The 72,089-nt window shown below is 34.9% G+C and overlaps 1 long non-coding RNA gene across 3 annotated transcripts; it reads right to left on the minus strand.

The window, feature by feature from the left end:
* Positions 1–20,212: 20,212 nt before the first annotated feature.
* Positions 20,213–58,629, minus strand: LOC115831831. Of its 3 annotated transcripts, XR_004027322.1 has the most exons (5): positions 58,232–58,629; positions 58,021–58,135; positions 43,045–43,248; positions 23,819–24,107; positions 20,213–23,441 (listed from the first exon to the last, which is right to left on the minus strand). It is a non-coding gene; the product is annotated as an uncharacterized LOC115831831 (long non-coding RNA). The 3 variants fall into 3 exon arrangements; XR_004027323.1 differs by having other exon boundaries at positions 43,045–43,243; positions 58,021–58,629; XR_004027321.1 differs by having other exon boundaries at positions 58,021–58,629.
* Between the last annotated feature and the right edge of the window lie 13,460 nt (positions 58,630–72,089).

Below are 72,089 nucleotides of genomic sequence, written 5' to 3' on the forward strand. Positions count from 1 at the left end.
TAAAACACACTTTGACAAATTTAAAAGAATTGAAATAATGCGAAATCTGCTGTCAGGCTGCAATGGAATTTGAGCTAGGGGTTAATAATTCCAATATAGCTGGATAACTCTAAAATAGTTGAAGATTAAACAACACATTTTTAAATAATACACGGGTCAGGGAAGGACTGTCCAAAGAATTTTAAAAATATTTTGCAATAAATGAAAATGAAAACATGGCTTATCCAAATTTGTAAAATGCAACAAAAACGGTGCCTAGAGGGAAATTTCTAGCATTAAGGGCATATATTAGAAAAGAAGAAAGACCCAGAATCCATAATATAAATTTCACCTTATAAAACTAGAAAAAGAGAAATTTAAATTCAAAATAAAAAGAAGAAAATAAATCATAAGCATTAAAGAAGAAATCAATGAATTGCAACACAAAATTAATAGATGAGTGACTAAACAAAAGCTGGTTCTTTGAGTAAAATTAGTAACATTGACAAGTCTCTAGACTGGCTGACTATGAAACAAAGAAAGAGGACACAAATTATTGGCATCAGAAGTGAAAGAAGGGGCTCATTATTGATAACATGGATATTAATTAGATAATAAGGAAATACTATGAACAATTCTATGCCAGGTAATTTGACAATCTAGATGAAATCAATGCCTTGAAAGACACAATCTGCGAAAATTTACACAAGACCAAATAGACAATGAGAATAAGCCAATATTTATTAAAGAAGCAGTAACTAATAATCTTCCAAAAGGAAAGAACCAGGTCTAGATGTTTTCACTGGTGAATTCTACTAAACATTTAAGAAACAAAGTATACCAGTTCTCTATGCTCTCTTTCAGAAAATAGAAGCAGAGGAACTACTTTCTACTTAATTGTGTGAACCCAAAATTACCTTAACACCACCACCAGACAAAGACATTAATTACATAGATGCTGCAATAAACATAGGGGTGCAGGTATCTTTTTCATATAATAAGTGAGTTTCCTTTGGATACTCAGTAGTGGAATTGCTGGAACCTATGGTAGTTCTATTATTGGTTCTTTGATAAATCTCCATGTTGTTTTCCATAATGGCTGTACTAAATTAGATTCTCACCAACAGTATATATGGTGTCTTTTCTTCACATTCTCCCCAGAATCTATTATGTTTTGTCTATTTTTTTTGGACAGGATCTCTCTCTGTCACCCAGACTGGAGTGCAGTGGTGTGATCTCGGCTCACCGCAGCCTCTGCCTCCCAGGCTTAAGTGATTCTCCTACCTCAGCCTCCCAAGTAGCTGGGATTACAGGCGCCCACCACCACGCCCTGCTAATTTTTGTATTTTTAGTAGAGATAGGGTTTCACCACCATGGCCAGGGTGGTCTCGAACTTCTGATCTCAAACGATCCACCCACCTTGGCATGTTTTGTCTTTTTAGCCATTCTAACTTGTGTAAGATGATATCTTGCAGTTTTGATTTGCATTTCCCTGGTGATTGCTGATATTGAGCATTTTTTTTCATATGCCTGGGGGCCGTTTGTAGATCTTGTTTTGAAAAATGTGCATTCACATCCTTTGCCCACTTTTTAATTGGATTGTTTTTGCTGTTGAGTTGTTACAGTTCCTTGTATATTGTAGATATCAGTCCCTTTTCAGATGAATAGTTTACAAGTATTTTCTCCCATACAACAGGCTATCTCTTTACTCTGTTGATTATTTCTTCTTCTGTGCAGAAGCTTTTTAGTTTAATATAGTCTTATTTGTCTATTTTTGTTTTTGTTCCTTGTGTATAAGCTGTATTATTAGTTGCCCAAACTTTTGAAAGCAACTAAGATGTTCTTTAGCAGATGAATGGCTATATAAACTATAGAATGTCTAAACAATGAAATACTATTCAGTGTTAAGAAGAAATGAGCTATCAACCCATGAAAAGACATGGAAGAAACGTATATGCGTATCACTGAGTGTGGGAAGCCAATCTGAAAAGAGCTAACATTATATAATTCCAGCTATATGACATTCTAGAAAAGGCAAACTTTGAAGAAAGGAAAAAGTTCAGTGGTTGTTAGAGGTCAGTGGAGTGGGAGAAATAAATAGGCAGAGCACAGAGGATTTTTAGAGCAATGAAACTGTTCTGCGTGATACTATAATGGTGGATACATGCCATTACACATTTCCAAACCCATCAAACGTACAACACCAAGAACTAACCCTAAAATAACCATGGACTTTGGCTGATGTGTCAATGTAGGTCCATCAATTGTAACCAATATCCCAGTGTGGTGAGATATGTTGATACTGGGGGAGGGTATGGATATATGGAGGCAGAGAGTACATGAGAAACCTTCTGCTCAGTTTTGTTGTGAACCTAAAACTGCTGGAAAAAGAGGTCTATTTTTAATAAAATTTTTAAAATAAGCAATGTACTAGCCTCCCCAAAGCATGAAATATTGCATCTTTCATTTTAGGTGCTTAATATTTGTTGAATGAATGAATGAGTGGGAATTTGCCACTGAGCCAGATAGGAGAATGACATACAAAGCTGAAGGAAAACATGTGCCAGAGATCATACTTATAAAACTGAAGATAATGGTTAAAATATTTATAATTTATGACATGACATTATGACATGAACACTGACCGATCTGAATGAACTTCTGACTAATCAGATTGGACACTGACCAAATCACTATACCAGGGCATAGTAGCTGAATATCAACCTAGTGGAAAGGAATGCTGTCCTGTGATGAACACAGATTATTCTGTCTGGGGATGAGATATGCAATGGAATGAAAGAAAATGCCCATTTATTGAGTCCCACAGTGGAAAGCTTTGTGGAAGATTATAAGAGATGTGATTAGTAATTATTATTTTCTTATCTAGAATGCTAGTAAATTGTAACAGTTTTTTAAAAAGTTTGCTCTGTATTTTCACATATTCACTATGCTCCTATCAGAAACAAAAATTGGGAAAATCCTTCAAAGTTATGAAAGTATTAATGGCTTAAAAAGCCATATTTTTCTGCTATTACATTTGAAAACTTTTGGATTGACAGTACTTCAGACACAAGTAAAACTCACTTAAGCAAAACGTATTTTTTTTCGTATGTTACAAGGGTGCTTCATATAACTGAAGGGCAGAGATACAGCTGGGTCTCAGAAACAATTTGGAATAAGTCATCAAGTCTCTCCATCTTTTATATTTGTTTCTCACTCCTGGTCTGCTTCATTTGTTATCTGCAGAAAATCTGTTTCCCATAACAATAGCAGAAAAATAGCAGCACCAAGGTCTCTTGAGTGTATGTTGTCACTTCAAGAGCCAGAACCCGTAACTCCAAATTTACATTTCTACAGAATACCACTCATTAGCCCAGGTGGATTAGCTTCATGATGCTAAGCCAATTAGATAGAGCCTGGGGGAAGCAACTTGCAAGGTGGATTGGGGCAGATGTTCTACCCTGGCAAGAATATTTAATATTTCTTAGAAGCAGGGTCGCATTTCCTGAGCCTCTAAGGTAGATGTCAATCAAAACTTCTCAGAAATGAATTGACATAGATATCTACTATAATTGGACCATAAACCTCTAGGCTTTATCGTCAACATTTAGTAAAGTGTCTTGTGTTTAGTAGACACTCAATCAATATTTACAGTTGGTAACAGTGGCTCACACTTGTAATCCCAGCACTTTCAGAGGCTGAGATAGGAGGATAGCTTAAGCCCAAGACCACACCACCTCCCTCCAGCCTGGATGAAAAAGCAAGACTCCATCTCAAAATAAATAAATATGTCCTGCATTGATATATTTCATCTATACTCTTCCACTAACTGCAAATAGGGAGACCACTGGTCAATATCTTGAATATGGTGGGTAGCAATTTAGTGTAATGCTTAAAAATAGAAGGGTTTTGTCAAGACTCTTCCTGTGCAAACCCTGCATTTGCTTCTTAATAGATTTGTGGTCCTGAGCAAGTCTTAGTTTCCTTTTCTGTGAAGTGGTCATTATGCTATTAATACTTCAGAAGTCTGCCATGGGCATTACATTAAATGACTCATGTGAAACACCTGGTAAGCTGAAAGTGTTTAATGAATGTTAACTGACATTATAATAAATAGCCACTGGATATTTTAGTGAATGCACTTACCTATAGAAATAAAAACTCAATTGAGCTTTACTTTTCACTTAAATTATATTAGATATTATAAAATCTTAATAGTAATTTTGCTTTAATGAGCCAATTTAAATGAATACAGATAATGTTAACTGCAACAGATTGGATATTTTAGAAGGTCACTTTATGAATTGTGGGGCTAAATTTACCAATTATATTAAAACAAAGCAAAACAGGGACTAGGTGTTAAATCAAGTTTAGCCTAAAGCTGCCTTCTTATACATTTTAATTTCGGCCTAAACGTTTCTCTGTACATAGTGAACTATAACCTAAATGGAGGTGTAAATAAACCGTATCCTACTTTTGTGCCAATCATCAAGTTTTGGACAACTTTGGGGGGCCCCCTTTGGGGGGCCAACTGTTCAAACCATGTTCAAGTAAGGCAAACACCAGCAGTCACCAATCCAGCTGTTTCTGCACCTCACTTCCATCTTCTGTAGCTGCTTTCCCTTTTCTGTCTCTAAATCTTCTTCCACCATATGGCTGAGCTGGAGTCTCTTTGATTCTACTCTGGCTCGAGAAGCTGCCTGATTTGCAAATTAAAACTCTGTTAAAAGTAATCTGTCTAAGGTTTTACTTTTAACATTAGGAAAGCACAATTTGAACTTACAAGTGGTTAGTCTTGACATTCATCAGGTACTAATATTTTGGTCAGGAGAATAAGATAAGTGAACAACTCTTATTTTTAACGGTACCGGACTTTTTGTTTGTTTGTTTTAGTTCTTTAGTTATGTTGTTTTGTTTTGTTTCATTTTTACGCAAATGTCTGTTTGGGGACAGTTTATGTTGGGGTGCAGTACATTTTTCCAGAACTCATTTTCTACTCGGCACTTCTTATTTGAAAATACTCAGAAAGATCAATAGGAGAAATTGTAACTTTTATAAGAACGATGTTTTTATGATTCATAGCTCCCTTTTCTTTTAGAAGACGCTATTCTAAAAAGCTATTTTGGGATTTCTATTCTCAGTGCACCACAATAAAGTAAACTTTAAGAAAGTTGCAAAAACGCCTATAGTCATTACTTTTGCAGGATCAATAATTCAAATGGTGCTTCAATTTTTCAGTGACAGAAGTTATACTCAGATACTCTAAAACTAATACATTGTTACCTTTATGCCCCATTCAGATTAGTTGATGATATCTATACTCAAATAACTCTGCATGAATTTTGTTAGAAATTGGATGCATTCAGGATCATAGACATTTTGTCTACTGGACAGTGAAAAGGCATCTTTCTAATTGGTCTGTCCAATGCAATGTGTAGCATATTGCTACACATGACTAGGCAATTAAAAACTGGGTCATATGGGACAGACAGGTTAAATGAGCACCATGCTTTCTGAGTCCTAGGTTTTGAATGAGAGAAAACAGAGAACGCAAATTTCAAAGAAGTATTTTATTTGAGGCTTCAATAGCTTCTGACAGTAAAAGAAAGCCTGGGAGTGAGATCAAACCCAGGCAAGGTCTCTGATTTGAAAAAGTAATCTTACATAAGAAAGAAAACATACTTTGACAACTTTTACTAATTGTCTCACTATGTGTATTTGGCAAGATTTAGTTAGATAAATTAGCAGCTTGATATTTCAAAAAGAAAGAAATTTAAAAGTGAACTTAGAGTTTGGAAAATTATTGGAAAGATGGGAAAATTTACATCTAGCTTTTAAATTTGGTGCTAGCTTTCAAGAAATCAGAAAACTACAGGTATTTTTGAGACAACTATACTCCCTGCATACTTGAGTAGTTTGATTTCCAGGAAAATGTCCAAAAAAGCTGCAAAACCTCATGTCTGCTGGAGTTCATGAATGGCCTGATAGAATGATTTCTGCTTTTCTTTCTTCTTCCATATCTCACCGGAGTCCTCTCATGATCAAATAGGTATGTCTCTGGTAAGTGTCATTCAGAATACCACTAGGACAGCAAAATAGTAGAACGGAGATCTGTATTAGTCTGCAAAGTGGAAAGAGACAGTCTCCAGTGGGTACTAAAAAGGTGCTCTTTCTATGAAAAGGAAAAGAGCAGGTTAGTTTTTATGCCTTACATGGTCTGTATTATACAATAGAGTCATACACAGGAAGCAGGTTTGGGAGAAAAGCCATACATATTTATGATCAGCATTGAGTGCATGTGCAATGGATAAACATATATGTTACATCCCATGTTCACTTTGGGGTGAGATTTTAGTATTAAAATGAGGTGAGATTTGATTATTTACATCAAAAAGTGAACTGTAGGGCCAGGTGCTGTGGCTCACCCCTTTAGTCCCAGCACGTTGGAAGGCAGAGGCAGGCAGATTGCTTGAGATAGGAGTTTGAGACTAGCTTGGCCAATATAACGAAAATCCATCTCCACTAAAAATACAAAAATTAGCTAGGCTTGGTGGTGCTCACCTGTAATCCCAGCTACTCTGGATGCTGAGGTGGGAGAATCACTTGAACCTGGGAGGCAGCGGTTGCAATGAGCCAAGATCACCCTACTGCACTCTAGCACCCTGGGCAGCAAAGCGAGACTCCATCTCAAAAAACAAACAAAAAAAGTGAACTGTAGGATACAAAGACAGTTTGTGCTTGGTCTCTATTAGCTGGGTGAAACTAGCTTGAGGTCTGCAGTTGCCTATCAGGAAAGAACGTTTCCAAGGCTAGCCCTCTGTCCGGTCAAATTTGTAATGGTCTGGGCTGTTAATCAGAGTTAGAGGAGCCTGACAATGTGCCTGATAGCTCCTTATAGTTAGGTTGTCATGGAGTTTAGGAGATTAGAGGATCTGAAATTTTCTTTTAAGGTATACATATATGCTAGGGTTCTCCAAAATGGAAAGTTCCAGTATCAGTGCTTTCTTTTTGGTTTTTTTGTTTGTTTTTTTGGCACTCTGTTGCCAGGTTGGAGTGCAGTGGTGCAATCTTGGCTCACTGCAACCTCCGCCTCCTGGGTTCAAACGATTCTCCTGCCACAGCTTCCTGTATAGCTGGGATTACAAGCTCCCACCACCTCCCACCACCATGCCTGGCTAATTTTTGTATTTTTAGTAGAGACGAGGTTTCACCATGTTGGCCAGGATGGACTCGATCTCCTGACCTCGTGATCTGCCTATCTCAGCCTCCCAAAGTGCTGGGATTACTGGCGTGAGCCACTGTGACCGGCGGCGGGCTGATTAATTAATTCAGCTTTTCAAACGAGTTTCTCAATAACAAACTTGGCAGAATCACAATTTTTTATAAGACGTAACAGAGTAGGGTTTAAAATATAATTGACTCTAGTCTTTTATTTAATTAATATTTCAACAAATGTTCACAATGTATATCAGTGCTCTCCTTTTCATACTCTAGATCCACCAAGCATTTGTCAATTTCCCCATACTTAATAAAGTTATCTATCAACAATGATATATTTTTCAGTCTCTTATCCCTCCACTTCTCTTCATCTCATCCTCTCAATAGAGAGTTTATTCTTCTTACTTGTCCAAATTCGTTTTGAGAGCTTGTGGGTGTAAGTTATTTACTTATCTTTTATTTATACACCCTACAAAATAACTTTATGTTTTTTTAAAGCTTTTTTTTTAAAGAAAATGGCCATGAGAAAAGTTGCAGCATACTAGTGATACAGTATTGTAAGTCAAAATGTAATTAGTAATCCCATACATAATTTAGTTACAATCTGTTTCTTTTTTGCTAATTGATATTATATGAATATTGAGTTTAAATACTATATGTCTGACAATAAAGATTAATTTCAGTAATATCTCACAATATCTGTGTTATAATAGTTTGAGCTGCCCCATTTCTAATACAAATCATTGTATTGTTCTCTAGTTTAGAATTTATTGGTGCCTTAGGAAACATTTATGATTAAAACCCAATAATTGATGAAGAACTATGAAATAATTATCTATGTATATGGGGTCAAACTATCTGTTCTTGGTTGATTATTAAAGACTAGAATTCTGCAGTAAGTAATAACATAAAATATATGCTTTCCAGATTCTTGAGAAAAAATAAAACTTTAAAGTTTTGGTTGCCCAACTCACCAAAATTCTAGTTGTGAGAACTCATTTAATGGCAGAATTCCTGGAGGGATCCACTTCCATAGGTATTCAAAATTTCATCCAAAGACGAAGCTAGAATAGAAAAAAAACTGAATCTCATTGCTTGATCTTCAATTAATATTGCATCCAACAAAATGGGCTCAAGTTTATGTTTTTGATTTACAATTTAGGGCATTATGAATAAGAAATCTGTGAAACTCATGGCCATATGTATAATTGCCATGAAGACGGAACGGCAACATATTTGATGTACTTTAAATATTGTTTCCCACCCAAATCTTATGTTAAAATATAGTCCCAAATGTTGGAGGTGGGACTTGGTGGGATGTGTTTGGGTCATGGTGGTGGATTTCTCATGGCCTGATTCCGTCCTTGAGGTAGGGAGTGGATTTTCATGAGATCTGGCTTTTTAAAAGTGTGTGGTACCTCCCCACCATCCCCACAGGCTCCCTCTTTCCCCTGCTTTCACCATGTGACATGAATGCACTCACTTAACTTTCCACCATGAGCAAAAGCTACCTGAGGCCTCCTCAGAAGCTGAGCAGATAATGGAGTCATGCTTGTACAACCCCCAGTACCATAAGCCAATTAATTCTCTTTTCTTTATAAATTACCCAGCCTCAAATATTTTATAAAGAAAGATATTTTATAATAAATCTTTATAGCAATGCAAGAATGGCCTAACACAGAAAATTGGTACCAGGAGTGGGATATAGTTATGAAGATTCCTGAAAATGTGGAGGAGATATTGAAACTAAGTAACAGGCAGAGGTTCGATGGGTTTGGAGAACTCAGAAGAAAATAGGAAGATGAGGGAAAGTTTAGATCTCCTTAGAGACTGGTTAAATGATTATGACCACAATGCTGATAGTGATACAAATGGTGATGTCTAGGTTGATGGGGTCTCAGATGGAAATGAGGAACTTATTGAGAACTGGATCAAAAGTCACCCTGGTTATCCCTTAGCAAAGAGCTTTGCTGTCTTATGTCCATGCCCTAGGGATCTGTGGAACTTTGAATTTAAGAGCGATAATTTAAAATATCTGGAGGAAGAAATCTCTTTCTTTCTTTCTTTCTTTCTTTCTTTCTTTCTTTCTTTCTTTCTTTCTTTCTTTCTTTCTTCTTTCTTTCTTTCTTTCTTCCTTTTCTTCCTTCTTCTTTCTTTCTTCCTTTTTCTAAGACAGGGTCTTCCTCTGTCACCAAGGCTGGAGTGCAGTGGCACAATCATGGCTCACTGTAGCCCCAACTTCCCAGGCTCAAGTTTTCCTATCACCTCAGTCTCCTGAGTAGCTGGAACTACAGGCACATTCCATCACGCCTGACTAATTTTTTATAATTTTTGGTAGAGATGGGGTTTCATCATGTTTCCCAGGCTGATCTCGATGTCCCGGGTCCAGTGATTTGTCTATGTTGGCCTGTTGAAGTACTGGGATTATAGCTGTGAGCCACCGTGCCCAGCCAGCAGAAGAAATTTCTGTGCAGCAGTGAAGTATTCATGATATTGCCTTGTGGCTATACGTATATACTTATATATACTTTATACAGCCTATACTCAGAGGCAGAAGCAAAGAAATAACTCAACGCTGGAGTTTATATTTAAAGAGGAAACAGAGTGTAAAAGTTTAGAAAATGTGCACCCTGGCCATATGGTAGAAAAGAAAATCCCATTTTCAGGGAAGAATCAGAGTAGATTGCAAAGAAACCACTTGCTAGAGATATTTACATGACTAAAAGAGAACCAGGTGCTGAGAGCCAATACAATGGAAGCAATGTTTTAAAGGCATTTCAGAGATCATCAAGTCAGTTCTTCCCATAACAGGCCCAGAGGCCCAGAGGGACTAAATGGTTTCAGATCCCAAGTCCAGGGCACCATTGCCCTGAGCCACCCTAGAAGGCCACTTCTTGCATCCTGGCCAATCCATTACCAGCTGTGGGTAAAAGGGCCCCAGGTATAGCTTGCACCATTGTGGCAGAGAGTGCAAACCATAACTTTGGCAACATTCATATAGTGTTAAGCTTGTGGGTTTGTAGAGTGCAAGAGTGAAGGAGGCTTGGTTGCCTCCACCTAGATTTCAGAGGATATATGGGAAAGCCCAGGTCCCCAGGCAGAAGCCTGCTGGAAGGGTGGAGATCACAGAGCACCTCTACTAGGTTAATATCAAGGTGAAATGTGAGGGTGGAGCTCCCAAACAGTGTCCCCAATGTGCACTGCCTAATGAGTCTGTGGTAAGGAGCCACCATTCTAAAGTCTCCCAGAATGGTAAAGCCATTGACTGCTTATACCCTGATCCTGGAAAAGCCACAAGCAATCAACTCCAGCCCCTGAGAGTAGCCATAGGGGGTGAACCTGAAAAGCCAGAGGGTGGAACTGCTCAAGGCCTTAGGAGCCCACCTCTTGCACCAGTGTGCCAAATATGTGGGACATGGAGTCAAGGGAAATTATTTTTGAGCTTTAAGACTTAATTACTGCTCTGCTGAGTTTCGGATTTGTGTGGGGCATGTAGCCCCTTTATTTTGGCTGATTTCTCCCTTTTGGAATGGGAATGTCAGCCCAGTGCCTGTACCCCACTGTACCTTGAAAATAAATAACTTGTTCTGATTTTGCAGGCTTGTGGTGGAAGGAACTCAATTCAGATGAGACTTTGGACTTTGGACTTTTGAGTGATACTAAATTGGGTTCAGACTTTTTTGGTGGACTATTGAGAATGCATGGCTGTATTTTGAAATGTAAGAAGGATATGAAATTTGAGGGACCTGAGGAAGAATAACACAGTTTGGATATTTGTCCCATCCAAATCCTATGTTGAAATATAATACCCAATATTGGAGATTGGGTCTTGTGGAAGGTGTTCAGGTCATGGAAGCAGATCCTTCATGGTTTGGTGCTGTCCTTGAGATAGTGAGTGAGTTCTCACAAGATCTGGTTGTTTAAAAGTGTGTGGCACCTTCCTCCCTCCAACTTGATCCCTCTTGCTCCTTCTTTTGCCATGTAACATGCCTGCTCCTGCTTCACCTTCTGCCATGAGTAAAATCTCCCTGAAACTTCCCAAAAGTCTGAGCAGATGGTGGCACTATGCTAGTACGGCATACCATAACTGTGAGCCAATTAACCCTCTTTTATTTATAAATTACCAGTCATAAGCATTTCTTTATACCAATGCAACAATGACCTAACACAGCATATCTTATATCTTAACTCTAGGAAGAGCCATTTCTCTCCTATGCTTTAAGTTTTAGGGTACATGTGCACAATGTGCAGGTTTGTTACATATATATACATGTGCCATATTGGTGTGCTGCACCCATTAACTCGTCATTTAGCATTAGGTATATCTCCTAATGCTATCCCTCCCTGCTCCCCCCACCCCACAACAGTCCCCAGAGTGTGACGTTCCCCTTCCTGTGTCCATGTGTTCTCATTATGAATAGACGTTTCTAAAAAGAAGACATTTATGTGGCCAACAAACATATGAAGAAAAAGCTCATCATCACTGGTCATTAGAGAAATACAAATCAAAACCACAGTGAGATACCACCTCACAACAGATAGAATGGCGATCATTAAAAAGTCAGGAAATAATAGATGCTGGAGAGGATGTGGAGAAATAGGAACGCTTTTACACTGTTGGTGGAAGTGTAAAATAGTTCAACCATTGTGGAAGACAGTGTGGCAATTCCTTAAGGATCTAGAACCAGAAATATCATTTGACCCAGCAGTCCCATTACTGGGTAGACACCCAAAGTCTTATAAATCATTCTACTATAAAGACACATGCACGCATATGTTTATTGCAGCACTATTTACAATAGCAAATACTTGGAACCAACCCAAATGACCATCAATGATAGACTGGATAAAGAAAATGTGGCACATATACACCATGGAATACTATGTAGCCATAAAAAGAATGAGTTATTGTCCTTTGAAGGGAAATGGATGAAGCTAGAAACCATCATTCTCAGTAAACTAACACAGGAAGAGAAAACCAAACAGCACATGTTCTCACTCATAAGTGGGAGTTGAACAATGAGAACACATGGACACAGGGAGAGGAACATCACATACCGGGGCCTGTAGTGGGGTGGGAGACAAGGGGAGGGATAGCATTGGGAGAAATACCTAATGCATGTGGGGCTTAAAACCTAGATGATGGGTTGATGGGTGCAGCAAAACACCATGACACACACATACCTATGTAACAAACCTCCAAGTTCTGCACATGTATCCCAGAACTTAAAGTATATACATATATATATGAATGGCGGGTTGTGGACTGGGAGTTGTACAGTGTATTAGTTTTTATTGCTGTGTAACAAATTACCACAAAATGTGTATAACGCTCACTCATTAGCTCAAATATTGTGGATCTAGTACAATATGGTGATAATAATCTTTTTTTTTTTTTTTTTTTTTGAGATGGAGTCTCGCTCTGTCGCCCAGGCTGGAGTACAGTGGCCCGATCTCGGCTCACTGCAAACTCCACCTCCTGGAGCGCCATTCTCCTGCCTCAGCCTCCCGAGTAGCTGGGACTACAGGCGCCTGCCACCACGCCTGGCTAATTTTTTTGTATTTTTAGTAGAGACTGGGTTTCACCATTTTAGCCAGGATGGTCTCGATCTCCTGACCTCGTGATCTGCCCGCCTCGGCCTCCCAAAGTGCTGGGATTACAGGCGTGAGCCACCGCGCCTGGCCGGTGATAATCTTTACTCAGTGTTTCACAAGGTTGAAATAAGGTATTGGGTAGGTTGAGTTTGTGTTTGAAGGTTCAAGATAAATATAAGCTCCTGAGCTCATTTATGTTGGCAGAATTCTATTCTTGCAGCTGTAGGTCTGAGGTTTCCATTCCCTTTCTGGCTATCTGCCAGGGTTTATTTTGAACTCCTACAAGTTGACTACATTCCATGCAACATGATTCCTTCTGCATTCAAAGCTAGCTACAGAGAATTTCCCTCACATTGACTTCATCTCACACTTCTAATCTTTGACGTCTCCATGTTTGACATTTAGACCCCGATTCAAAGGGTTCATGTGGCAAGGTCAGGCTCACCAAGATAACCTATCTATTTTAAGGTTAACTGAATTGGGAATTTAATTTTCACAGCAATACTTAGGCTACTGTTTGATTGAATAAGTGGAAGTGGAAGTAGTTGTAGGTATACCAGGGCCAAGACTATTTTAGAATTCTGTCTACCAAATAGCATAGTGATGATCAGAATAATTGGAAACTGGAAAATGTAAAGTTATATTTTCCTAATGTCAATCTTTGAAGTATGGAACACATTTGTGAACTATTTTTAGCCATTGTTGAGGATCACCTGCTCTTAATTCTCTAATTCTCTATGCTAATTTTATTCTCCACCTTATATTCTTAGGCTTATCTTGCTTTAAATTCAATGTCTATTCATTTTATCTTTTGTACTATATGTAAGTAATACTATATCCTTTGTGAACAGAGGTTGGAAAATAGATACATTTATAAAAAAAACTTTGTTCTATGATTTCATTTTTTGAGATGATATAAAAAGTTGTGATTTTACCAAATGGAAAATAAGTCCTATAAAGAAAGTTGGAAAGGAATATTACATAGTTTCTCTTAGAGAAAACATATATAAAGCTTGGTTAGCAAAGGATACAGACTGTGCTTCTCTCAAGGCTCTTTGAAATTTATATAATTACCTAGTTGACATAATTCAGCTTTACTAGAGAAATGGATTGTAGCATAAAACCATTTTATTTCAACACTCTTAGAATTCTATTAAAATAATTATTAACTGTTGGGTAATAGTTATCAGAGCTACAATAAAATATAGTAAATTAACATATTTGAAACTTTATATGCAGTAGTTTTACAGTGCCTAGAAGTTATGTGAATATTAACAGAATAACAATGAAATAAATATGAGGTCTCTTTTAAAAAAAAGTACTTAACGTATTTCATGTAGCTTTCAAGAGAAGGGCAGAGGAAACACTATCTTTGAGCCCTTGAAATATTTATTTATTCCAGAAAAACACTGAAATTATATTTCAGCTTAGAATGTCTAGTGTCCTTTTCAATTTAAAAATCACGAAACTGTATGCCTCAGTAACACTGCTTTATTGAAATTAGATACTGTGAAATTTTCAGGTTGTAGAAGAGTTTGTGATTGATGGATGTGCAAAGCATCACCTTTTCATAATGCTCAATCTTTCTTCATTTGAAAGTAGAATCATTCTAGCAAGCATTATGCTCCACTAGTAACTTTAGAAAAAAGTAAACTTAGAATCTCTAAAAGTAGTTATGCATTTCAAAACATATAAACATTGCAAAAAAATCAACCAGGTTTTCCAACCCTCTGTAAAGAAGGCGAGTACATAACTCCCCTAATAATGGCATTGAGGTGTGCATGTGTGTGTGTGTGTGTGAGAGAGAGAGAGAGAGAGAGAAAGAGAGAGAGGAGGTGGGGAAAAGAAAACATGCTTAACATTGGTCTATGTATCTATAAATTAGGTGAATACTTAAAGGACACCCCAATACTATTTTTGGGGGCTTAAGCCATTGGTTAAAATAAAAGCCTTCTTGTGTGGGCGATGTATTGCTTTTTTTGGAAGATGGACTTAGGTACTGTACTGGGAGAAATTTAGGCTCTGATATGTTACGCTATACTATTTGGATTATTTTTGAGAGTCAGGCAGAAAAGAAAATATAAATTCTGAAGAAAATATCTATTCTTTAAAAAAAATCCTCTCTTCAAGTGAAATGTAAATATACCAATTGGTTAAGAACAAAAAAGTCTTTTTGGGAAACATCAGATCTTCAGAGTTATTTGTTACCTACATTTCAAAGTAAATAATTACTGACAATACCGTTTAACCAAAGTAATGACCCAAATGCTTCAGATCCAGAGATATATATTTTTAAATCTACCATTTATTACTGATAATTATATGGCAAACTTAAAATGTGAAATGAGCCACATGTAAACATACATTTATTTTAAAGATGTTTTCAGTGTTTTAAAATATTTAGTAAATACATATTGAACAATGGAGGCAGGAAAAGCTAAAGATACAGGCTCCAGAATCAGAGGGTTGTGGCCTGGCTGTGAACTCTGTCACCAGCTATACAGTTTTCAGCAAGTTGCTCAAACTTGTTAAGCCTTAGTTTCTCAACAAGCGAAGAGGGGCAAATAATGCCCATGCATAGGGGTTTTGTGAGGATTAATCTCATATTTAATGAATAATGGTGAAGTGGCAACTGACTCGAAGACTATTATACATACTAGGAAGGCAAGAATGAGCAAAACAGGTAGACCTCACTGTCCACAGGGGACTTATATTCTAGTAGGTTAAATGTGATGAGAAATACAAAGCCTTTCTCACAGTGTCAGGCATGTTGTAGTCATTTAATAAGTGCAAACTATGGTTATTTTATTAGTTTTTAATAAGAATATGTTTCATATTGAAAAAGGCCTACAGATCTGCAAAATTGTGAAACAACATGACATTTATTAAGACAGAAAGGGCTTTTTTAAAGAAGCATAGAGGCTGGGCGCAGTGGCTCACACCTGTAATCCCAACACTTCAGGAGGCTGAGATGGGTGGATCACCTGAGGATGGGAGTTCGAGACCTGCTTGACCAACATGGAGAAACCCCATCTCTACTAAATATACAAAATTAGCTGGGCATGTAATCCCAGCTACTCATGAGACTGAGGCAGGAGAATCACTTGAACTCGGGAGGCGGAGGTTCCGATGAGCTGAGATCGCATCAGTGCACATCAGCCTGGACAACAAGAGTGAAACTCCATTTCAAAAAATCAAAACAAAACAAAAAGGAGCATAGAACAAGCTTTGAGATTTTAGTACCTATCCCAAGTCAAAATTCTTTTGGAGATCATTAAGGCATGGGTTCCTCATTTATCTCCAGTTATGATAGTTTTATTGTAAAACTACATGAGCAGGTAGCACCATATGAAAAGAAAGAACTGCAGATAACAATGGGATTGAAGATCATCTTCTCTATTTCCTTGTCTTGTCTATATTAAAATTATGTATTGGTGTCCTTATAAACAATGAAAGTAACTATCTATATTAATTTAGGGGGAGGCAAGAAAGATGCCCCATTTGCTATCACAAGAAGGTTAACAGTTTAACACAGATATGACTGTCCTGTGAGCATGGCTACTTTTCACTACTTTTTAAACCATTATTTTAAGTTCAATGGTACAAGAGCAGGTTTGCTACATAAGCAAACTTGTGTCATGGAAGCTTGTTGTAGAGAATATTTCATCACCCGGTTATTAAGCCTAGTACCCATTAGTTATTTTTCCTGATCCTCTCCCTCCTCCCAACCTCCACCCTCCATCCTACAGAAGGCCCTAGTGTGTGTTGTTTCCCTCTATGTGTCCATGTATTCTCACCATTTAGCTCCCACTTATAAGTGAGAACATGCGGTATTTGGTTTTTTGTTCCTGTGTTAATTTGCTAAGGATAATGGCTTCCAGTTCCATCCATGCCCTGCAAAGGACATGATCCCATTATTTTTTTATGGCTGCATAGTATCCCATGGTGTATATGTACCACATTTTCTTTATTCAACCTTCCATTGATGGACATTTAGGTTGATTCCATGTATTTGCTATTGTGAATTGTGCTACAATTAACATACACATGCATGTGCCTTTATAACAGAATGACTTTTATTCCTTTGGGTATATATCTGGTAATGAATTTGCTGGGTCAAATGATATTCCTGTCTTTAGGTTTTTGAGGAATCACCACACTGTCTTCCACAATGGCCATACCAAATTTTTAATTTGATTTTCTTATGTCAGTAATGTCTTTAATGGTTTATCTTATGTTATCTACATGGAATCCAAGATACTCTTTAATATGGTAAATTAGAACATGTCTATTCCATGCCTAGAAATCTCACTGGATTTCTAAGACAGAAATCATCCTTCTTCTCATGACTCCAAGATTCCAAATGACCTCTGATCTCTTATTATGCCATATTTCCATTGATCCCCATGGCCCATTGCACTGGCCTGCTTTCTTCCTCTTGAACATTTCTGCTTATCACTATCTCCATTTTCTGTCCCTTCTGCCTTCAATTCTCTTATTCCAACAAGTAATGTGGCTAACTCTTTCATAATTTAGGAGCTCTGAGCTCAAATATTACTTCTTCCAAAGGCTTTCACCAACAAGAAGCTGAATATGAATCTGCTATCTCATGACTATAAGGCAATAAAGACAATCTAAAGATGACTGATCAAAAAGATAGGAGCGTAGGTCCTTGATGATATCAGTATTGAATGGCCCATCTTATGACTTCATTTTATGAGATAATAGTAAAACCCTAATTTGTTTCAGCCATAGTGTGCTTTTTTTTTTTTTCCTGAAGGGTGAAGGTGGGATTTTCTCCATGTAAAGAATCTTTGAGAATTAGCTTACAATGACAGAGTATAATTATTCATTATTATGGATGTACAACCCTCGTCTAATTAATCAAGTGAGATGAAGCAGATCACACATTATTACTATAAATCTCAGGTTTAAGATAACTGGCACTTTAAATATGTTTTATGTTAGATTAAGTTGGAAAAGCCTATTTGAAATTTGAAAGGCTAAACTACACATACATTATGACTGCTTTTTAAAAGCATTTAGAAAGAGAATATGTTTATTCTATATCAATAAATGTTCATGGAAATAGAGCAGAATTTCTATTTGCAAACATGAGACACCTTATGTAATGTGCTTGGATACATAACAGAAATAATGAGGATCATCCCAACACTTAAATATAGCTAAGCAAATAATAGTTTCTACTGACTGAGACAGATCATAGCATCACATGCTCTGTTGAAGCAGTGTATATTTCACAGTAGCTAGAAGAGAACTTGAAATGTTTCCAAAACATAGAAATGATAAATACCCAAGGTGATGAATACTTCACATACCCTCACTTGAACATAATACCTTCTATGCATGGAAAGAAATATCATGCGTACTCTGTAAATATATAAAATATTACATATTGAACAGATGTAGAAAACAAAGAAAGATGGGCTTGTAGGAACTGGCTTGTTGAAAAAGGCCTTTAAATGAGGACTGCCTGGAGGTTTGCTGTGTGGTTGTTTTGATCTTTGGGTTCAGCAAGGATAGTGAGATAAGCTCTTGGATAATACTAGGTTATATACTGTTTATTGTTAGTGTCCTTCACTGGTATTAATTTGGATTTTAGAGGAAAACATTACCTTTTTAAAGTCCTGATACGGTTTGGCTCTGTGTCTCTACCCAAATGTCACCTTGAATTGTAGTAACCCCCATGTGTCAAGGGCAGGATGGGGTGGAGATAATTGAATCATGGGGACGGTTTCCCCCATGCTGTTCTCAGGATAGTGAGCGAGCTCTCATGAGATGTGATGGTTTTATAAGGGGCCTTCCACTTTGCTCTGTGCTCATTCTCTCTCCTACTGCCCTGTGAAGAGGTGCCTTCCACATGATTGTAAGTTTCCTGAGGCATCCCCAGCCATGTGGAGCTGTGGGTCAATTAAACATCTTTTTTTTTTTTTTTGAGATGGAGTCTCACTCTGTCGCCAGGCTGGAGTGCAGTGGCGGGGTCATGGCTCACTGCAATCTCTTTCTCCCGGGTTCAAGCAGTTCTCCTGCCTCAGCCTCCTGAATAGCTGGGATTACAGGCACATGCCACCACACCCAGCTAATTTTTATATTTTTAGCAGAGACAGGGTTTCACCATGATGGTCAGGATGGTCTTAATCTCCTGACCTCATGATCGGCCCACCTCTGCCTCCCAAAGTGTTGGGATTACAGGCGTGAACCACCGTGCCCGGCCTGCATCCGGCCTAAACCTCTTTTCTTTGTAAATTACCCTGTCTCGAGTATTTCTTCATAGCAGCATGAGAATGGATTAATACAAGTCCTTAAGGCACATGTTGCCATTTTTCTTTTTAATATCAGTAAAATCAAAATAACACATCAAACAACTTATAGTTCAAGTAGAGTATAAAATTCGTGAATGCAAGAACTTGTTTATACTTGTTTATATTGGTCAACAATTTATCCTTAGCATTCAGCCTTCAGGCTGATATAGTTAGGACTCAGAAAGTTCTTGTTTAATAAATGAATGAACTAATCATTTTAAAAAATAGTTACCCTAAATAATATCTACCACTTATAAAGTATTTGATACATGCCAGGCACTGTATAGACCTATGCATATAATAATGTAAAAACTTTCTATAAATAGATACTATTATTCCCCTCTTTTAAAAAATTAAAAGGTAGTAGTTACAAGGAATCAAATAGTTTTCCAGTTATACATAGTAAGTACAGGCAAAGCAATTTAAACTATAGTAATCTGGTTCTGGATTATACACTCCTAATGACTGTAATATGTACTCTTTCTAACTTAATGGGAATAAACCCATTATTGTTTTCTTCTATAGATTCTTTCTTTTTACAAAATTATATGTACTGAGAGACCACTTCTGCATTCATGTATTTATATATATATGTATATATAAAATATTTTAAGGAATATACTTACCAACCACTATGCATCCATTGAAAAACTACCCAGAGGAACCAGAAAACCATGTTACAAGTTGGCGAGAAGATGGAAGAAAAAATGAGGAGTTTTTACCTCAAGAAACAGTATTTGGACAGGCACAATACCATTCATAGTGTTTGAAAAGGTTTCATAAAAATAGAGAAGTTTCTATTTAATGGTGTTTTATACAAAAAAACTATGACCCATGTATGTAAGAGATGATTTTATCCCTCCAGTGAGGCATTCCATAATGAACTAGCCCATTCTCTAATGTAGTGAGTTTCCTGTTATCTGGAATATGGAAACAGATGCTTAATCAGCACCTCCCAAGATTATTACAAGAGGAGTTTCTATAGTTCATAAAAGACTTGTCCTTATGATCTCTAAGAGTCACTCCAAACTTAGTCTTAAAAAAAACCTCCAATCATTAAAATGAATTATATAGAAAGCAAATAACAAATAGGCATTTTTGTGAGAAGTTTATTAAAACAATCATATGAGAAATACATACACGCGAACATATACACATATATATTTATATGTGCATCCGTAAGCTTTTGTTTCAAGCCCTCTTCAGATTTTATTTTTCATGGCCAGCTTTTCCTCTGGTGTAAAATATACCACTGGCCCCTATCTACTGATTTCTCACAATCTCTACTTAGATGCCTTTAGTTATTTCAAACCCAATAACACAAAAAATTTCTTGATATTTTGAAAACACCAACCTTCATGCCAATAACCTGAGATTTAACTTTGTTGCCAAAATAACTCTCACTCCTCATTCAATTCAATGTCAAGTCGTTTTTATTCTACTTCCTAAATATACTTTCGCATTTATTATCTTTTCTCCATCCTAATCAAAGCCACCATTACCTTTTTGCTTAACTATTCTACCAAACCTCCTAACATCGTGGTTTAGGAGCATTTTCTCTTACCTCCCCCAATTCGTTATCCACAGCATAGCTGCAATGGTCTTTCAAAACAAAGCAAACAAACAACACACCAAATCCCGTTTTACTCTTCTTCAGTTTAGAACGCTTTAATGGGTTCTCCATGTATTTTGGATAAAGTGCAGAACTCTTAACAAAGCCTAAATATCGCTGCATATGATCCTTCCTCCCTTTCTGCATTCATTTCTGATCATTTCCTCTGGCTTTCTGCCACATAGAACCATTGAATAATTTTCATTAGCTTGAATGTGTCATGCTCCCCACCACTGTAAGAACTTTTTACTTGTTCTTCTCACTTATAGAAAATTATTGTGGTCCTCCTCTCAACCTGGCTCTGTCAATGGTTACTCATCTTCTTTGTCCCTGATTACATATCGCTGTCATTAAAAAAAAAAAAAAAAAAATGGCCCTCCAAACTCCATTTTAGGTTATGGCTTCCTGTTTTATACTCTTAGAGAACTCAGTGCTTACTTCCAAATACTTCTCACAACGTAATTTAATGTTATGTTTATGTTTTCTACTAGAATATCAGCCACATGAGAGTAGGGAAGGTCTTCCTGATTCACTCATTGCCACCTAGTACAGTGACTGGTTAACAAAAATGTCAAAAAGCTATTTGTTAGATGTGAGTTTACACTTCTATCTGAGAAAAAAAATAGGTGCAGCAAAAAGTGAAATCTAGGCAACTGCTGCTGAATGTTTTCTAAAGTAACTTCAGTACATTTGTAATTATGCTCTTTCATTATTTTTTTGGCCGATCCACATAGCTGAGCTTAATTGTTTATTTTTCAACCCATAGACATTAAATGTAAAAAGGAGAAAAACCCACAATTTGAGCTAGTGGACAAGCCAGAGACCAATGGCACCAGTTGCTCTTCCCTCAGAACCCTTGCTCCTATTTCCAAAGCAGAAAATGTCCTTGTTCTTGCTCCAGCTGAATGTAGGAGGTGAAGACTTTTTCATACCCTTCTTAGAACAGCTCTTGGCTGTAGTCAGTTCTGTATGGTTGCTTTGCTTGTTCTATGAATAAATGTTTTTAGAGGTAGAGTCAGGTATCAAAGTGCTAAGGAAAAAATAAATTGTGATCTGCTGTCACCTCACTCAATGACTGAATCATGTAACATGTAACATGTGACATGTAATATATACAACTGTTTTTCTGCCCATTTTCCAATCCTCTGCAGTTTCCAAAAGGACAAAATTACATTGCAGTTGAGCGTAAGTGTTGGGAAATATTGTTGTAGCTATATTGGAAAGTACAATCTGCCATAAGTCTTTCAGGAACCATTCAATTTAATTCTTCTAATTAAAGAATAAAGAACAAAAGAATAAAAGCAATCCTCAGGTCTGCACTATGTAGGAAACTACAAATGTTTCTAATTCATGGAGGAGTGGATCCATATTTGCTTAAAATTCCTAGGGGCAAAATTCTCAGCTCAGAACAATTTCATGCCTAAACTAACTTTGGTTCCCTCTCTCCATAGTTCTCTAATATATTTTTTCTCATAACTAAAATGAATATTTTGGCAGTGTGGTCTAGAATCTCAAGTGAGGTGAATGGACATGTAAGCTGACTGTCAAATCATATAACCGAGTGCCATTAACCCTGTTTCAAGTATAAAACATCCAGTTCCTATATGATGGGCACAGTGTAAATAAAGTATAAAGAGGGGTAAAATATCAAGTAGGGCACAACTGTTGCGTCTTATAAAGACTAAATTGTTTTTGTTCTTGAATTACCACTGACCTTTTACAAACTCAAACTGAAACTCTTTATTCATACCCAGAGCTATTATATTATATTGAGAAGATTGGAACATAATGGTTCAAAACCTGTGCTTTAGAATCATACTGTATTTAAATCTCAAACTTATTGCTAGTCTCTCTATGAGTTTGATAAGGTTACTTAACCTTTCAAATTCAGATTCCTTAGTGGTGAAATGACAAAAATAATATCTCTCAGAGTGTTTTTTTCTGAAGACTAAATAACATACATATAAAGTAGCATATTTCTTAAATAATGTAGAGGTTCAATACATTTAAGTATTATGATTATTGAGAATATACTATTATTATTATTGAAAATTCATTATCCATTATCTTAAAAAAAATCTTAGACTAAAAGATTTTACTTCAAAACATGTGGTTTTAACCTGGAAAGATTGTAATTTCCAGTTTCCTGCCATGATTAATGTGTTGTCTTTTCATTTGCTTTTTACAAAAGCAGCAAAAGAGATGCAGAGAAGTTAACGAGCTTTTCCAAGGCCAACCAATAATAAATTCAGAAGGCATAACTGAAACTCATCGCCTGTTTCTCAGTGTCATGCTTAATACTATACCAAGGTGATCCTCATAATGTAGATTATGCTTACTTTTATTATGGCAATAAAGAACAACATGCTCTCTTAAAATATTACATTCTTTCTAAACATTTTTTTTTCTCTATAGCCCTAGAAAGAAGTTGAGGTAAGTATTATTTTGCCCTTTCATGAATGAGGAGTTGAAGCCTCATGGAAAGCTGGTATCCATTGAAGGTCACATGGCCGCTTGGTGATCAAATTGAAAACAGTACCCAGTCAGCATTTAGTGTTCTCTCCGTCACTCTATGCTGCTCATGGTAATATTAGGCCTTTGTCTTAGAATGTAACGTTTTTCACGGCCCTATCATGCATTTTCCCAAATAGGTTGTTGAAAAGATTATAGATCTTTATGGCGGGGACTTCTTTGCAAATAAGTTCCCAAAAGTTCTGAAACAAAGAAGTAAAACATACCACATTATTTTTCAATATAATAATGTATATCCTCAGCCCTGGCAGATTCTGTATCACAACAATGTGAAAGAGGTTGGTTAAGTTCACTATTTGGTTGACCAAAAGTCACTGGGATGGCAGCACTGAATTCCCAACTTCTAAATTACATCATCATGTAGAAATCGTTTGGACTGACTGATTTTTCCAAGATTTAAATATAATCTTTAGTTTATAAGATTTTTAATAAAATCATTTAAATGATACCTGTTTTGCCCTATAAAATAATTTTCTTACTATATCATACAAACACAAAGTCATACCCCATAGGACACTCTCAATTGAATTGCCTAGAAGATATGTCAAATGGAACTCACGCTTTAAAGTCTCCCTAACAAGATGTCAGTGTTGCTGACATAGTACTCTTTCAACATTGTGAAGTCAGAACCAGCTACTACGAGTGCTCATCTGATTTTTGGTTCTGGTTCTCATGAAGGTGTTTTTTTTTTTTTTTTCTTTCTTTCTGTCTTTCTTTTGTGTAGATGGTTGTTAAATTGGTGTCCTTGTCAGCGGTGGACGGTGATCAGTGGAGTCTTCTACTCCATCATTCTGCTCCTTCCTTTTTCCTTTCCCCTTTAATTTTGTGACTAAAATTTGATGGGACTCCTGAAAAGATGAAAAGGTTACTTAATTTAGTTTTGAATATATGCTTACTGTTGGCCGATATCTCGCTATTATACACTTTCAGTAGATTGGTGGAGCTGAAATGAGTAATTTATCAATGTCTTTCAGAGACCATATTGTACAATACCATAATATGTTTGGGAATGAAATGAAGGCTGGGCGTGGTGGCTCACTCCTGTAATTCCAGCACTTTGGGAGGCCAGGGTGGATCACCTGAGGTCAGGAGTTTGAGACCACCCTGACCAACACAGTGAAACGCTGTCTCTACTATAAATACAAAAATTAGCCAGGTGTGGTGGCCCACACCTGTAATCCCGGCTCCTCGGGAGGCTGAAGCAGGAGAATTGCTTGAACCCAGGAGGTGGAGGCTGCAGTGAGCCGAGATTGAGTCACTGCACTCCAGCCTGGGCAACAGAGTGAGAGTCTGTCTCAAAAAAAAAAAAAAAAAATCAAAAGTAGATATGTGTTTGTGAGTGTTGTGAAGAGGATGTTTATACAAATATGTTAATACATACACACACACAGTTGTTCTTTTAACCAAAAATTTGGGACATAAATGTTTAGAATTTTTTATAAGAACACCAGGAAAAAAAGCTTAGATCTTTGAAATAAATTTCAACAGAGAATAAGATGAGTACAGTCACCATAGTTACATTATTGATTTTAGAAAAGCGCTTCATAAATGTACTTCTGAAATAAAGTTTAAATATATTTTTAAATAGAAACAAAAATAATCACTTGTAAAGGGAATTGATTTTTTTAAAAGTGAAAACTACAAAAGTGTTATCATGAGAAAACGTCACTGTTTTTCAGTGTTAATTGGCATATTTTAAGCAATACATTAGCAATCCGTGTTATTTAATCTAAATAAATGAATTTGTAATTAATTGCTTTAAAATTAAATCTACGAGAATTGTAAAGTCTAGGTCTCACCTTACATAACATTGCTTAAAAAATTACGCAGATCTCTGATAAACATTATTTTCTTCCTTGACATTCCATTTCTAGTCTGAAACTTCAATTCTCACACCACAGTATTTTTAAAAAATTTTCCTTTTGTCCTATAGTTCTTATTCAGATGTAAAACTTTGAATAAATTCTTCTTCTTTTTTTCCACTTAAATTTTAAAATTCTGAAGGCTGTTAATAACATCCCCATTAGAACCAAATTTTATACAATTCCAATTAATACTTTCAATTCAAGATCCCATCCTTTTCAGTTGTTCAGAATTTTTACTGCTTTGCTTTGACAAACTTCAATTTAACCATTTTTTCTCTTGATAAAAAAGTAACTAGGATAAAAATTCAGCTATTTTTGTACTTAGAAAAGCTTTCTAAAAGCTTTTTCTTTCATCTATAAATTATTAGAGTTCCTAATGTATTTTAGAAGATATCTAGTCAAATTTATGCAAGATGTCTTTTAACATGCTATATCTCATTCAATCCTTACCACAAAACCACCATGTAGTTATTATTAATCCCTTTTGTATTTGCTCCAAAAATAACTGGGATAAAAGAGAGTTTATCTAACAATAAATTGATATCTTCATTACATGACTCTCTTACTCTAAAGTCTATGTTCTTTTATCATATTTTATTGTCTTCTTGCCTGAAGGGACACGTGCTTATGACCATGATTCTCCCAGACCAAAAGGGCTGAAAGGACTTGATCAAAATTAAGGAGTTAGTTGTAAAGACAAAGATAAGATTAGATGCTGAGATTAAAAACCTCCAAGTGCAGTTCCTCCATAGTATCAGGCACCCTGAAAGACATTGAAGGACAAAGATAAATGACACACATTCCCTGCTCTTGAGGGGATGTCCGTCTACTGTAATATAACTGTATTATTAATTCATTATGGATGCAAATGCTAGAATCTCCGGGAACAGAGAAGAGAGGGACTGTTTATGCTTAGGGAAAAGTGGGGAAGTTTGAATTGGATCTCACAAGCATGTGCGTGAGTTATGCAAACAGAAAAGGAAGATGCATATTTTATAGAGACAGTGGCCTATGCAAGAGGGAATATGATGAAAACATGGAGATGAAACTGGAGAAGTATTCTGGAAGTTGATTGCAAAATGCTGTACATGCAATAGTACGAGCTGGAGATTTTGTGCTTTAAATAATAGGAATAAAAGCCATCACACCTCTTTTCTTCTACTTCTTATTCTCAGAGAAGTAACAGTTTCCAGTTCATAGTTTGAAAAAGAACACTGAAGGTATTATGAAAGATGGACATTAAATTACACTGACACTTATAAAATTAGAAAAGCTTTATAGAACTGAACCCCCAAGGGAAATGTAACAAATAGCTGAATTATTCTTTTTTAGCTCTTATCCTAATAAAGACTTGAGCTAATACTGTGTTTTTTAAAAACATATCATGGAAAACTTATTTTCTTAATATATGTATAACCTCTTAAAACAAAATTTTTAACCTCTAGGTTTAAAAATTAAAATACTGCAAAGAAGTGAAGCACCATATATAATTGCTCCTTTATGCAAAACAATGACTGGCATAACTTTCTCAGTGACTATTATTAATCATTAAGTATAACCAACAGTGCCTTTAGACTGAATTCTAAAGGAACATTTTTATTTTCATATAGCAGATTTGTTTATAACCATCAGAAAGACCATACTGAGTCAGACTAATGATTCGTTCAGGTTAGTATTTAGATACCAGCATTGTCACCAAAGGCTTCCTCGTATTTTCTTCTCCTTAATATCAACAGGTGAACCACCTCACCCAAAAAATGAAAATTCAAGCTTCTCTTGAACCATTAACTAAAAATTTGTCTAATCACTTTTTGAAAAAGGATAAGAAGTAGAGATTTAGTTGAGAAGGCTCGGAGAACAGGTAATTTCTTTCAAGCTCAATGTTAATGCCATAGATGTAGGATAATTCATAATCTCTGTGGCCCCAGATGAAGGGTCTAGGACAAAGGACAGAAGGAACAGAGATAGAGATCTCATTTTTTCCATGGGAAAAATTTTTAGAAATATTAAATAATTGACTGAAAACATTCAGAGGGGGGTGAATGAGGAAGAGGTTATAATTTGGCAGATGTTCCGTAAGGTGGATTAAATGTTAAATGACTACACTGAGACAATGGCTGTCAAATAGAGAGAAATGGCTCAAGGGAAAATAGTGAATGTATAGCTTGGAAAATGTTTGATTAGATTATTTGACATGTCCAATCCCCTTCTATTCAGTCAGTTGTGAATGAATTAAATTGGTTTTCAAATATTCTACTTTTTATAGAATTATTTTAATCTCTGATTTGTAATAATTTATTGGATTAATTTAAAATTATTGTTTAATTTTTTTTCCCTCATATTTGGTTTAGGTTTAACATTTCAACAATAATATGTGTGGCTCTGGAGAATAAAATTAAAGCTGTTCTCAAATTCTGAAACTATTGCCCAATGTGACTTTCGTTAGGTTAATAGTGTTTAGTTATATTCATTCTCAAGTCTTCATCTCCTCAAGATGGAAATTTAATTTTTCAGGTGTACTCATGTAGAAAGCTTACTAATAGCACAATTATAATTTTAAGAAGAGTCTTTAATTTTAAAAAAAATTATTATCCCAATAAAATTTTACTTCTTGTCTGGGGCAGAAGACAGAAGTTTTAAAATTAGGTTGCATAAAGTGAATTCTTTATTATAAGCTGTCCAATTTGATACGTCTCTGGATGACTAAGGGAAGAACTAAGAGAATCATCATTTTGGGAACAAATGTTTAGTAATGACGCTTCTCTTCTGCCATTTGAATTTTCCATGAAGAAAAATCAAAGCAGCGCTTTTAATTATAGTCTCAAGTAATCAACACTGTTTAACAGAATTAAAGCAAGAAAACTCTTGAACTGAGTATTTAAAAATTTCCTTTATGTTTGCAACATGAGCGCTGAATTAATCCAGTATCATGAATCCTGAGCTTCATTATCATAATTTTTCAATTAAAAATTTATTATCCATTAAAAAATACCGTAGTCCTAACATTTATCACTGGTTATTCCATCAAACAATACATGATGAAACTGTTAGGTTAAACAAATTAAATTTAACTCTAAAAAGAAGAGAATGTTTTATTTGCTTAGGTCTTAGCAGATAACTACTCTTCTAAATTTTAATCTCAATGGTAAGATTAAAGCTCCACGAATAGGTTTTGGAAAAATGTATGCTAAACATAAAAGGCTGCTTTAAGTAATATGTAAACAATTTATAAACCACAGGTTTACTCTGTTTACCTATTTAGATGTGTACTTGTTGTGCCTGTCCTGGTAAATGACCCATATGTTGGCACAGTTACTTAAAGAGCTATTGTGATTGGGGAGCCAGTAGAATGGTGCTCAGATCAGGCTGCCAGGGTTAAAAAATTCCACTATAAAAGAGATGAGAGTTTCCTTGCATGCCAACTTACAGTTGTCTGTAAAACATGCAAATCATTGATACCACCTGTTCTCTCCCTCTCTCACATCTATTTGAGCAAGTATTTTTTTGGAAAATGTTAAAATGGCATATTAACCCACGAATTCATCTCCAGAAATGAGGAGTGTGTTGGCATAATGCTCTCCACAGTTTTCAAAGAAAGTGCTACCTGGGTAGACACTGAATTTGAGGAAGGTATTTGAATCTTAATGCAGATTAAAACATCTTAGGAAGTAGAAGCTGACTTTATATCTATACTAAAGAAAGGCAGACATACAACATTAACTATACTGGAAAACTGATGAAAGCGCTTGCAATTATTTATAAATGCTGCTGAACAGGTTTACATGTAGAACTATGCATAAAATATAAATAGGTTAGTAGGGCCATCTGAGATCGGAGTTGTTTAGCAAGACTAAACACTCTGCTTTAAATGCCAAGAGTCCTATGGGAAAAGTAGAGGTATTGGGACTAACATTGGAGTAAGGCCATGGGTGGAATAGGTTAAACATATACATCTTTCTTATATGCTGAAAATCTGCCTCTTAAACTCTGGGTTCCCCGTGTCACTTGCTGAACCTGACCAGAGAGGTATATTTCTTCAGTCTTATATCTCTTCTCTATACTTTTCTGAAAGTTACAGGGCCTCTTTAATTCCCATATTACTCTTTTTGTCTGTCTTTCTTAAGATAATTTCATTTTCACTTTTATTGTAATAATTTATGCACATTTCCTTAATACCTTTTTTGTGAACTCTCTTGAAGGCATTAAAAGTACTTAATCATTTTTATATACCACATAACACAGTTTTCCTTTGCACAGAGTTGTTTTTTTAAAAAAAATCAGTGAAATGGGGGATGTATTCATAAGATGTGGAAGAGATGCAATTGAGAATATTTACGAACTCCTTGGAGATGCATTAGAGTTGACTCTAAAATCAATTTAAACACCTCATTGTGAGGAAAAGTATGCACTAATCACTGTAGTCATTAGTAGAGTTTAGGTGGAGTCAAGGAGTTTTGGGTGATAGACTAACGTCTCTGTTGAATAGTTTTAAGGAAAAAATACTGGAAGGTAAAATGAGACGAAGAATTTTGCTTTTACTTCAGAGTTTCTATCTTTGAAATTATGGCCACTACTAATTTCTCTCTGGTGACATTTGGTACCATGGCTGGTGTAGAAGAAACAATGCAATTTAATGTTACCATCACAATTACACAGGAAAACGTCATCATAATGGGCTGAAAAGACATCGGGGTATAAAAGCTGCTTTTCCATTTATTACTTATATCAAGTATTTCCTGAGCCTCAGTTTCTTCATCTGCAAAATGTGACAAATTTCATACCCTTTACTAAGATACTAAGGAAATACACATTTTAAAGACCTCGCTACCAAGTGGTGTTAAGAGTGAAAGACGAATATGACTACAAGCCTAGATAAAATTAGATTGACTCTCAATTTTTCTTAGTTATATATAACTCACCTCGCAAAATGAAAATAGTGATGTGAAATCTTTTACAAAACTTGAATATGCTGTATGTAATATATTTGGTGGATTTTAATACTAACCACATGATTTGAAATTGAATACAATAAATGTGTATAAAATGTATTATAATAGGTTAGTACAAGTTTTAAAATTAAAAATGGCAGTATATGTTTCCCTTGGTTATAACTTACTGTTTTATAATCAGGGATGATATAACATATATTTATAATATTCAAGAATTATTACTGTAAATTTTTTTAATCTAGATAGGGTTATATTAAGTAGAAGTTTTTTCTTCAATAGTTCTCATACTAAAGTATTATGGGTAAAATGATATAGTGGCTAGAATTTGTTTTAAACTAATTGAAAGGGAAACAAGGATAATTTAGTGCATATAGATAACAGATAAAACAAAATTGGCCAGTTGTTTAAATTTGTTGAGGCTGGGTGAAGGGTATATGAATTTCACTACATTATTGTCTGCTACTTGTGTTTTCAAAATGTTCATAATAAAAATTTGAAATAATAGATATAATTACATCTGACTTCTGGATGATTGGCAGTGCTATCTGGGAACCTGTGTTTCTCATCTGAAAGAATAGACATTTATAAAAGCCAGTTAAAGCCTGCCCACTATGAAGTTGAGTAGGGCTGATCAAAATTTATAAAATGGAAAAGGCTTGAATAAGGTACAGATGTCTGAAATACACCAGCACGTTGAGGATGTGACTCATGGGTAAGATAGGGAAAATCAGCAGTACTAGCAAAAGGAAGAAGGAAGCTGATGAGGAAAGTGCAACAGCAATGAAGCCTGGAGCAAGATGGATAAGCAGCAGTAATGCTAGTAGTGATGAGATATATCGATGTGTGCAAAGGAAATCTGTCAGTCTTCCACAACATAAATGGAAATGAAGACCGATATATAATAAGAAACACATGTTAGAGTTATGGTTTAAACAAATCAGAATAGAATTTTAGAAAAGCAAGATATTTCAAAACCCAGATGACAAAAGAAATGCATAGAATCTTGCATCTAGTATCCCAACGTGGCAAATTAATGCTTTGGTGAGATGAAATTAATACCTCAAAAGAGATTCTCATTTAGCTGTTTGTTTAGGAACATCTTTCAGAACACTACATGCTTAGTGTAACTGGTTTGTACATTTCAAAATCATGTTCTTCACATTGTAAATGTAGTGATATATTTTTCACTAGAAAAAAATGTAGCACCTTAATACCATAAGCTAAATCTCATACACCTAAAAAATGATGAAACCAGGACTTACATCCAATCACTTATTTCAGTGTACTGACTCTTACTTATGACCGTTTAGTTGATTAGAGATTCTGAAAAAGGCTTCGGAAATTATGTGCTAAAAAAGAGAACTCTTGAATAACAACATACTAGTTCAAATTATGGGAAGGATTGGTCCTCCTGCCATAAAAAAGAAAAACTGGGCTGGACGCGGTGGCTCACACCTGTAATCCCAGCTCTTTGGGAGGCCGAGGCGGGCGGATCACGAGGTCAGGAGATTTAGACCATCCTGGCTAACACAGTGAAACCCTGTCTCTACTAAAAATACAAAAAATTAGCCGGGCGTGGTGGTGGGCGTCTGTAGTCCCAGCTACTTGGGAGGCTGAGGCAGGAGAATGGCGTGAACCTGAGCCAAGATCACACCACTGCACTCCGGCCTGGGTGAGACAGCGAGACTCCATCTCAAAAAAGAAAAAAAAAAGCAAAACTGGACCATAAAACAAATCTTAACATATTTAAAAAGACTGAAATAATGTAAAATATGCTAGAAATCAACAATATTAAAATACGTACAAAATTTTCAATTATTTTGAAATTAAACATCAGAATTTTAAATAACACATGAATCAATAAGGCAAACAGGAGAACTTTAAAAATATACACACATGCCCACTTAATTTTAATTACACCATTTATTTTGTAAAGTTGTAGATTCACATGCAGTTTTTACAAATAATATAGGTGAGCCTTGCTTAGACTTCAGTCCGTTTCCCCCAATTGTAACCTCTTGAAAAACTATAGTGCAACATCATAACTAGGATATTAACAATGTCAGAATGCACATCTTACTCAACTCTCTCCAGTTTTACTTTTAATCATGTATGTGTTTATGCAAATTTATTTCATGTGTAGGTTCATATATTCACCATTAAATCAAATTACAAAACACTATTATCATCACAGGGATGCCTTGCATTGCCCTTTTATAATCATATTCACTTCTCTTTTGCTCTCCCCTCCTCCTTCTCACAACTGGGAAACTTCTAGTTCATAGTTCTCCATTTCTGCATATATTTTTCCATTTCAAAAATGTTATATAAATAAAATAATACAATATGCAGCCTTTTTAAGTTAGCTTTTTTCCACTTAATTATATTTACTAATTAAAGTATATTTGGCTGTTTCTGTTTTTTTTTACTATTATGAAAAAAGCTATGGATATTTGTGCACAGATTTTTGTGTGAACATAAATTATCATTTTTCTGGGATAAATGGCAAAGTGTATAATTACTGGGTAGTAGGGTCATTGCATGTTTAGTGTTTTTAAGAAACTGCCAATTATTCTTTTCCATAATTGCTGTGCTAATTTATTAATGTAGCCTCTTCTGCTTTTCATAAATTAGTGTTTGGCTTGTATATGACTTTCCACACTTTAATTTTAACCAACCCATGTAATTGAATTTGAAGTCAGTTTCTTGTAGACAGTAAATGGATACATCATGTTCTTCTTCTTCTTCTTTTTTTAATCCACTCTGTCAATCTCTGTCATTTGGCATATTCAGGTCATTTATACTTAAGGCAGTTAGTGATATAACTTGATTTTGTAATTTTGTATTATTTGTTTTCTCTGGTTCTAATTCCTTTTTTTTTTTTTTTTTTGCCATTGTGTAGATTACCTAAACATTTTCCAGGATCCTTTCTTGATTTTGTTATACTATATTTGAATGTGATTGCTCTGGGCATTTCAATGTACATATGTGAATTATCACAGTCTATTGGTATCAGCATTTTGTTTGTTCAAGTGGAGTGGGAAAATCTTACTTCCCTTTAGATTTCTTTACCTTTCCCACTTTTAAATATCATTACCTTGAGTATCAGATGGTATTGTAATTTGTTTCCATATGATTAGATTTTGATTAGGTATGATTTATAAAACTCATACAATAAATTTTATTTTATATATGAATATTTCTCCACTTTTTATTGATCTGTCTTGCTCTCAAATTTCCTTATTTTATCATTTCTTTTTTTAAAAGAATTTTCTTTAGCCAATCTTTAAGAGTAAGTTTTATGGCAACAAATTATTTTAGTTTTCTTGCATCCAATATATTTTCCCTTTTATTACTACTGTTTGCCATTTAGATAATTCAAAAATAATAGATTTTCTGTTTCCTATAAGTAATGTGTCATTTCTCTCAATGATTTCAAAACTTTTTTCTTTTAGTTTTCAGAAGTTTAATTATGGTATTATATTGATATAAATGTATTTGAGATTCACACAGCTTCTTGACTCTGTTGCTATATGTTTTCTGCCAAATTTTCGAAGTTTTCAGCCATTATTACTTCAAATACTTTTCTAGCTCATCTTTTTTCTCCACTCCTCAGGAACTCTGATAATATAAATGTGAGTCCTTTTGTCATTGTTCCACAGGTCCCTGAGGCTGTGTTCATTTTTATCTGTTTGCACTATTTTCTTATTGCTGTAGTAACAAATCTCCACAAATTTAGTAGAATAAAACAACACAGTTTTATTCTCTTACATTTTTGGAGGTCAAATATCACTTAGCTAACATCAAGGTTTTGGCAGGTTTGAGTTTCTTCTGGAAGTTCTAGGGAGGAATACTTTTTCTCCTGTTCTCCAGCTCCATTGTCCATTTTCAAAGCAAAAATTACATTTATATGACATCTGTTTACACCGTCATATCTCCTCTGATCCTGAATCTCTTGCCTCCTTTTTTTCCTTTATAAGGACCTTTGTGATTATGTATATATATATATATATATATATATATACCTAGATAATCTAGTATAATCTCTCCATTTTAAGATCCATAATTTGATCACTTGTGCAGTCTTTTTTGCAATGTAAATTTACATATTCACAGATTCCAAAGATTGGGACATGAATGAGGGACCATTATTCTGTCTATTAATGTGCACTCACTGGCCGTTAAATGTTTTTATTTGTCCCACATGCAAAATGCTTTCACACAACCCAATTCCAACATTCCCGAAAGTTTTGACCCATTACAGCATCAAGGTCCAAAGATCTCATGTAAATATCATCAGTTCAAACTTCCCAAATCTCATAATCTAAAACAATTATAAATAAGATTCAGTATGATGCATCATGAGACAAAATTTTTTTTTCTATCTGTAAATTTTTGAAACTAGAAAAAATGTTGGTGTTTTCTCCCAAAATACAATTGTGAGCCAGGTACAGGATACCAGTTACGAGAATTTCCATTTCAAAAGGAAGTAAATGGAAGAAAAAAAAAGTCACCAATATCCAGCAATTTTGAAATCCAAAGTGGCAAACTCCATTAAGCCTGGAGGTAATCTTCTGTAGCGTTCAGCTTCATTTTCTATTTCTTTCCTTCCTTCCTTCCTTCCTTCCTTCCCTTTCTTTTTCTCTTTCTTTCTTTCTTTTTCTTTCTTCTTTCCTCTTTCTTTCTTTCTTTGTTTCTTTCTTTCTCTTTCTTTCTTTCTTTCTTCCTTTCTTTTTTGAGACGAATTTTCGCTCTTCTTGCCCAGGCTGGAGTGCAATGGCACAGTCTCGGCTCACTGCAGCCTCCGCCTCCCGGGTTCAAGCTATACTCCTGCCTCAGCCTTCCAAATAACTGGGATTACAGGCATGCACCACCACGCCTGGCTAATTTGGCTAATTTTTGTATTTTTATTAGAGACAAGGTTTCTCCATGTTGGTCAGGCTGGTCTTGAACTCCCGACCTTAGGTGATCTGCCCTCCTGGGCCTCCCAAAGTGCTGGGATTACAGGCGTGAGCCACCGCGCCCAGCCTGTCTCCTTTCTTTTTAATGAAAGGTAGCACATTTGCAGCTGATTAGTTTTATCAGGCTGTTTCCCGCCTATATTATTTGGTCTTTTTTTTTTTTTTTTTTTTTTGTCTTTTTCAGTCCAAGCTGACAGTGTTTCTGCTTGTGTAGTAACTCAAAGCCCTTGTGGATCTCTCATGCATGTCACAGAGATTCAGTCAATTAGAAAAGAGAGTGGTCCTACACAGATCTTTCCTGTATAATCCCATCTTTATTCTGGCCTCTGCTGAGATTGCTGAAAAGATTCAGGAGTTACATGCCTAATCTCTTTAAAGACATGTTTGGGTGAGGAATACTTTGAACTTTTGATTTTCCCAAGGTGCTAGAAAGAGCAAAAAAAAAAAAAAAAAAAAAAAGGGGGGGGGCGGGGGGCATCCACACCCTTTGCTTTTTCTCCAGAGCATGTTTTTCGTGAATCTCCCAATTTTAGCATCTTTTGCTGCCTAGATAGGCTGAAAATTTCCCAAATAATGAAATACTTGATCTTTTGCTTAAGGTTTTCTTTCTCAATTTATCTTCCTTGTTTTCTGTTTTGCCATAAGCGGCAAGAAGACATCAGGCCAAGCCTTCAATACTTTGCTTGGAAGCCTCCTGATCTAAATATTCAAGTTGGTTGTTAAATAAATTTTGCTTTCCTAACAACTAAAGGGCACAATTCAGCTAAACTTTCCACTGATGTATATCAAAGTCCTCCTTTCCTTGAGTTTCCAGTAACATGTTTCTTATTTCATTCTGAACCCTCACTGGTAGTAACTTTAACATCCATATTTCTACTACAATCTGTTCCTGATGATTTCGGTATTTCCCATGATGACGTATGTTTTCTCTTTCCCACTCCCCCTCCCCTCCTTCTGAGTTCTTTCAAGTAAAGTAATCAATAACCATTTATCTCTACTGGTAGTTTGATCAAGGCAATCTAGGCTTTTTCTTTTAGGCTTCTCAAAATCATTTTTGGCTCTATCCATAATGACTTCCACATTTTAGAGACATATTAGAGCAGCATCTGAATTTCAAATCCCAAAATCTCTGTTGGTTTTTTAGTACTGGTATACCAAATCACTACTCTGAGGAGACATTATTCTGACTACTACAAACTTTAGAGTACAAAGATGCAAATGTGTTACCTTACAGAATTCTCCCTGGACTAAAATCAAGATGTTGGTAGAATTGTACACTTTCTGGAGAATGTAGGAGAGAATTCATTTGCTTCTAGAGGCCAACTCTATTTCTTGGCTTGCAGCTCCAACATTTATCTTCGAAGTCAGCAATCACACCACTATGATATCTATTCCTATTGTCACTTTTTCTTGTTTATCTCAGACTCTCTTAACTGTCTGTTATGAGGACTCTTGTGACATACGGCACACCTTAGATAATCTAAAATAATCCCTCCATCTCAAATCTTTAACTTAATTACATCTGCAAAATTTCTTTTCCCTGTAAGGTAAAATATTCACAAATTCCAGGTATTAAAACGTGGATATCCTTTGGGGACCATTAGTCTGTCTACCACACTTATATGCTGCTTAATATAGGTACCTCCTTAAACCCATTCCCATTCTGCCTACCACATCATTGCTCATCCTCACATTCACGGATTTTATCCTCTGTCCTATCTGCTAACTTCTCATGTTAGAAGAGGGTTCAGAAAATGCTGATTATAGATTACCTCCTTCTTTAGCGTGGGGAGACATATTACACTCTGTTGCTGTGTTTTTCCTTCAGCCCTGAAGTCCCAGTCTAGTTTGCCTCCCTCTTTTCACCTTTCATAGTTCCCTTTTGTCTGCCTACCCTATATGTTTAGGATATATAGCTGTACTTAACAGGGAAGGAGAATGAGTCTAGTGGGTCCGTGGCATCAGCTATGGTTTGAATATTTGTACCCTCCAAAATTAATGTTGTGTTCTATTACCTGTCAGAAATGTATATTTCTTTTTGGGCTTTCAGAATTTCTGGTGTTGGACATACATTAAATGATAACTTTGTGATAAAAGCTACTTTTGTGCTCAGCATGGAATCTCGTTGCAGGTATAATTACATTTTTGTAGTAAAAGTATAATCTTCAATATAAACATTCAAACATGTACTCTATTCCTGCTTAAATTTTAAATTAAATGATATTTAAACCTACCTGGTTTTAACTTGAATTACGGTGAAAACTAAGCAAAAGTAAATTATCTGGATGTCAGGGGACAAAATTTTTCTAAATAAACAAATTTATAAAGTATGTACATTGCTAGGACATTTTCAAAACAAAACCCCAAAAAGTTATGATTTATGTGCTGCAAGGAAGTTAGAGAAATTTAACTCAGAAACTTGTAAATAAAAAATAACTCCTAATATTAAACTCTAGATAAGAGACTTTTAGAAAAATAAACATTAAATTTTCCATATTTATTATTCCTAGCATCTCTTGCCCATTGTTTAAAATTTAAAAGTGTTCCTTTAATCTACTTAAACAATTAATTTAAGGAATCAGTAAAGCAAGTTATGCACAAAATGTTTTCTTTACTTACAGATCCATTGATTATTCTTAACTTTTCCTTATACTATGAAAAGCTCATTCTTTTCTCTCATATTTGTTCTCATGTATTTGCTATAATTTCTTGAGTCCACTTTTTATATTCTTACATTCATTTAACTGATGTGATTAATGCCTATCACAATATGATAGCCTTGCTCATATACTGTAATTCATATTCCATCTTTTAAAATATCTTTCATCTTAACTAGATTTTAAAATCCTCAAGGCAGGAGCTCTATTTTATATTTGCCTCATGTCTTTTAAATGTGCATTCTACTTTATCTGACTCTGCCATTATCAATTTCTAATTGATGAATTGTTCAGTGTAGGAATAATCTAGCTCTGGAGCCACAAACTTCCCTCATGGATCTCTCACCACATCCATACTTAACTTCTTTATTTCTATGATTCACTCTCTATCACTGTTATATTTATGAACCACTTGAAAAATACTGTACTGTCATGTGTGCTGCACCCTCTACTGGTTGTATTTTACTATTAAATAGTCAACATGATGATACTACCATATTTGTTTGATTCGGAGCTTAGTTATCAGTATTTTTTATTGAAAAGTTCACAGAATTACAGAATATAATTGCTTAAAAATAATCTACTTAATGTCTCTAATAAGACTAGATGAGCAAAATTGTCACGTTTCAAACATAGTAGGCATAAAAACGTTGCTTGTTTCAAACTATAGAACATATCTGAAAAGTTAAAATATTATAAACTGAAGCTAAATTGAAAGCAATGGCGGTTCAGATTAAACTAGGTAAACTCATTCAGAGATAAATCCGAGAGAAAGAGGTGACAAATCATGATCTCTGTTTGAAAATATAGTATTGGTCAGGATCCTGGCATAAAATAAATGGTACACTCAAATCTAGATAATTTGAAAATGTACCTACAAAGAAATAATTTATAGAAGTGTTTCTCGCAAATGAGAGATCCTGAAGGTTAAGTTTTATTAGCTTTTAGGTAATTTTAGGCCTAAAAAGAATTCCATTTGTTAAGAAGCATTTCTATAGTCACATTTAATATATATATATGTATTCATATAATATAATTATATATCTATGTATGCACACATAATATATGTTGTTATATAATTATGTATTGTATATACAGATATAATATCTATCTAAATAAATTCATAATATAAGTATATAATCATATATTATATAAAATTTTGCTCATATAGACTTCAGGTTGTCTCATTTCCAAGGACCACTTCTGTAAATTATATGTATCTGTATATATTCCATTACATATAATATATGTTATGTGTGTACATAGACACACAACTATATTAATACATACATTAAATGTGACTATAACAATTCTTCTTAACACATAGAATTCTCTTTATAATACAATATATGATATATATCATATACACTGTATATATGATATATATCATATACACTGTATATATGATATATATCATATATAGCATATATGATATATATCATATATAGCATATATGATATGTATCATATATAGTATATATGATATATATCATATATAGTATATATAATATATGATATATAATATGTAATATATGATATATACTATATATAATATACTATATATTGTGTGTGTTTAAAATAATTGTATAGTTATTTTATATGATATTGATATATTATATAATATATATGTGTGTTTAAAATAATTGTATATTAAATAATTGTATAATTGTTTAATATAATTGTATAAGTGTATATTTATTTTAAACATATATAATATAATACATGTTATATTATATATAATTATATATAATTATATTATATATAATATAACATGTATTATATATTATATATAATGTAATATATAATTATATAATTATATATAATATAATATATAATATTTAATATCATAGAAATATATATACAATATAATATGTAATATGATAGAAATAAAGTAGTTAGGTGTGAATGTGGTGACAAATCCATGAGGGAATTTTGTGGCTCCAGAGCTAGATTATATTATATATTATATAATATCATATATAATATCATATTATATTATATATGATATCATATATAATATAATATTACATAATATATGATATCATATATTATATAATATTATTATATATGATATCATATATAATATAATATTATATAATATATATCATATATTATATATCTCATATACATCATATAGTTATTTTATATGATATTGATATATTATATAATATATATGTGTGTTTAAAATAATTGTATATTAAATAATTGTATAATTGTTTAATATAATTGTATAAGTGTATATTTATTTTAAACATATATAATATAATACATGTTATATTATATATAATATAATTATATATAATTTTATATTATATTTAATATAATATATAATATATAATTATATATAATTATATTATATATAATATAATATATAATTATATAATTATATATAATATAATATATAATATAATTATATAATTATATATGATATAATATATAATATTTAATATCATAGAAATATATATATACAATATAATATATAATATGATAGAAATAAAGTAGTTAGGTGTGAATGTGGTGACAAATCCATGAGGGAATTTTGTGGCTCCAGAGCTAGATTATATAATATATTATATACTATCATATATAATATAATATGATATAATATAATATATAATATCATATATGATATAATATATTATATCATATATTATATCATATTATATTATATATATCATATATTATATCATATTATATTATATATGATATCATATATAATATATGATATAATATATTATATAATATATGATATAATATAATATATAATATATGATATCATATATTATGTAATATTATATTATATATAATATATTAGATATTATATAATATCTATATTATATAGATGTATAATATAATATTAGATATTATATTATATTATATATTATAATATATAATATCTATTATTATATAACATAATATCTATATAATTATTATATAGATATATATTATATATTATATGTGTTTAAAATAAATACACAATTATATTGTGTAAAATTATATGTCTTTGTGTGTGCATATATATAATTTTTAAAAATAAATATACAAATAGTGTCTAAATTATAAGTTGAAACTTATATGTATATATAGATACTTATATACCCTTGAGTGAAATTTAGTCACATGCCCAACAATGTCCGAAGCAAGGGACGATCTTTCTTCCTGGTCATGATTGATTGCTTACAGTGAGAGTAATAAGGAGGAAAGGGCACTGTTGATGTTAAGGTAGACGATGTCTGCCAGAACAGCAATTCTTGATTCTCATAAATTAATTTCTTGTATTCACTCCTACAAACATTTATTAAACTATTACTATGGGTCAGGTACTGTTCACAGACTTTTTATTGATGGCACCAGGATTTGGACCTGTTATGTTATTTATTATGTTATGTTATTCTTAGTCAAATTGTAAATATTTTTTCTTACTATCCTTTCAAAATCAATAAAATACTTCTGATATTTATACATTTAAGTTAAAATTAAGGTTTTGTTTGTTATAAAAACTCACTGTGGTGTTATTATTTTTAACAATGACCATTAAAGGCAGACATGGAAAATTAAGAATTTATTGTCACTAGTTTGGGTAAAATTTATTGAAGCTGTTGTGAAAGTGGAAAAAATATCTAAATCATACTTCCAAAATAGAAATGACAGAATCTGAGCATTGATTGCAGATAGATCATTGCCATCTTCCTCTCCTTAACGATCTATCTGCAATCAATGCTCAGATTGTGTCATTTCTATGGTCCTCAGCAGGGAGCTCCTCTCTGCTCTTTGTTTTGGTCATTCTCTGTATTCTGACAGCTACACAGGAAACTCTGGGGCTCAGATATCACTCCTCTTTCCTAATCTTCTCACCTGTCTACCTAGATCTCTGTTTAAACACATGATAAAATCTTAAACCGATGTATCTGAGCATTATAAAGCATCTACAGAGCTTACTGTCCACATAAGTATGGTTTTACTATTCTGCTGTCTTCATCAATATAACTGTACTTTTCGAGAAAATTCTTGACCAGAAAGAGTAATGTTGCAAATAATGTTAATGTTTTACTCCTGGAAAATTCTGGAAGACCTGTCAACTTCCCTGTGAAAAGCTAGAAAGACAGTTTATACTTCAAGATTCTTTGACTTTTTGCTTTCATATCCTCAACTTGCTGTGTCCCCCCAGTCGTTAACTATTATATTATGATTCTCACCCACTCCGAAGCATGCCCTGCACCGCCTCCGCTGCATCCCTGAACTGAAAGACTCACCTTAATCCAAGCTCTAAAATCTCATAAATATGCCAAGTTTGCCCTTTCTGCTCTAAGATGGTACTAAGACTGTGGTAGTATTGTTTCCCTTTACTGTAGTAACCAATAAACTCACCTGCCTCATAAACATGTTTTTGGTGGTACTTTAATAATCCATTATTGAACATATCTAAAAGCAAGTATTTCTCCTTTGAACAGTTCCTGCTCCTCTTTGCTCTCACAACTCTATTAATTAAATATTTGCCTTTAATTTCATAGTAACTGGCTTTTCTCAGGGTTTAAAGAACTAGTGCACTAATTATGTTCATAATGAAGATAAAACCAGATCGCTTTTTAAGTTCATCTTCTTAAAGGTACTGCACTAAAACTGTACCTTTCATAAATAATTTAAATATTATTATTTTCTTCTCTCAAACTGGTATGCCGTAACTTTCTATTTGTCTTCTATTTATTTATAATGTTGATATCAGCATTCGCTAAGAACAGACAAAAGAGAAACGTTTCCACCTGACCACATGATTGGCACGAAGGCACATGGTCCAAGACAGGTAATTTAGGGTTCTCTCTTAAGCTTTCTCTGTCAAGTTATGGATTTTTTATTTTTTATTTTTTCAGTTGCTACTAACCAGGAATCATGCAAGTCAATGTGCATACTCTCCACCATGCAGGCAAGGGTTGGCTAACTTTTCTGTAAAGAGCTAAATAGCACACATTTTGGGATTTGTGGGCCATTTGATTTCTGTCTTTATTACCCAGCTCTGCAATTGTAGCGTGAAAGTCATAGACAAAATGTAAATGAAGTGGTAGTGTTCTATTAAAACTTTATTTACAAAAACAGATGGTAAGTTTTTGACAAGCAATTTGTAGTTTGTAAACTCCTGATTTAGAATCCACATGATGAAGAGACAGATCATGACTGCGTTATTTGATCACCAGAATTCATTTCTATTTATTTGCATTTGATGCAACTTGATGTTATCACAGCCAAGAACAGAGAGATGCATACTCTGGTAATATTGTTTGAGATCTGTGTTTGTTACCTACTGCTGCATAAGTAATTACTCTAAAAAGTAGCAGCTTGAAGCAATACACAGTTATTACCTCTTAGGTTCTGTTTGTCAGGAATCCAGAAGTGGCTTAGCTTGTGTTTCAGTCTCAGGGTCTCTCCTGAGGCTCAAATGGGGTTGGAGGATCTGCTTCCAAACTCACTACTTGTTTGTTGACAGGTTTCAATTCCATGTGGTCTGTTGACTGAAGACCTCACTTTTTTTCCTATGGCGTTTCCATAACATGGTATCTGCTTTCCTTCGGACAAATGACAGAGACCCAGTGAGCAAGGAAGTGAGTGCCTAAGACAAAACCACAGACTTCCCATAACATAATTCTGAAAATAACATCACTTCTGCTATATACTGTTGGTCACACATGCCAACCCTGGTACAGTGTGGGAGGGGAGTACACAGAAGTGTGAATTCTAAGAGCCAAGGATCACTGGGAGTTACCTTGGAAACTGACTACTGCAAGGACCTAGATGCATCCATCTTTAAATATGCCTGAATATTTCCCTGCATTTAAAAGTCAAAATAACAAGTATCTTTCTGGTTTAAGTTTGTTTGTTCCCTATAGTGATTAAGGTGTGTTTGTTTGTTTGTTTGGTTCTCCTTATTCTATAAACCTAAAAACACAAAATCCGATTATGGTGGTTTGAAGAGAAGAGGGTGATCAAGGGAGGGAACTCAGAAGTGTGTATTAGTCTCCATAAGTAGTCAAGTGGTGTGGACGGCATCAAGAAATAAGATTTGTGCAGCTCAAGAAAGGAATGAAGTTAAGCTGAATTCCTGCCAGCAAAGAGGACAAATAAAGGTGTTTCATATTGATCCATCTCTGATCAGAGATGAGACACTGGACATAGAATTAAAGCAGACTCTATGTCAGGTTCAGTTTATTTTCCCATGTAGGCTTTAAGAGCAGAAAATAGGAATCAGAAGTACAGTTGAGACAAATTGTACAAGATAATAAGACTTCAATGGGATCCAATAAAAGCACTGAAACTACTCAAGAATATCTGTTATTGGAAAGTTCAAGTATGAAAAATGGCATGTTCATTATTATAATATAAAACACATTTGCTATTTAATAGCTACAGCTACACAGTCGTTGAAACTTTCTGAGAAAATCTGAATAAATCACACCAACCAAGCCCAGAATAAAATAGAGTTATAATATAAGAATATCATTAGGATTTGTCTTATGGCAATAAATCATTTTAATAAAACGGCTGTTAACAGTGCACACTGAATAGCATAAGGTTTTTTTCCCCTAGGAGTTCTTGAAATAAACTTCTTGCACAAACTACATTAAAAAGTATTCTAAAACACTGAGATATATGATTTTTTTTTTTTTAATATGGAGTCTCACTCTGTCACCCAGTCTGGAGTGCAGTGGTGCGATCTCGGCTCACTGCAACTTCCACATCCCACCTTCCAGCAATTCTCCTGCCTCAGCCTCCCAAGTAGTTGGGATTACAGGTGCCTGCCACCATGCACGGCTAATTTTTACATTTTTAGTAGAGAAGGGGTTTCATCACATTGGCCAGGCTGGTACTCAACTCCTGACCTCAAGTGATCCACCTGCCTCGGCCTTGCACATTGCTGAGATTACAGGCATGAGCCACCGCTCCTGGCCCTATAGGATTTTTTTAATACTAGGAGGTAAATAATTTTAAGTATATACACATGGGTAAAATGAAGAGTGCTACTAAAAAAATTAATACAAATATAAATACTTAGATATTTTCTCCCAGTTTTACTAAATATTACAAAACAAAGAATAGATTTATAAACAGTCAAAGCAAATACAAGATGCTTCTAAATTCTGTAGAATTCTTTTATATGCACTGTTTACTCAGATAAACATTAACAACATTGACTAACGTGAAAATGGCAAACTTACCCAATAACAATAATGTAATAATAAAGGAAAATATCATATCTAATTTACCAAATAATATACAAGTTTAGTTGATCACAACACAAAGTTTTTAATACCAGCAAAGTAAAATATTCATGTAATGGTCCATCGTTATAACGATTTTACATTGTATTTGTCTAATGAAAGTCTTCTTGTTCATATCAGAGTAATCTTATTGTTAATAAGAGTTCTTAACTCAAATTACAGCTAAAATTGCCTTATAGGAAAAGGCCTTTTAAACCAACGTAGCGGTGAACATACTTTATTACTGAAATATACACATTTTTAGTGCCACCTATTGGTAGAAAAAAGAGATTTACATAGAATTATTTCATTTACATATTTGTAGAAATAGGTGATGTATAGTGAAAAAAAGTACCTTAAAAATATGAACTATTTTGAAATGGTTTTAAAATTTGTAATGGATTTGCTTATTCACCTATAAATACGATAAATTGCCCACTATTTAAGGAGTTTAATAATTAAAGAAAATAATTTCTGCATATGCTATTTTTTAAAACTATTTTAATTTTTGTGGTTTTCACATTTTTCATTAAGAAGTCGAATATAAAATTCAGAGGTAGATTTGAATAGCTGGTTTTAATTTGTTTGGAAAAACATGTAACTACTGCCTATTGTCACATCCATGTGTTGGTTAAATAACAAATATTGTACTTCCTTGTTAAAATATCATATTTACATTGAATTTAGAAATACTTAAACATAATCTTTGTCTGTCTTTGGAGATCTAATAACAACATCCTTGAGAGTTTGAACGTTTGTTGACTGTTTATGATATATATTAGCAAAATATCATTACCATGCTATTAAATAGAGTACAATTATATATTATTAGGTACATTTATCTGCTATTCATTCCTATTTAAAAAAATTTAAAAAGCATCCAAATAATGCGTAAAATAAAATCTCAAATAAAATGCAATATGCCATTGGTAGTAACACTTGGCATGGAATATTAACTTCTTTTTTTTCTATTTTAATAATTTTTCAAAGATCATATGCTATTTTAAAAATCAAGATAAAATATTGAGACTAGTAAATCTGTAGTAGTCCAATAAAAATTGACACAATGTCCAATTAATAACTAAAAAGTTGTGTCTTTCCAATTAACCAATAATATAAAAATAATTTGGATTTTTATTACTGTCGATTTTTAAAAAGTAGTATAGCATCATAGAGTCCAAATTTCCAATGATCCAGTGATTTATAACAATTAAAAGCAATTAACAAGAGGGTTTTAATTATCAGAAAGTCTAATTTGTACCATACCTCTATCTGTATTAGAAATAATTTTGATTATATGACCAAAATCCTCTACAGGGTGTGCAGACACTAGGCAATTTTTTTTTTTTTTTTAGACAAAGTCTCACTCTGTCATTCAGGCTGGAGTTCAATGACATGATCATGGCTCACTGCATAAGCAACTATTTTTGTGGAGCTCTTTTTATATAAACAATTTCGTGGACAGGGCAGTGGCTCAGGGGGCAGTGGCTTGTAATCCCAGCACTTTGGGAGGCCAAGGCAGGTGGAGCAGTTGAGGTCAAGAGTTCAAGACCAGCCTGGCCAACAATGGTGAAACCTCCTCTCTGCTAAAAATACAAAAAAAATTAGCCAGGTGTGGTGGTGCATGCCTGTAATTTTAGCTATTCACAAGGTTGAGGTGGGAGAATCACTTGGACCAGGACCCTGGCAGCAGAGCTTGCAGTGAGCGGAGATCACACCACTGCACGCCAACCCGGGTGACAAAGTGAGAGTCCATCTCAAAACAAAAATGAAAACAGAAACAATTTGGTTTACAGTATTTTATAATTTTATGGCCCATGTCAATGAAGATTAAAAAAATTGAGGGTGGAGAGAGGTAATTATGTATTTGTTTATTTTCCAGTGAATACACATAAACATTCTTAATAATGTCCAGTCACCATTACTTTCTGTGCTTGTCCAGGAGGCATCTTTTCACATTCTTTATTTTCAAATGCAATCTGCCTAGCTAATTTCATATCTTTAACCCAGAGGAAAAATATAACAATACTACTGTTACAACGCCATGGCCCGTCAGAATCTATTTGTATTAAAACATTTGGGTCTTCTTGCTTCTGCGATTTCCTAATGTCATTTATGTGATGCAGATTACATCTTTATTCTTGGCACAGAATCATCCATTATGACACCCATGACTATTGGCATCGAATGGCTCTCAAAGGTTGTTACTACGCTTCACTGACAATAACAACAAATCCAAGTCTTACCTAGATTATTCAGGGAAAGATAAATAAGAATTCATTTCATGACTATGTTAAATTTATTTTTAACATAATACTGTAAAAACAGAATAACACATTGTTCAGCCATATCTTCTCTAGAACTCTTTAGGACACAATTACTACATTCCTAGGTTGTGATCAGATAATGCTGGCTGAACCCCTGTTTTCCACACCACATTACCCAAACAGGCATCCTTTACCTTGTTCACAACACCTCCTTCCCCTGCTGGCATCCAAAGCTGTCACCCCAACCTTTCCATGAGCTGGGTACCAAGTGTCAGCTAGTTTTTGGGAATGGCTGAACCTATATTTCTTTTGTCAATATTTTTATCGTGGTAAAATACACATAATATAAAATTTACCATCTCAACCATTTTTAAGTGTAGAATTGTGTGGTATTAACATTCATAGTGCTGTATAACGATCACCACTATCCATCTCCAGAAATCGTTTTATCTTTCAAAACTGAGACTCTGTACACATTAAACAAATCTCTCCATTCCTAACTTCCTCCAGTCCCTGGTAACTACTATTCTACCCTTAGCCTCTATGACATGGACTATTCTAAGTATCTACCTCACGAAAGTGGAATCGTAAGGACTGACTTTTTTGTAATGACTTATTTCATGTAGCACAATGCTCTCAAGGTTCAACCATGTTGTAGCGTATGTCAAAATTTGCTTCTGTTTAATGGCTGGATAATATTCCATTGTCTCTGTATATAGTACACTATATTTATTCATTCATCTATTGATGAACACTAGGATTGTTCCCACAATTTAACTATTTTGAATAATGCTGCTATGAAAATGAGTGTGCAAATGTCTCTTGGAGACCTAGATTTTAATTATTTCAGGTATGTACCCAAGAGTGGAATTGCTGGGTCATATGGTAATTTTTTAGATGTTTTGAGGAACCACTATAATGTTTTCCACAGTGACTACCATTTTACATTCCCACAACCAATGCACAAGAGTATGAAGTACTCTATATTATCACCAACACTTTTCTGTTATTTTAATGGTAGCCATACTAATGTTTATGATGTATTATGTCACTGTAGTTTTGATTTGCATTTCCCTAATTATTAGTGATGTTGATCATCACTTTTTGAGATGGAGTTTAGCTCTTGTTGCCCAGGCTGGAGTGCAATGGTGCGATCTCGGCTCACTGCAACCTCCGCCTCCTGGGTTCAAGCGATTCTCCTGCCTCAGCCTCCTGAGTAGCTGGAATTACAGACATGTGCCACCATGCCCGGCTAATTTTGTATTTTTAGTAGAGATGGGGTTTCTCCATGTTGGTCAGGTTAGTCTCCAACTCCTGACCTCAGGTGATCTGCCCGCCTCGGCCTCCCAAAGTGCTGGGATTACAGGTGTAAGCCACCGTGCCTGGCCAAGCATCACTTTTAATAGTCCTTTGTCTATTATTGAATCAGGTTGTTTGAGGTTGTTTGCTTTTTGTTAAGTTTTCAGGAGTTATTAATATATTCTGGCTACTAATCTCTTATCAGATATATGATTTCCAAATATTTTTCATTCTCTAGGTGGCTTTTTTGTTCTGCTCTTTGTGGTTTTTAACACACAAAAGTTTTAAATTTTCATGAAGTCGTATTTTTCTAGCTTCTCTTTTGTTGCCAAATTTTGTTTGCCAAAAGGAAAACAAAATTTGGTGTTATATCCAGGAAATCACTGACAAATTCAACCTTTGAAGCTTTTGCCCTGTTTTTTCCAAGAGTTTTATATTTTTAGCTCTTAAGTGTAAGTCTTTGATCCATTTTGAGTTAATTTTTATATATGGTGTTAGATAAAGGTCCAGCTTCATTCTTTTGCATGTGGATATCCAGTGTTCACAGCACCTTTTTTTGAATTGACTGGTCATTCCTATTGAATGTTTTTGGCACTCTTGTCACAAGTTATTTGGATACATATGTAAGGGTTTATTTCTGGAATCTCTATTTTATTCCATTGGTCTATATGTCTGTCATTATGTTAGTACCACACTGTTTTGACTACCATATCATTGTTTTGTTGTGTTTTGAAATCAGGAAGTATAAGTTCTCCAGCTTTGTTTCTCAAAATTGTTTTGGTTATTCAAGGTCTCCTGGGATTTCAAATAAATTTTAAGATTTTATTTTAATTTCTGCAAGAAAACATTATTGGGATTTTTACAGGGATTACATTAAATTTGTAGATTGTTTTGGGTAGTATTGACATCTTAATATTAACTCTTCCAATCCGTAATTATGGTATACACTTCCATTTATTTTTGGGGGGCAGTATTGACATCTTAATAATATTAACTCTTCCAATCCATTATTCTGTAATACACTTCCATTTATTTATGCCTCCAATTTCTTTTAGCAACATGTTCAAGTTTTCATCGTACAAGTCTTGTGCCTTCTTGTTTAAGTTAATTGCTAAATACTATTCTTTTTGATTCCTTTGGATGCAAAATTCTTTTCCTAATTTTCTTTTTAGCTTATTTATTGTTTATAGTAATGCAACTGATTTTTGCATGTGTTGACTTTGTATCTCACTACTTTGCTGAATTTATTTATTAGTTGTAAAAGTTTTTCTGTGGATTCTTTATGGATTTCTGCATATAAGATCATGTCATCTGCAAACACCAATAATTTTATTTCTTCTTTTCTAGTTAAATGTCTTTTATTTTTTCTTGCCCAGCTGCTTTCACTAAAACTCCTAGTGCTATGCTGTATAGGCAGTGCCAAAGCAGACATCCTTGCCTTATTCCTGATCTTATAAGAAAAGCTTTCGGTTTATCTCCCATTGAATATGACATTTACCGTGTTTTTTATTATACATAACTTTTTTTTATATTTAGGCAGCTTTGTTATATTCCAACTTTGTTTACTGTTTTTATCATGAAAGGGTGTTGTATTTTGTCAATGCATTTTCTGCGTCATTTGAAATGATCATGTCCTTTTTTCTACCTCATTCTTATTGCAGTATGGTATATTGGTCAATTTTCATACATTGAACCATCTTTGTGTTCCAGGAATAAATCTCACTTGACATGATGTATATATTCCTTTTAATATGCTGCTGATTTGATTTGCTAGTATTTTGTTGAGGACTTTGGCATCAATGTTTATAAGGGACATTGGCCTATATTTTCCTTTTTCATATACTGTCTTTTTCTGGCTTTGGAATCAGGATCATGCTGACGTCATAGGAAAATTTAGCAAGTATTTCCTCTCCAATTTCTTGAAAAAAAAATGAAGTAATGGTGTTAGCTCTTTAAATGTTTGCTAGAATTTACCAGCTAAGCCATCAGGCCCAGGGCTTTTCTTCATTGGAAGGTTTTTTTTTTTGATTACTTATTCAATATCTTTATTAGCTATAGCCATATACAGATTTTTTAATTTCCTTGTGATTTAGCCTTGGTAAGTTTTGTGTTAATAGCAGTTTGACCATTTCATCTAAGTTGAGTTTGTTGGTATACAATTGTTCTTAGTACTTTTATAATCCTTTCTATTTCTGTACAATTGGTGGTAGTTTCTGATTTTAGTATTAGGGATCTTCTCTCTTATTTTCTTAGTGTAACTAGGTAATGGCTTTTAAATTTTAACAGTCTTTTCATAGAACCAACTTTTGGTTTCCTTGATATTTTCTATTGACTTTTTCCCTACTTTATTGTTCTATCTTCTAATCTCTATTGTTTCCTCCTTTCTGCTGTTTTTTAGCATAGTTTATGTTTTCTGGTGCCTTGAGTTGTAAAGTTAGATGGCTGGCTGGAGCTATCTTTTGTAAAAAAATGTCTGCCACCAATTTCACTGCACTTAGCTGAAAGAGACAGAGAGGTAGCAATGTGGTAATAACATGGGCAAGTGCGAAAGCTCAGGTTCACACACAAAACCAGTAAGATCACTGCAGTAGCCTAGAACCCTGAATGTATTTTGTGTGAAATTTAAGTAAGCCTCACTCAAAACCACCATTTTTGGGTCCTGGGTGTTCCTTGTGAACTTTACAAAGGCTAAGCCCAAACCAGCTCTTCTTTCTTACTTGACTCCTAGGTAATTTTTATCTGATTTCTTAAGAAAAGGGGATGCTGTTTCTTCTTGAATTCCATTATCATTTCATAAACATTATATCTTACTCCATGTGTTGATAAATCATAGAGAACATAAATATAATTAAAAGCTTTGGCTTTCGACTGGGTGCTGTGGCTCATGCCTATAATCCCAGCACTTTGGGAGGCCGAGGCGGGCAGATCACCTGAGGTCAGGAGTTTGAGACCAGCCTGGCCAAGATGGTGAAACCCTATCTCTACTAAAAATACAAAAATTAGCCAATCATGGTGGCGGGTGCCTGTAATCCCAGCTACTCAGGAGGCTGAGGCTGGAGAATTGCTTGAACCCAGGAGGCGGAGTTTGCAGTGAGCCGAGATCTCACCACTGCACTCCAGCCTGGATGACAGAGTGCAACTCTGTCTCAAAACAAACAAACAACAACAACAACAACAAAAAACAAAAACAAGAAAAAACTTTGGCTTTCAAAAATATGTACATAAATGCTGGTTTTAGAAGTCATAAACTGGGCATTGATTCTGTTCTTATTTCTTTTGCAGCAATCCTAATTCTTCTAAAAGGCATGTGGAAGTCTCTGGCTAACAAAGAGTGGGTCATGAACAGAAAAGTAAACAAAAGTAAAAATGAACAGAGAAGTTTTAAAAAAAGCCAAACAATTAATATTCCAAACAGTAGTAATTAATGTTATTATCTTTCTCTGTCTATTTTACTATTGAATTTCCATAAGATTGTATTCAAATAATCACTCCTCCAGTGATTATTGTTTTTATTTTTGAATTGTGCCTACAGTAATTTGGGATTACTTCTTCTAAGAAATTTGTGAAATAGATATTATAATGTGCACTTTAACAATAAGGAAGTGTATGACTGCTATTGTTTTAATGTTTGTCCCCTCCAAAATGGTGGGATTTAATTGCTACTGTAACAGCATTAAGAGATAGGAACTTTTAAAAGTGATTAGGCCATTGGGATCCATTCTTATGGGTGAGTTTAATATCTTAATAAAAGATATTTTTGGTATGGACTCTCTATCTTGGCCCCCTGATGTCTTTAAATGTGAGAATCCAGCATTTCCCTTGTCTTCAGAGGATACAACATGCAAGGCACCATCTTGGAAGCAGAGAAATCAGGCCATAGACCTGCTGATCCCTTGACCTTGAACTTCCCAGCCTCCAGTATCATGAACCAATAAATTTCAGTTTCTTATAAATTGCACAATTTCAGGTATGCCATTATAGCAGCACAAATAAATTGGTACCAGAGAAGTGGAGTGTTGCTATAACACAGCCTCAAAATGGGAAAGTGGCTTTAGAACGGGATAGTGGAATAGAAGCTGAAACAGTTTTGAAGTTAATGCTTGAAAAAGTCTCATGAGGGTTCAGAAGAAAAGGAATGCTATAGGGAAAGTCTGAAACATTTTAGAGATTACTTAAGTGGTTGAAAACAGTGTTGATAGGAATATGGACAGTAAAGGCAATTTTGCAGAGGTCTCAGATGCGAATGAGTAAAAGTCATCCTTGTTATAAAGTGGCAAACAACTTGACTGAATTGTGTCGATGACTTAGAGCTTTATGGAAGGTAGAATTTAAGATTGATAAACTAGGGTATCTGTCAGAAGAAATATCTTAGCAACAAAGCATTCAGGGTGCTGTGTGGCTTCTTTTAATTGTGTATATTAAAATGTAAGCAGATAGAAATGATTTAAAGACAACTTATGATTAAAAAGGAAGCAGAACATAAAGATCTGGAAAACTCTCAACCACACCATGTAAAGAATAAATAAGTGTGCCCTGGATGGAATACCAAGAGTATGGTCAACCAACTGTTTGATAAAGAGATTACTATGGATAGGAGGAAACCAGGTGCTATGCATTAAGACAATGGGAAAAAGACCCCCCCAATGCATTTTGGACATGTCTGAGGCTGCCCTTCCCATCACAGGCTCTGAGCCCTACCGCCTTGAGGGCAGAATTGTTTTGGAGATGGGCCCAGGGTATGCATGGGACCTCAGTGTCGTGGTCCAGTGTAATCTAGGGTCTTTGCTTCCCACATTCTGGCACAGTGCTTCTCAGCCATTATAGCTGTGGGTAGAGTAGGCCCAGGGCAGGCTTGAGCCACTGCTCCAGATGGTGCAAGTGGTGAGCCTTGGTGGCATCCAGTTGGTGTTAATTTTGCAGGCACACACCATGCGGGAGCTAGGGAGGTATGGCTCCCCCTCATAGATTTCAAAGGGTGTCAGAAAGAACCTTGGGGCACAAACAGACATTTTTTCAGGGGATGAAACACTGCAGAGATTCCCCACTAGGATAACGCCTAAGGGAGCAATGGGATCAGGGCCACCTCAAGACTCCAGAACTGTAGATGTACCAGCATGCCATGCCAGACTGGAGAAGATGAAGGCACCTGACTCCAAACCATGAGAGCTGCTTTTTGGGCTAAGCCCAGCCAAGTCATAGGGGTTGGGTTTCCTGAGGACTTGGGGAGGTCCAGCTTACACCCCAGTGTGTCTGGAAGATGGCATATAAAGTCAAAGATTATTCCCAAGCCTTATGACTTCATGTGCTGGCCCTGTTGTGTTTTGGGCTTACTTGGTACCTGTCACTGCTTCCTTCTTGACTATTTCTTTATTTTGGGAATGGGGATGTCTATTTTATTCTTATCTCACCATTGCCTTTTGGAAGTATGTGACTTGTTTAATTTCATGGGCTCATAACTGGAGAGAATTTCCCTCAGGGTGAATTATGCTTTGAGTCTCATCCATATCTAATTTAGATGGGACTCTGGACTTCGGACTTATGAGTTGATGCTAGAACAATGTAAGACTTTAGAGGCTACTGGGATGGAATAAATGTATTTTGTATTTGAGAAAGATGTAAGTTTTGGGTGGTCAGGCCAGATTGCTGTAGTTTGAATGCCTCCTCCCAAGTTCATGTTGAGATTTAATTGCCATTGCAACTATATTAAGATGTGAGGCCTTTAAGATGTGATTAGACTACAAGCACTTCACACTCATGAGTGGATTTAGTGCATTAATAAAATGAATTTTTGGGTTGCCTTCCTGCCATGTGAGAATCCAGCATTCCCCTGCCCTCCAGAGGATGCCACATGCAAGGCACCATCTTGGAATCAGAGAAACTGGACCCTAACCTAGGGACACCTTGACCTTGGACTTTCCAGCCTCCAGAACTGTAAGTTAAAAAGTTTCTGTTCCTTATAAATTACCAGTAAGATACTTAATTTGTGGTGGCAGTATGTTAAGAAGTTTGAAGGAACTGGAATTTATGTCCTAGCTCAGTCTGATATGAATTGTGTGAATTTTTGCATGCATATACCTTCTCTACACCTTAGCTGTGTCACTTATAACATGTAAATTCAGAGTGTGGTTTCTGTAAAAAGTGAAGAAAATAATACTTGTACGATGTTTAATGGTGATTGGAAGATGTTAACTAGTCGATAAAATAAAAATCTAAATTTCAAAGTTATAGATGAATTAATAAAAGTTTGAATTAAACACACTTTTTACATTGCACACAGCCTTTTCAGCAGCAGAGGCCATAGTGGACCTGCAAATGCAACAGAATTAAGAGGATCAGAGTATACATAAATTTTTCTTAAATGAGTAATTTTAAAGAGCAAAAGATGCCCAATTCACTGAGCATGCTAGTCACATGAATGCATTTGGAGTAGAAACAGGAATTGAGAAATCTCTGTAGGAAGTCCACAAAACTCAAGATAAAGTTTGCTTGTTTCTAGATTTGTTTGTTTTATTTTCACTTTTTGATTCCTCTTATTGTTTCCCCTGTTTGCTCTTTTATTAGATCATGGAACCATTTATGAACACAGGAAGAGCTGAAGGAGAGAGAACTATGTGGTTCTTTACTTCCTAATCTTGCCGCATCAATATCAAGCCCTGATTTAAAACAACAACAACAGCAAAAATAGAAAACAGAACCCATGACATAAATGAAATGTCTAAATAGCGGCTGTCAAGTCATACACCTTTCAAAAGGGAGTATCATGAAGTATTCATTGATCAATATTTACAAAGCAGTTCATATTTGTTTTTAGAATCATGAAGAAAAATGACTTTAATATTAAAAGAAGACAACTACCAGAAAAGGGTATGTTTTTATTATATTTATTAACATGAAGAACATTGCTTAGAGCAAAATTCTTGGACATAAAGAATTAGACTGCCTGAGCAAAAGGGGGCCTAGACGTACAAATTATCCTGTATATTGTGACTATTATAATGACTATGAACCAGAAAATCCTCTTAGACACCCATTCCCCTCCCATATTTACATTACTTTCCAAATTTAATCTTAAAAATAACACTGATTAGAAAGTGTGGAACCATCATGGGGCAAAAATAAAATGTAGATGAAATCTTTGTTTTATATTGCAATGGAAATGTTCAGGTAATGAACAGACATTTATCAAAATCATCTGTTGATTGCTCAGTCTGGCTTAAGAATACTAAAGAGCTTTTCTTTTGCATGCAAATAAATATTTACACAGCTCAGTATTTATTAAAGATGGTTTATATTTTAATTGATGTTGGTGCGGCAATAGTGTTTGGGGGCTATTCTGACAAATGTCCTTTACTGTAAGTGAGTATAAGTAAAGGTATAGTTATAAACATATAGATAGATAGATACTTCTTTTTCCTCCTCCTTCTCTTTTTCTATCCTTCTTTATTTTCCTCTCCACACTCTTAGTGAGATGGGGTGCAATTTGGGATTCTGAGAATTCTCTGAGGAGCAGAAGTCACCAAAATCTTATAGCCAAACCTCCTGGCATATCAGATCATCCCAGGATGGAAATTACCCAGGTCAAAGCAGATTAGCTCGGCATAATAAACTCAGGTTTTGGTTTGTGACACAAGAACACTGCATGATTTGAACAGACAAATTCCCTTATATAGCTCGAGGGATTATGACCACAAGTGACAGAAATGTGGTAGAGAAAACAGTATCCCATTTCTGCTTACAATTAATAAAAAAAAAGTCAGTAATTAAGGTGGCAGTTCAACTATTTTTTCCAGAGTGTGCTGAATATTTACCTGTTTAGCATTGCAGTAAGCTTACAAACAGATACATATACATTAATTAAATGTATTTAAATTTTAAAACATTAAAAATGATTCAAATAAATGGAAAGACATATTATACCTCTAGGAAGAAAAATCAATATCATAAAGATATAAATTCTCCACAAATGGATCAATAGATTCAATGAACTGTTCATAATATAAAAGTTTAATATGATGTAAAGTAAGGAAAGAAACCCATACATCTATCTACAGAAGAACAGGTTAATTAATTGTGGTATATTTGAAAAATGGAATATTATTGAGCTATGTCAATGAACAAACTTTTCACAAACATCAAATGGAAGATATTCAGTAAAACAACAACTCTTATTAAAGATGTTATATTTTATTATGTCTACTGAAGATAATATTTATTAATTTTGATTCCTGCAGGGATATTTACCTGAGTAGAGCATTGTTAAAACTTATTTTTCCATTGCTATTTCAGTATACACTGTACCACATTAATTTAAAATGATACTGTAGCAACATTTAGCTATGTTGAAAATGGCTGCTTTTCAACTCAGAAAGGGAAAAATGGACAAAAATTCTCATGTGAATTTTTATTTATACATAAATAATTCTGTCTTTATTACTCAATGTTATTGATTACTCAGGAGTAGAAACATGGTAGTAACAAATTTAGAACAATTTGGAAATATATATTTGGCCTGAAAACATGCATACTACTGTTTTAATTTTTAAGAGTTTTTAAAAATATATATAAGGAAAAATGGCATGGTAAAGCAATGTCCAAATGTAGAAGTAGGAGTAGCAACTTCAATAATTCTTAAGAGTAGAAAGCTGATAATAGTTGTCCTCAGTCTTCGTTTGCATATATAAGTAGCAATATTTCTTTTACTATAGCTTTTCTTTCTAATTTTTTATTTTATTGAGATCTCCTTTCTCAAATCCTCTCTATAAAAATTTTGGGCCCTCAATGAAATGACCTTCATATTTGAGTGCCAAAGAACCAGAGGATTTCAAATGTTCCTGATAAAGAGGAGTTAAGAAATATATTTTTATTCAGTATGCCTATCCATACTCACTTACATTCAACAAGTTATAAAACGAATACATCCACTACGTTATGTCTTATAGGCAGTTTGAAAAACAGAACCAAGGATTTGAGTTTGGGAAACCTTTGCTAGTGCAAAGACTCATGGCACGACAAGCACCAAATACGCTTTAAAATATTTATTCAGATTTATTTGTGCTTCACTCTTATCCCTCCCTGCCTCTCCACCCACCCTCTTACCTGTGTACAGATTTCTAACATTATCTTCTTGAATGTACAATAGTCTAATCTACAGTTTTTTTCTGTTGTAGATATAGCCACTCCAATCCATTTTCACAAGCAGCAAGTGACATTTGTGGAAAATAGAAACCAAAATCCTACTCTAAAAATAGATTATAATGTGGTTTCTTTCTGGCTTTATTTTCTGCTACTCCCCACATGCATCCTCTCCTCCAGACACACCATCTATTTATAGTTGCTAGATGAACATTTTACAGTATTTACCATAAGTATAGGTTAGGATTCAATCATGGAACCAGAACAACTGTGAGTGATATAAAATAAAACACATTATAAGGATTTATGCCTTACAAAATTCTGGGGAAAGTGGGTGAAGTAAAGTTCCAGGGGATGGTTGAAGCATCAGAGAAAAGTCACTTACCAAGTAGACGGCTAAGGAAAATTGGTGAAGAAATCTATGGAAGAAGTTGCCTCTGCACCTGGTGGTGAGGTAGAAGTTGCTTTGATCAGTGGATAAGCCATCAGGAAGAAAAGCTCTAAACAAAATAGAAAAAAAAAAAAGAGAAAAGACAACCTAAAATCCTTGAGAATAAACTGGTATTCACAAAGACAAATCAGAATATGCTTCATACCCAAATGATACAGGTAATCTGCAGAAGAAACTCGTGTCTTTCACCCCAGAGTTGCACACGTGTCTGACTCAGGACTTGGAAAAGCTAAAGGAAGCGATCTGATAGCAGGCAGAGGAGCTGTGGGTCTATGCACACCAGTGAGAGAAGCCCGTGAATCAGCAGCAAATGTGCCAAGGGCTGGCCATGCATGGAGGCTTGCACTAATCTTCTGTAATGACTGCTGCTCCCCTTGTACCTTCCAAATCTCACTTGAAGCTCTTTGTGCCAAATCCTAATTATACAGGGAAAGTAGTTCTAGAAAATTCCGTGCCTGCTTAGCTAAAATCTTATAGTAAAAAACCACCACATTCTATTTATGTGTATCCCCTCCTCTGCCTGAAGAGTCCCTTCACCTCAGTGTTACCACCTCATCTAGATAATATCTCCTCCCCCACAGAGAATTCTCTTTTAAATGCACAATTTGTTTTAAATATCTCTTCTCTCATACTTTCTAACTAATGTTGCTAATGTCTATTATAAGAATATATTATAAACCATAATTATTATAACATATCATATAATTAATGTCTAAATATTATATTTTCTTCATTTTACATTTTTGAATTTTCTAATTTTACTAACTTAAATTTCACTCCTTTAAACTTGTGTTTAAGTGTTTAATATTATTAAAAATTATTTGTGGAGGAAATAAGTGAACACTATTTATCACATCCTACCCTATATATCGAATTATTTATCTGCTATCCCAATTGTATTATATGCTTCTTGAGGACAGGACTGAGTGGTCTTTTGGTGTTTCTGTATCCTCAGCACTTACTAAATGCCAGAGACATTTTATATGTTCAACCAATTTGGTTCAACATATGATTTTATATACATCACTATCTTCCTTTCTAACAGTCAAAAAGGAGTCTTTCTTGACAGTTTTGTATATCTGTCACAAGTTCATACTAATTGGCCACATAGTCAGAGGGCACCTAATAAGTGCTGCAAAGTGTTATATTTAAATCGATACGTGTTTCTTTACGTATACCTGTATGTATACCTGACAATTCAGGATGTCTGATGTGTTCATGAGTGGATAGATACTTCATGAATAGGACAAGAAATTTTAATGTATTCATAATATTACTTGTCAGAAAGCCAAGTCATTGATCATCTTTATAATTCTCACAATGAATGACTCTAACTCATGCATACAGGCCGTTGATACTTGCTGTCACAATATAAGAATTTCAGTTAAATGTTCACAGATAAATTAGATCACTTTTGCTGTTTGGATATCTGCTTTGCCTCATCACTTTTACGACTTCTCTTATCTTTCTGTTAGGCTTATAAGCTCTCTGCCTACAAATTTGACTGAGTAAAACACACCATTTGAAATATACATTTTCACATCTTAGAGAAAAAAATCGTTAAACTACTCACCAGTTGAATGTAATTTAATTCCATGCCAGTTTACTAGGCATCACATTTATTCAGCCTAATGCACTGTGTTCTGATTTCTAACAACAGAAGCCAGCTGATTTTCACAGTCAATAACAATTTACAGATAAAAATCAATCTGTTTTACTTGACTGGATGGCAAACACCTGACAAATATTTATGTTTTTAGCTGTTTTTTGGTTTTTTTTTTTCCCTAAAGCTAAACACTTTTAAAAATTTCAATTTGATTCGTTTTGTAAAACATTTTGGAGTTGTCCTCCCTCTCTTATTCTCTTTTCTCAGGAATTCCTTGCCCATCTTTACACTTCTCATGCCCCCTTATTATTTTAATTTTTTTCTGCTTACACATTTTAATTTTTTTCTGCTTACACTTCTCATGCCCCCTTATTATTTTAATTTTTTTCTGCTAAAAATATTATTTAGGGCCAGGCATGGTGGCTCACACCTGTAATCCCAGCACTTTGGGAGGCTGAGGCAGGTGGATCACTTGAGGTCAGGAGTTCAAGACCAGCCTGGGCAAAATGGTGAAACCCCGTCTCTACTAAAAATACAAAAATTAGCCGGATGTGGTAGTGCACTCCTGTAATCCCAGATACTCCGGAGGCTGAGGCAGAATTGCTTCAACCCTGGAGATGAAGGTTGCAGTGAGCTGAGATCACGCCACTGCACTCCAGCCTGGGTGACAGAGTGAGACTCCCATCTCAGAAAAAAAAAAATCTTAAAACCTTTTAGAGAGAGTCTTATACAACTTCCACTTTTGATTATGACAGATTATATTTTACCAGACCAATCTCTCTGTGAAAGCAACAACTGTAGATGATGTATGAGTTACAAAAACAAAAACAACAAAATTGCTCCTTAAAGCCATCACAGAATATTCAATAAAATCAAAATGTGAGTGGCCAAACTCCAGAACAGCAATGGCTTGATTCACTGGATAAGACACTGACTGACGCTTTATTGATGCAGAATCCATTTGAACAGAAAGTAGGGGGTCAGCGTGTTTTCAGCCTCCCAGCACTAAGAGACAAAAACTGAAGTTCTGGGCTACCAAGGCAGCCAGGAATTGGGAAACTAGGATTTTGGAGAATAGGAAACCACATGCATTTAGTCCATTTTTCTCCTTATAGTACTTGCAGATTTTGAAGATGAATGGAAAAAGAGGATAAGAAGCCAAATATAAAGTGAAAATGGAGAGGCCAAAGCTAAGGACAGCTCTTGGTAGCCTTGCAGTATTGAGGAAACAGTTTGAGTTCAGAGCAAACCAAGGAGAAAGGACCCCAGTAAATACCCAGGCTTTCAATTGCAACCTCTGAAAGGAGATATTCAAGGAGGAAGAGGAAACTGGAAATTGATTGGTGCAGAATAATTTAAAACCCCTTCTCCAATCATTTGCTCCAGACTGATACAAGGTATTCTGTTCCTATTTGGTTGACTTTCCAAAATAAATAAATAAATAAATAAATACACACACAAAATCCTTCCAGGAGGAACATCACGTCACCTTGAGTTTTTACAGTGCTTTCTTATACAATGATCTAAAATGGCCCAGCATGTCTAGAGATAGGATCAGAAAGAAAAAAAAATAAGACAATGATAATAATAAAAGATAAATAAAAAATGGCAGTTTGTAGACATGAACATTAAAATAATTCTTACTTATATGTTTAAGTAAATACAGACAATATTGTAAATTTCTCCAGTGAGATAGAAAGGTTCCAGTGACAATCTCCTTTTTTGTGTGTGTGCGATGGAGTCTTGCTGTCATCCGGGCTAGAGTGCAGTGGTGTGATCTTGGCTCACTGCAACCTCTGCTTCGTGGGTTCAAGCGATTCTCCTGTCTCAGCCTCCTGAGTAGCTGGGATTACAGGTGCCCACCACAACACCTGTCTAATTTTTTTTATTTTTAGTAGAGATGGGGTTTTACCATGTTGGCCAGGCTGGTCTCAAACTCCTGACCTCAAGTGATCCACCCGTCTCGGCCTCCCAAAGTGCTGGGCTTACAGGAGTGAGCCAACGTGCCTGGCCAAATGACAATCTAGAAGAGATTCAAATGACAATCTAGAAGAGATTCAAATGACAAGTCAAGAACTAAAAAATGAAAGGTTTAACATGAAGAGCTCAATAAATGAGTTTAACTATTTTTTAAATACAATATACAATTATTAAACTGAAATACAGGATAATCGATTGATGCATAATAATAGCATGAGAAAAAATGAAAAAGAAATTAGTATAATAGCTATATACAACTTAGTGAGAAATCTAACATTTTGTTCTGAAGTCCAAGAAGAAGCAGTGAGTAAGGATAGGGTAGAAGCAAAAGTTTAAGGGATAATGACTTGGAATTTTTCTTTTTCTTTTTTTCTCTTTTTTTTTTTTTTTTTTTTTTGAGATGGAGACTCACTCTGTCGCCCCAGGCTGGAGTGCAGTGGCATGATCTCGGCTCACTGCAAGCTCTGCCTTCAGGGTTCACACCCTTCTCCTGCCTCAGCCTCCTGAGTAGCTGGGGCTACAGGCCCCCGCCACTGCACCCTGCTAAATTTTTTTTTGTATTTTTTAGTAGAGACGTGGTTTCACCATGTTAGCCAGGATGGTCTCGATCTCCTGACCTTGTGACCCACTCGCCTCGGCCTCCCAAAGTGCTGGGATTACAGGCGTGAGCCAGTGCGCCCGGCCATGGCTTGGAATTTTTCAAAACTGACATAAGACATTGAATAAAAGATTCAAGAGCTCTAAATAAAGGCTCACTAAAGAACTCTTGCACATGGTGCATGTACTCTTTGCAGAGACTTTATGTGAGGTTTTACATCATCACGTATACAGCTCCATTTTAGAAAATATCCCTGAACCTGCTTTCCAATAACATTTATTGCATCAATGTATAGACAGTGTGCACAGTTCTTAACATGAGAATCACTGTAACAATCTGACCAACAATACAGTTAGCTGTTTCTTACTGTGAACAAGAATAAATGTTCTGATATCAGGCCTAAAAATCTCCTTTATGTAGCTGATTGTATAATAGCCTACTGCAGCACAGAGGAAAGAGGAAAATTGATTCTTAACCTATGATAGTAATTAGCTTTTATGCCTGAGAATAAGGATTTATAGTAGCTCTTAACAGCTGTCTGAAGCCAGTGGGAAAGAATCATTAGACAATCTACTGTACTGGAGATTTACCTGGGCCAATCAGAAACTGGATTCTGTTCATGCATGCATGTGTGATATGTATTAGTTTTGTGCATATCTCCTTGTCCTGCATGAATGTACATCTTTATTAAGGATTTGTATGCTTAAAAATAAGGAGAATATATATAATCTCCACTAGAGGATTTTGATGACTTTATATAAAGACATCTTTAAACATATCTTATATTTAAACATGTTTTGTAATAATAGAGTAACCTCAGGTAATGTATTGTTTCATAATAATTCTCTAATTATCAGATGAATGTTTTTTCCAACACTATTATTATAAGTTACTTAAAGACTCTCTTTACACTTCCCAGCGTTGTCAATACTTTTCTACCTTGCCTTAGAAACTCAATATATGCCTCTTTTTCATATGTACAGTTCACCACAGCTTATCTAGAGGCCAAATCCGAAAGTATATGACCTGATTTGGGCAGAGTTTTGGCTTTGTTCCATTTGCCTTCTCGGGATCAATAGCTGCTAATAAGCAAATGCATTTCCTTGATAGTGTTGAAGAAAATAAACAGATCTGCTCTTGGGCACCCTGTGTAACTCAGAGCTGTGCACCCTTAGCCAATTTCTCCAAATCATGTGCTCCAGTCCTTGGTAATCTCTTGCTGAGTCACAGGTTTGAAATGTGTTCCCTGCAGGACTTCCTTGGCACCAGCTGTGTTCAGGTAGAAATCTCCATCTGTGGCTCAGAAAAGCTACGAATCCCCACCAACAAAAGGTTTGAGATCAGGTGTAATTAAAGCTCTTTCAGAAACTACATAAAATATTCAACTAAGAGTGTAAACTTGTAAACTAGGTCAGTCATTTTACACATTCTGAATTGTGTTTGGTGTTTAATGTTCACTCTGACACAGAAGAATGAATTATGCAACTCCAATAAGTACATCAAACACAAATAAACAAACACAAAACCTTCAAAGCAGTGCCACGCTCCTGGAGTTTCTGTCCAAACTTAGCATTAGATTTTTGAAATAATATTAAAATATTTTTGGAGATAATTAAAATATTTTCGTAGAGAAGATGAAAAAAATCTAACGCTTCTTAACATTTTTGGTTTCCCTTTTCACTATTGCATTTAAGGAAAATACAAAAATAAATGCATTTCCCTTTCAAGGAACTTAGAATCTGATAGAGACACAATGCAAACAGGTAAGTGCAATGTAGTTTAATACGGTGCTATAGTAGAGCTACTTTGAGAACAGAGTGGATACCTTGAGGATCCAGGGATGTGATAGGTATACTGAGTTTTATAAAATTAGTTGGAGACACATAGCTGAAGAGTAGTATGTTGTTTGGTAAAAAGCAAATAGGCAGGCAGATAGAGTACAAGATTTGACAGACGGAGCTGTAGAAATGGACAGGACTCACAACAAGGTGTTATTCTAACATACTAATTAATATGGGTTTTATCTTAAAGGGATATAGGAAAGGTATGCTTAGATTTGCATTTGATAGAGAACATTAAGTTGACAACATGAAAAAATATGGCCATATTCACACACACACACACACACGTCACTTTTACACAATTAGGCTAAAGCAATTAAAAAGTGGCAAAACCAGTATTAAAACTAAGGCATCTATGTTCCCACATTTTATTTTGAAACATGTTTTTACTTTTTGGAAGCACTGTAAACTATTTCCATTAACTTCATCAGAAATCTATGGAATAGGTACCTCTATTGTAGATATATTATAATGGTCATAAGGAGATAAAAAGAAGGAAATGGAGTTTTGTAGAGGTTGAATGATTTATCTCAGGCCACAGAGGAAGAAGACAGTGCAGAATCTCAAGTCTCATGCTTCTCAGCCCAGGCTTTTTCTTTGTACCAAATTTCATTACCCAAAATGAATGTTATCCGCATATTTATAGAAATACGAATGCATCATGTAATCCTAAAGGAAAACTTTTCAGTCATTTCCCCATATTGTACATTATTCAAGGTTATTATTTTCTAATACTTATTAACTAACCCAGGCCTTTCTAATCATGTATTAACATTTCTTATAACTGCACTTATTTCAAGTTTTTGTCCCATAAAATAAAGTAGAAGTGTATTGGCAAGTATTACAGTATCTTGAGGAAGTTAATATGTCATTGTTTCTAAGCATTTAGTAAAATTTTAAGAAAAAACTTATTTTTAAGATATTCTTCCTTAAAATTTCAAAATCACTTTTTAGTTCTTTTTATTACAGCAGAGTAATTTCTTTAAATAATCCGTCCTATGATTTTAACCAGTCGAGCAAAGTTATGCTCTCTTTTCGGTAATAACACAATAATATAACAACTTTGTTTCCATTAGAAAAATACATGAACACATAAATCCTATAATACACTTTGCAGGCTGCTTTCATTTACTTAGATTACGAATCTCATGGCTATGTAGCAGAATTTTGACGTACTCTACCTTGAATGGAATTATGAATTTAATACATCTCATTTGAGTGTCGTGAATCCTGGAGGCCCCTTCCCTGTAAGCTTTATTCTTTGAAAATACTGTTTCCACACACTACCCCAGCCACAGTAAACTTATCATTACCTGATGATACAATGACACACTGTAAGTTAGAGCACTAATCATGATTTTTGCTAAGGAGATATATTATGCATAGAAGAATGCACAGTATTAAAAGTGGAAGATCTGAACCAAAAGTAGAATACATGATAGCATATCTTGGAAAGAAACTAATGATACTTACATGTCCACGATGATGAGGACTCTAGGGTCATAAATTTACCCCAGGAAGAATGTCAGAATGCCATTGTAGACACAATGGCAGTTCCTAGTCCCCATGAAATATTCACGGTGCTTTACAAAACAATGTGGCAGTATGAAAATACATCATTGATAATTAAGAAATGACAAAGGTGCTAGAAGTCTCAACAACGTGTAACATGATATTCTTTGCTCATGTAACATACATACGTATGTGCAAAGAACTGTAATTTACAACCCCAAATGAAAAGTGTGGGTTGCATTATGATTTACTAACTACACCTTCAGCTTAAATATTCATGTTAAGAAGAGGGAGACCTCTCCTTTTCCCCTGAAATATGGTTTCAATAATAAAAAGTGATTTTCTCTCCATGCACCAGTTTAAATGTTACCTGAGGCAGCTTCTCAGAGTGGCCCATAGCAAGTAATGAGCCGTGAGACAACTGCCAGATGGTTTACGGGTTTATTCATTACAAGACACAATCACAGTTTATTAACAAAGGAGAGAAAAAAAATAAAGCCAAGTTGGCTTTAAAGCACAAGATGAGATATATTAACACAGTAGAACAGCAGAAAATTTTGATTTAAGTTAATTGTCACTTCACCATACACTGATTTTGAACTCAAATGCTCGGCAGCTAATTAGGAAGTTATATGACAGTGCCAATGTTTCTTCTGACTAGATATTTTAAGTGGTGGACTATGACATATTAATATATGCTGCTTTTCAGCCAATCATTATCAATCTTCCACATGGATAAACATATGATATTATCCTTTGAGGTATTATTCACTGTATAAAATTAGAGCCGTGTGAGAATTCTCAGGGAGCATACAAATGAAGACCTTTTTTTTAATCTCAAAAGTCTGCTGTGTCATAGTAGCACAATCAGATGACTATAGTTACAATGATTTAGTTTATGTTTTGAAATGACTAAAAGAGTGAAATTAAAATGTTCCTAACACAAATACATGATAAATGCTTGATGTGATGGATAACCAATTACCTTGATTTAATCATTATACATTGTTGGCCTATATCAAAATATCGTGTGTCCTACAAATATATATAACTAACGTAGCCATACTAATCAAAATTAAATTTAAAGTCTGCTGTGTCAAAAACTAATTTCTCTTGAATTACAAGAATTTGGGATCATTGGTAGTTATAACTTTCTTAGTCTTTCTTGCCAGTGGAAAATCAATCTCAGGAACTGGATTCTCTGCTATTGAATAAAGAAAGAGTCTTCTCTGTCTTCTGTAGTTTTCTCAGCATACAGAATGTTTCCATTTCTTGTATTTCTTTTTCATGTTTCCCTTCATACCTTCCTTGATTCATTGCTTCAAGAGTAATTATTTACTCCAAGAATGGGAGAGCAAGAGGGAACACATGTTGTTAAGGATTTCATAGTAGACTGAATGCTCAGGTTGTTCCATACTCAGTGGAAACTCTCAATAAATGTTAAAGATGAAAGTGATCAGAACCTCTAAAACAGACTTCTTTAAATGCTTGTGAGTCTTGAGTTTTGAAAACTAAGGTGCCTTTGATTTGCAAGAAGCTTATTCAACATTTTTAGAAAAAAATGGTTTTGATAGTGATGGTTTCATAAATGTAGTTTTGAAAATCAAGAGGCAAAGATTGTATTTTATTCCCTCAACAAATATTTGCTAAGAAATAACAGCGTGCCTGTTCTATTGTGGGTTGATGGAGCAGTCAGCAAACAGACAAAAACCCTCTTCTATGGGAACTTTCATGATGAAAGAGGACAATGAATAAGTAAGAAGACATATTATATAACATGTCTTGAGAACATTATGAAGAAAAATAAAGAAGGATAAATGGATAAAGAGTAAGGTGAGAGTAAGAAGCTATTTTATAAAGGAAACTAAAGAAAACCATTGCCTTTCTTACTCAAAATTAAAGGAAAGCCATTGCCACCTTATTAGGTGGCATTTGAGCTAGCACCTAAAAGAAATGTCAGGTGAAACTTGCAGATATTTGGAAGTATAACCTTCCAGCAGCAAGTGCAGAAACTGGCGGTGGGAGTTTCCTTTGCATTTTCAAGAAGCAGCAAAAAAGCCAATGTGACTTGAGTAAGAAAGGGAAAGAGAGTGCAAGGGTAGCCAGTATGAGAACATTGGTAATGTTAAGGATTCCAAATTTTATTCTTAGTTAAATATTAAGCCACTGAATGAGTCTCAGCCCAAAAGTCACTTGATCTGACTTTTGCTTCAAACGGGATGACTGAAAGTGCAGGGTAGGAAATTGACCAAATATAGGGCAAGAGAGGAAGCAGTGCAACAGTTCAGACAATATTGTAGTGGTTCTGGAAGGGGATGGATCTGAATATGGGAGTGGAAAGTTGAGAACTGGTCAGATTCTGGATATATTCACAAGGAAAAGGTAAAAAAAAATGTGCTGATGAATTGGATACGAGAGGTAAAAAAATGAAAGGGAGTTGTGTTAGCCTTTTTGCATTATAATAAAGGAATATCTGAGACTGAGTAATTTACAAAGAAATAAAAGAGGTTTAATTTGCTCATGATTCTGCAGGCTAGTTCTGCAGGCTGTGCAGGAAGCATGGTGCCCACATCTGCTTGGCTTCTGGTAAGGCCTCAGGGAACTTACAATTATGATGGAAGGCAAAGCAGGAACAGGCGTGTCACATGGTGAGAGAACAAGAGAGACAGAAGAGGGAGCCATCCTCCTTTAGACAACCAGATGTCACATGAACTAACAGATTGGGAACTCACTTATAACCATGGGGCAGGCACCAAGTCATTTATAGGGATTTGCTCCTGTGACCCAAACACCTCCCACCAGGCCCCACATTGAACATTGTGGGTCACATTTCAACATGAGATTTGGAGGGGGACAAACATTCAAACCACATCAAGAATATAAGATGAATTCAAAAGTTTTGGCTTCAACAATTGGAAAACTGAAGGTACAATTTACTGAGAAGGGAAGACTGGAGACACACGCATTTTACTCATTGCAATATTTTTCATAAATATTAAAAGAGGAATGGAAGAACATCTTCCAGATTTTGTGTTTTACTGAGAAAAATGAGAAGAGAAAGAAAAAAATTATGTTTGCTTGAAAAGAGACTTTTTACTCTAGAGACAGAGACCCGAGTAATAGGTTAGGCACGGATGGTTCCAAGAAGGATCCCTGTATTTGTTCTACATGGAATAAAACATTCAGGTAATTATAAAGCAGAGAAGACTTGTATCTCAATTTCTGTGATATAGCCTGGAGGGATTCAAAAAATTTTAGAGAAGCCATGAGTCCATCATTATATTACGGTGGGAGAAGAGCTATGATTAGATGCGGTTCTAAGATAGAATCAGGCTGGCACTGTAAGGACATAAGTATAGAATGACTGATGAAGGCCAATAAGCGTGGAGGGGTCTCAAGATTTTGGTAAAGAAATTACAAACTTTAGTAAATGGATGAAAATGGGAATGGTGGGGGAAGCATGAAGACCATTTTCCTTTTTTAAGGAAGAGAGACGTAGAGTGAATTACCTCAATAGCACTCTCCAGCATAAGAAGAAGGCAAATTTTAAATATTCAAGACTCTTCCCTACTGCAATTTTTCAGTTTACAAACAATAGCTATAATTAATTTTAGTCTGCTCCTCAGCAGACAAAAACTCAAGAATAAAAAAAGTTAAGGTATAGAAAGTGGAGGAAATAACATCTCCATGTGTTTGGTCTGAAAATGAGTACATGCTCCAGTAGCTAACATTTATTGAGTGCTTTCTTGCGTTATGTCCCCAACCAATTTTATTACAAAGATTTTCACATTGGATCCTTATGAGCCAATGAAAGACACAGAGTTATTTCCTTTTCACTGCTAAGGAAACTGAAGCGAAGACAGGTTAGGCAACTTTCTCAAAGTCACGCATCTGGTGAGAAATGGATTCAAGTTTTAGAATCCAGGATGTCTAATGACATTTGCAAATATATTATATGACTTCCAATTCCAACACTATGAAGTAAGAGCCAAGGTTAACCACAGTTTACAGATGAAGAGGCCAATTAACACAGAGATTCAGTAACTCTCCCAATGTCATAAGTAGTGGATCCAGGAATTGAACTTGGGGTGAACTAACTTAAAGTATTCAATTTTAATCCCTGGCTTTACTGATTGTATGGAATTCAGAGCAACTTTTCTTTCAAGGATATGTTCAAGTTTCTTAGCTCTTTTTCAGAGGATTCACAAAGTATTAGGAGAGAAAAATAAGAAAAATTCTCAATGCTATTATTTCTGTTCTACATGTAACAGCACATGCAGTAGATTTATATGAGTGCCTGGCACGTAGCACACACTACATAAATGTTATTATTGTTGATATTATATTAATATGAAAATTGGCTTCACTCTAATTAGAGTATGAGCTTCTTTTGTTTATTCCTCAAAAAACTCACTGAAATTCTGGTATTTTTTAAATGTCACAATTGAGACAAAGTTTTTTCCTAGAGTATCCAAATACAATATTGATTACCAGCTGCAGCTTCTCTTCAGGGAGAAAACACTGGCTTCATAAACAAAATAACACCTTACTTTCTTCTATTTCCTTTATATACTATCCTGAGCCTCCAGCAATGTCAACTTTGTTCATTTCTATACTATTTAAATTTAGAAAATTTTTCTTTTTAAAGGTGCTTAACAGAACATGTAAGAGGACATGATGACACTCATTTTTATTGTGTTTAAATGTGATTGTAGCAAGTTCCATAAATCTATCCTATTAGTATCCATGTGCCATGTTGATTTCCTGCACCCATTAACTCGTCATTTAGCATTAGGTATATCTCCTAATGCTGTCCCTCCCCCCTCCCCCCACCCCACAACAGTCCCTGGAATGTGATGTTCCCCTTCCTGTGTCCATGAGTTCTCATTGTTCAATTCCCACCTATGAGTGGGAACATGCGGTGTTTGGTTTTTTGTCCTTGCGATAGTTTACTGAGAATGATGTTTTCCAGTTTCATCCATGTCCCTACAAAGGACATGAACTCATCATTTTTTATGGCTGCATAGTATTCCATGCTGTGTATGTGCCACATTTTCTTAATCCAGTCTATCGTTGTTGGACATTTGGGTTGGTTCCAACTCTTTGCTATTGTGAATAGTGCCGCAATAAACATACGTGTGCATGTGTCTTTATAGCAGCATGATTTATAGTCCTTTGGGTATATACCCAGTAATGGGATGGCTGGGTCAAATGGCATTTCTAGTTCTAGATCCCTGAGGAATCGCCACACTGACTTCCACAATGGTTGAACTAGTTTACAGTCCCACCAACAGTGTAAAAGTGTTCCTATTTCTCCACATCCTCTCCAGCACCTGTTGTTTCCTGTTTTTTTAATGATGGCCATTCTAACTGGTGTGAGATACATATATAACAAACCTGCACATTGTGCACATGTACCCTAAAACCTAAAGTATAATAAAAAAAAATCTATCCTATTAGTATAGGTTTAATAGTTTCAGAGAAAGCATGACTCAGGAATCAGTAGCTCTTCCTGTGTCCAGCCTGATTATTTGCTTGGTCATCCAGATACAAAATAACTGTCCAGTCTACGGACTCAATTTGTTTCTGCAGTTGGGCCAAGGGACACAAACAGAGATGAAGTAGTAGCTGTAATTTTGAAATAGCAGCCTAAGGATTCCCTGCCTGTTTTGTTGTTGTTTTTGTTTTTTTTTTTTTTTTTTTTTTTTTTTTTTTGCACACACAGTCATATTCAAAGTAATTTAGGAGGCTATTTCTTGAAAATTAGTTCCATATATTTTTGCTTCCAAACTAGAACAACTTATCATTTTTCAATGACATATAAAGCTTACTGTGTCTAGTAAAGTTGTCTTTCTCTTTGATATTCTGTTCTTCTTTCTCCTTGTATCCAGTCAGTCGCCAAACGCTGCCATAATTGTATCTCTACTATTCCATAATACCTCTTTACCTACACATATTTCCTCATCCCATCACTTTACATATTCGAAAGAGTATTGTTTCCCAAATGCCACATTCATCATAACTTTTCCCTTGTTTAAATACTGAAACTTGTTCTCTATAATTTTAATTCACATTTGTTCATTCAATCCCTGTCCCTGTTTTCTGAGTATCAATGATGTGTGAACATAATATGGAGTCCTGATGATATAAAGATGAGGACAGATTGCTCCAGCCTACACACACACAAACACACATCCCTCTCAATCCCTTGTTTGCTTTTGAAGGTATTTTATCAACTAACCCTTAATATGAGTGATAGTGTTCAGAAGCAGCCCACATGCCATCAGTGACAGAAGTAATTAAAGTTGCCTATAGATTTGTCTATAAACAAACATAATTATTTTTTTCTGAATACCTCCATTAATGCAGAGCTGTTCTTGTCAATATATTATAGGTGCATAGTAGTCTTCCACATAGAATCAATTACTGTCTTAGTTACATCATTTAAAAGCAAGAACCCTGCATG

This window comes from Nomascus leucogenys, chromosome 20 (genome assembly GCF_006542625.1).
Source record: "Nomascus leucogenys isolate Asia chromosome 20, Asia_NLE_v1, whole genome shotgun sequence".
Lineage (NCBI taxonomy): Eukaryota > Metazoa > Chordata > Mammalia > Primates > Hylobatidae > Nomascus > Nomascus leucogenys.